The sequence below is a fragment of the Mixophyes fleayi genome, chromosome 4 (genome assembly GCF_038048845.1).
Source record: "Mixophyes fleayi isolate aMixFle1 chromosome 4, aMixFle1.hap1, whole genome shotgun sequence".
Lineage (NCBI taxonomy): Eukaryota > Metazoa > Chordata > Amphibia > Anura > Limnodynastidae > Mixophyes > Mixophyes fleayi.
Window position 1 is genome coordinate 201,129,328 of NC_134405.1, and position 72,089 is coordinate 201,201,416.

General features: G+C 42.5%; 1 protein-coding gene across 1 annotated transcript; it reads right to left on the reverse strand.

Moving 5' to 3' along the window:
• Positions 1–6,077: 6,077 nt before the first annotated feature.
• RNF44 (ring finger protein 44) lies at positions 6,078–31,063 on the reverse strand. Its single transcript, XM_075209131.1, has 11 exons — positions 30,814–31,063; positions 18,523–18,694; positions 17,550–17,751; positions 17,197–17,361; positions 16,310–16,477; positions 14,094–14,255; positions 13,805–13,920; positions 13,541–13,628; positions 13,309–13,430; positions 11,430–11,529; positions 6,078–9,864 (listed from the first exon to the last, which is right to left on the reverse strand). The coding sequence occupies exons 2-11, from the start codon at positions 18,624–18,626 to the stop codon at positions 9,802–9,804; spliced, it is 1,290 nt and encodes a 429-aa protein (XP_075065232.1). The 5' UTR covers positions 18,627–18,694; positions 30,814–31,063; the 3' UTR covers positions 6,078–9,801.
• Between the last annotated feature and the right edge of the window lie 41,026 nt (positions 31,064–72,089).

Below are 72,089 nucleotides of genomic sequence, written 5' to 3' on the forward strand. Positions count from 1 at the left end.
CTCCTATCGACTTCCTAATCAGTGACATGAACTGTGTTGAGGTCTGCTAACTAAAGGCTGAACAGCCTCTACCTCTGGTTAGTGGGAGCACCCAGGCTGAGACAGGACTAGCAGCATCCCAAGCCAAATCCACCAAGGGCTTGGTACAGGCTTTCCTAAAACGCCTGCTTTCCTGTCCCCCAGAGGATTACCAATAAATGCTTGGTTCCTGACTTCTTTCAGGCCCCTGACCCGGATTCCGACCATTCTACTGTGGAAGATTGTGAGTTGCTCACGGAATCTGAGGGAGAGGATGCATACGGCCCAGAGGACTCCTTCACCGCACAGAATGTGATAATTTAATTCTGGGTATTAAACACTTGTTAAGTTGTGCAGACACTGTGGCTGGGGACCTCTCTTTAAGAGACAGAAAAAGCAGATAATTTGTTACCCCTCCTTCAGCCGAGATCTCTGAAGCTTGGCAGAACCCTAACAAACAATTGCAGATGCCGGGTAGATTTAAATCTCTCTACCACTCCCAGTAGATGAATCCGTAAAATGTGTAGAGTACTCCCAGGGTAAATTCCTCTGGTAGCTCACCATACCACGGCCATCGGGAGGGTGCAGTTTCCCACTGTGACCCAACCGATGAGAAATGTGACTTTCTTCTCCGCTCTGCTTATGTGGCAATGGGTAGTTTGTTTCGTCCCAACATGTCCACGGCCTGGGCCAACAAGGTCATTGGCAGAGCAATTGGCTAAGGGCCTTCAGGACAACATGTCTAGTGTCGATCTACTGATGTTGGCAGAACACATCCAGGAGGCCTCAGACTATATGGGTCAGGTATCCATGGATGCAGGGTCTGTCACTTCCAAACTCTTTGGCCTTGTCATTGCGCCCCGCTGTGCTTTATGGCTGCGCTCTTGGTCGGAGGATGCAGATTTCAAAGTGTACCCTAGAATACTTGCCGTTTGATGGTCTCACTCTGTTTGGTTCCAAGCTGGAACATATTATTCAGGTAGCCACTGGTGGCACGAAAACTTTCTTGCCCATCAGCTCCACTAGAACGAAACAAGCACGCCTTCAGTCCTTTCGTCCCTTTAGCAGATCTTAGGGAGCTCCCTCCAGAAAACAGTCCTCTGCTTCCAGAGATCGGACACCACAAGGGCCACGGCACATGTAGACGTGGGGCATGACAGAATCTTTCCTCGCCTTGTGTGTTGTGGATCTCTATATCAAACAGCTCCTTCTGCCATAACACAGATGCAATTGGAATAATCTTCAAAGATTAGTTTTATTAATTATATACACCTACATCATAACATCTAGATTTAGCCATTCCTTTCTTCAAACGGCAAGTCTTCCCAATTACCTGATAAATGTTTAGATCTCAATCATTTTCAATTTATATTAAAGATTTAGTTAAAAACAATATTCTCATTACTCAAAGGCAAGTGGATCAGATGGATTTTCTTAATCGTTTTATAAATTACTTTCTGAAGATATATTAAAACTTTTTAGGGATGTTTTCTAAATGGAATTCCTTATCAATTAGTAATTTAGCGTAGTTTAAATATATTATATATTTATAACACATGGAAAAGAACCATTGGTTTGATCGCTCTACTTCTTTATCGAACTAAAACACAAACATTTCAACAAATTGTTTTGGATACACTTTCAGAATTTTTACCAAACTTCGTACATCAGGATTGATCAGGCTTTGCGAAACACAGATTTGGCACACAAAACAAAACATGCTAACAAAATGCTGATTAGAAAGTGCTCTATTATTTATTGATGTAGAGAAGGAATGGTTTTAAAAGTACATTAAGCATCTTTGGTATTCCAGGTAATTTTCTCTGGGAATCTCATCTTCTAAGCCAGGCCTATCCAACCTGCGGCCCTCCAGATGTTGTGAAACTACAAGTCCCAGCATGCCCTTCCAGCTATCAACTGGTTGTCTACTGGCAAAGCATGCTGGGACTTGTAGTTTCACAACACCTGGAGGGCCAGGCCTGTTCTAAGCCATCAAATGATTTGGTCTCTGCTTACTAACAGATTCACAACTTTAATTAAATTTTTAAGCAGCAAACTGGAAATATGGAAAAAAAAACAACTTACTTTTAAAGCTTCAGGGCAGAATGGCTCGGATAAAAATGGTAATTATTCATAAAATCAATTACATCTTCCATTACTGATTGAACATAAGGATTATACAGTCAAATTCCAAGCTTTGTAAATTTACTTAGGCGGACAAAAACCAGCATATCACTTACAAATTTATTTCAAAGACCCCTTTTTGATAATTATTTTCTCGACTCTAGAAAAGGAGAGAAAGGGACAGATTATTCTTAGAGGTAATTTTAAAATTAACTTTTATTAAAAGCTAGATCGGTCCCCAACAATCACTCCTAATGCAGGTTCTTTGAGAGATTAAACTTCTCCCCTCACTAGACTACATAATCTCTTGGATACCTGGGGCTAGATTTACTAAGCTGCGGGTTTGAAAAAGTGGGGATGTTGCCTATGGCAACCAATCAGATTCTAGCTGTCATTTTCTAGACGGTACTAAATAAATGAAAGCTAGAATCTGATTGGTTAGTAAATCTAGCCCCTTGTGTGTTAAACATGCATTGGCTAGAGACTACATTTTTTTTTCGATACCTCATAATTTTCACTCTAGATTAGCTCTCATATTTGTAGATCATTTGCCTTCTCAAAAAAAGATTGCCCCACCTGCCCCTCAACAATCAAATGCCGGCTAGATAACTCCTTATTACGATAATCAACTTTTAAAGAAATCAGGCAAGCAATTGATGATTTCTTTTGGGAAATACCACAGATAACATCCTCTAGCTGTAATTTCAGATGTAAGGAAACCATAAGTGTTGATAATTAGCTATCCCTGTGGCCTAAAATAAAGTATAATATATCAGAAAAAAATATATCAGAAACCGTTTGTTTATCCAAGTAGCTAAGGATCAACTCAAACTTCAGACAAGGCAGTAAAGACACAGACGTGGCTCATGCAAAAATACTATGGCAAGGGGTGCAGGTTTTGTAGAATGTGTAACATTTTCAGCAATTGCCCATCTCCAGGATCAGAATTTACACACCAAGGGCAGATGTATGTGCAGCTAATTACTATTAAACATTCAAAAGATGTTTTGGAACCAAATTCAATTTTAATTTTGCAAGGCGGAAATTCAACAAGGGTACCACTGCGAAAATAGTGGTTAGTGGTAGTTTTTCCAAAACCAGATAAAAGACCCAAACTGATGTGGGAGCTATTGTTCAATTCCCTTCGCCGAATATAGATCTTACATTTTGTACAAACATTCTACCCGTTAGACTGAACTCCATTAGTAGATCATTAATCCTTCGGGACCAAGTTGGGTTTATCGCATGACATCAAGCCCGGAATACAGGGATTATTGGTCTCAGTCACCTAGTTAATAAGACTCGCTCCTCAACATTGATAATGGTCCTAGATGTAAAAAAAGCTTTGACGGCCTGCCTTAACCCTTTTTGTGCAGAGGAAGTTCTCCTGTATGGGAGTTGAGGAGATGGATGCACTATATTTTTACTCTTCCACCAGTGTGCCTGCGAAGAGGTTCTGTCCTAAACTGTTCTGAGGTACTAGTCAGGTTTGCCCCTTGTCCCCCATGATTTGTGCATTGATTTTTGAGCCTTTGGTAGATTCAAAGGAATAGAATATTGCTTTAGGTGCATACAATGTTGTGTTGGCACTGACAAAACCCTTAAAGCATTATCAAACTTTTCTTTTCAGAAACACAGATATATAGCAACTTTACAGGTTACAATATCAACCCAGATAAGACAGAGGTAGTGGACTTGCCAATTCCTCCATTTAGAAATAAATGACTGAGAACTATATTTAACGGTCTGCATAACAAAGGACTATTGCAAGGTATATACTGCTAATTATACTCCCCTTATACAAACAATTAAAAAATATTAAACTAAATGGAATAAACCTTTTTATTTCATGGATTCGCCAAGTCACCACCATAAAGCTGGATGTTTTCCCAGTTTGTAACTGGTAAGGTCTCAAACGGTAACAGTCATTGGTCCGATTGAAAACATGTACATAAATAATCAGAGGGAGGACTGGAAGTTAAAAATATTAAACAATTATTTCTTGGCCAATCACCCAAAGCAGTATGTTATGGGGCATGCAACTCGTTTTTCTACATTTTAGGACATCTGTGGCAGCGCCGGGACCCAGCATCCACCTCTCTCCCGCAGCTGTCACTGAATATCGACGTCAGTGACAAGCTGCGGGAGAGAGGTAGATGCTGGGTCCCGGTGCTGCGCGGATTGGTACGTTTCTGTGTTTTCTTTTTTCTATGGCTGGCCCGCGGCACCCCAGTGACAGCGCCGCGGCACCCCACTGTATTTCAGCCCTGCCACAAAAGGAACAGCTGACATCGGGTCAGTGATTCTCTCGTTAACACAGGTGAGAGTGTTGATGACAAGGCTGGAGATCACTCTGTCATGCTGATTGAGTTAGAATAACAGACTGGAAGCTTTAAAAGGATAGTGGTGCTTGAAATCATTGTTCTTCCTCTGTTAACCATGGTTACGTGCAGTAATCATTGCTTTGCACAAAAAGGGCTTCACAGGAAAGGATATTGCTGCTGGTAAGATTGCACCTAAATCTATGGCTGGCGCGGGGCAGAGTGAGGGGGAGAGCGTGACAGCGTGGCAGAGGAGGGGGACAGCGTGGCAGAAGAGGGGGACAGCGTGGCAGAAGAGGGGGACAGCGTGCCTGGATGCAGAGGGGGCAGTGTGCCTGGATGCAGAGGGGCATTTTTGCATACAACTAAAGTATTTCTGTCGTGACCTAAATACTTATTACAATTTTTTGACCCAACTACTTCTAAAACAGGACTGCTCAGTAATTATTTTGGAGGGGTGCCTTGAAAAAATTTGGAGACTCTAAGGGTGCTGCGAACTGCAAAAGTTTGGGAACCACTGCCCTAGTGTAAAGAAGGATTTTCTCATGTATTTATCATTGGTTTTTTTTTCTCCTCAAAATATAACTATAGCCCACACACTCGCTCCTTGTTTCAGCTGTGCCCTCTTCCAATTAGAATGTAAGCTCTGTCGCGAGCAGGGCCCTCCCTACCCTTTGTTTTCAGGTCTGTATTCATTTTGTGTATCTTGTATGTTTTATGCATGTATAGTTTTACCTACCGTATGGCACTACGGAGCATTGTGGCACCTTACAAATCTACGATAATAGTAGCAATAGTAAATAATACTAATAGGCAAATCAGTGAGGTAACTGACTAAACATATGTCTTTCTACAGTACAGTGATATTGGCTTATTTTTCTATTTTTTAAATCCCCAGCTATATCCGAATGGATGCTGAAAGCTGCAGAATATATTTGTGAAGATAATCAGATATGTTTAAGAAAGGGTTAGACAAATTTTTAGCGAAGAAGTGTACCCAGGGATACGACTGTTAATTAAAATGAAGGATAGTAGTGGAGATTGGGAAAAAAATAGGACTGCAATATTGGGTCTGGAGGTATTTTTCCCAATTGAAACTGATTTGCAGTTGCTTAATCTGGATCAATTTCAAATATAAGTGAGGGATCGCAATAGATCCAAAATAGGCTGAACTTGGACTGGTGTCTTTATTTCAACCTCATCAACTATGTTACTATGTATGTAGTTATAGAAGGTGGCAGTTGTCAACAGTTCCTAATATTGTGCTCCTGCACAGTATTTGAACATGGTTATGTTTTATTTATTTATTTGAAGTCTCCGATGTAGACAGATAAATTCTGGATTACAAACTTGACAGAGCTAAACTTTTAGTCTCCTGTTTCTGAAGACCCCTCCAAAAAGCTCTATTATAAACATGTGAAACATGAAAAATTAAACAGCACTGACAAAAAAATGTTTGAAGGACAAGCTCTGGATGGTCTTAATACACCAATTCATACTGGTGAGGAAATTCCCTGAAAACAATTTAATCTATTGTAGTCCTCACCCCTCAATCAAGCAATAAAAAAAAAAATAAGTGGCACACAAAGAAAAAATGACAAAAAGACGTTCCAGTATTGTTCTTGTACATTTATTAGTGAACCCTCTCAATTCAGCCACAACATTAAAAAAAATAAAATGATTGCACTACCAGGTCAAGCAAAACTAGCAACTTTCATTTTAAAAAAAGTACAAATCTGTTAAAAATTTCAATCAGTATACACATATATATATAATACAATATTACTAGTTAATGTTAAATGCTACAAACCAATATTATTCCAATGGAATGGAGAAAAAGAAACACACTTTGATAGCTTCAAGAACCATTTCTATATATTAGCATTTTTTTTTTCAAATACATACATGGGAAATGAGGTAACCAGTAAATGTGCAAGTACCAAAAGCCAAAAATAAAAAGTTTATATATATAGCGATATATCTATATGTATACACAAACATATAGATATACAGTTCTAACACAGAAGACACCTCCGGGACCCTGAGTAAGGGAAGCCACAACTCTGGGGGCAGTAATGTTAGTGAAAGGGAAAAATTGAGATCAACCCAGTGTGATTAAGGGGTCCAGGAGGTTAGGATGATACAGTAAACAATCCACTATATCCCACCATAGGGGTGTTTAAAATAATAATAATATATATAGAGAGAGAGCGCAAGATTAAAAAAGTGGCATCTATGCAGCAATCACAGACATCCTAAACCAACGGTATTACTTATAGCAGACTGATAATGAGGTGCTAAGTGCTTTACTAGAGCTCAACAGCACTCAAACTACAGTTGTGGAGTTCCTACTGAGGTTAGTGGAAGAACTGTATGCATTTTATACAGTGGAGCAGAGGGCAGATGAAGGGATAACCCCCTTTTCTGCTGGAGAAGGCCTTATATTCCATAACGGCAGAAGACATCTCCAGTGCTTAGGGGATTTCTAACAGATAGGCAGCAGATACTGCTGTTGTCTGGTGTGAGTCGTTTGATAAGATTCTGAAGTGTTGATATATACAATAAGACCTTTGGTAACTTGTGTGCTGTAAAACAAGTGCTCAATCCAGTTTCTCTGCTGCAGTCCCTGCTACTTTCTTCCACTAGCCCCACAGTGGCAGTTTACAAAACAGGAGTTTTATCTGCTGTGAGGGGAGACAAAACAGCACATATACAATCACACTCCAGCATATAAACAGTTGGATTCTCCACTGCTCTCACTGTTAACGTATGGCTTGAGACCCCATGTGCTGCCAAAAAAAAGCCATCGCCCATATAATCAGTCAAGGGAAAAAATAAAATAAAAAATACTATGACCCATATTTAGTTAACTAGTGACCCATAAAAAGGACAACAACTTGAAGGATGCAAGATCAGTGCTTTGCGGTTTACATGCTGGTTATCAGTTTTATTTTGCCTTCACGCGGAATACATTACTACAATTTGTTTCCAGTGCATAAGTATATATATTTATATAGAGAATAAACTATGTGATTATCTGCAATGCATTGTCAAAACTGTTAAACAGTGAGAACAGTGAAGTGGTCAGTGGAGAGGAAGACATCTACAGCCGAACAGTGGCCAACCCTCTAAAGTCTGTTGTTATGTCACTATTCCCACAAGGGAAAAACAAAAACAAAAAAAACCTGAGGGAAGATCTGTTACATGGTAATTGTGATGGGACTTAAAGTAAAACATTGATTGCTAGCCCCCCGCCCCCCAAGCAAAAAGAAACAAAGCAAAAGGAATGACTGCAAAGTCACTACTTCACAGGCAGATAAGGGGACCCTGGATTCAATTATTGATGCAAAGGGTAAGAGTACAGGAGTTAGTATCTTTAAAACAAGGGAGCACAAATAGAGTATAAAACAGTTACGTGTATAACTAGCCATCAATATAGTCAGTGTTCTAGGTCCAGCAGTAATCCACTCTAATGTGCTATGGGTCACTCTTGACAAAGTAATTTCATTTTGGTCTAAGAACATCCCATCGCACATAATCCCTGCCCGAGAGTGGCCTTTACAGGCAACTAGACATTCAAATCCCAACAAATAGTTCAGGTGCCTTCTGCTTGCGAACATGTACACAGCAGGAATCAGCTCAGCATGATACATACCCCTATATAATGCTTGTCCCAGTCCCTCCCACCCCCCTCACGTCACTCCACAGACGGCCAAGGGTTAGCAGATACCATATTCCAAGCTGCTCAGACATGCATATTGAGAAACATTAAGACAGACTTCCTGCCCGACCATTTAAACGCGCACACAGATCGGAAATGGTTAGCTGGCTCTTTTGTTGCTTTCATTGCTGTTCTATCATGCAAACTTGAACTTAAACAAATACAAATCAGTAAATAAGGCAGCCGCTCACTCATGTACCTCTGTGTTATTGCTCACACAGAAGCTAGGGGTGGGGAAAATGCCAGTGCCAAGTGCAACACGCTCACTAGAACACAGCTTGGCGTGCAACAGTGTGTGCCCTGTGGTGTCACACCAGCCTGTAATTGTGTGACCTGCTGCCTAACAAAATACACCGTGGAGGCATTACCAGGGCTTCTGCTAGCAGGAGACATGGGGAACAATGTGGGCAAACAGCCACTGCACCTCTTGACTGGTCCGCACAACACATCTATTAGATGTTGCCAAAAACATTTTTTTTTTTTTTTTTTTGAAGAGGACAATATTGCTAGAAATGAAATGCCAGCAACATAAAACACAAACCTTTGTGGTGGTATTGTGAAACGGCAAATGTGCTGTGCCAAAACCAGTCTCTGGCTGTAGGCTGGTATGGAAAGTAAGGGTTAGCTGGTAATAAAGACACAGAATTGTTCAGTCCTCTTTTATCCCGTGTCTCTTACAATGTAGAAATCTATGGTTTATGTAAGAGAATGAAGGTCTGCTTGTTTTCTTCTCTGCTGTGCGCACATAAAAAAAAAAAAAAAAAACTAGCCAAATAACGTAGAAGAAACTCTCAACCACTATCTAGCATGGAGCATTAAGATTTTTTACTGGGTTGAGATAAATCTCTGTTGCACAACATTAAGTGGGCTTATCGCAGCTCTGCCATCCCTTACAATTCACATTACTCAGGTGGATTGAAATGGATTGCTAAACACAGGGAAGCTGTAGAAAGATTGGAGACCATTTTAAAAAAAACAGGGTAACGAAGGAACATAGCAATGCAACACACATATTAACCCTTCTCTGAATGCAGTAAAGTCTTATGGCAGCAAATAAAAGAAATACAACATAAAATCTGGTCCAAAGAATTAAAGAAAAATAACAAAACCGCCCACTAGGGCTTCAGTGCAAACATTCAAATAAGCAGCTGTGATACTCCTCTCAACTAAGGGATTGACAGAAGTACACTTTGCAAATAGGGAGCCTCTGGTAATGCCTCAAGGTCCCCTTTGGGGGCTAGCACTGGCCACAACGACCCAGTCTTTTTTTTTTCCTGTTAGCCTCAGCTACCCTCAGAGGAGGAAGGAGAGAAAGGGTTTCTCTCCCATTTTATCTCTAACACACCTCAAATCCCTCCCAATGCCCACAACTGCAATACATAATGTAGGGGCACTGCTGGGAAGTACTGGGGTGTAGAGGTACTAAAATGGAGACAGTGGAATGTGTGACTCTTGACACCACCTCCAGATTCAAAGCTGCTGTGTCCTAGCCGGAAGGACAAGTGCAGGTGGAGGGGGAAGCTGAAGCATCCGAGTCAGGCAAGGAGGCTGGTTTGTTTTGTGTTGATCCCTCTGGGTTTGTGCACCGGCAGGAGGCGAGAGGGCAAATACCTGTCCTCACTCCCCATCTATGTGAACCTCAGAGGCATCAGCCCGGCAGATGGGACATGTGCAGTTGGACTAAAAGAGAAAAAAAAACAACAAATATTGTCATATTAAAAGTAAACACTACAGACCTGATTAAGGAGAGCAAAGCAAAAAAAAAAAAAAAGAATAAATTTGATCCTAGACAAAACCATGTTACATTGCAAGGGATACACAGTACGGTAGTTTATTAGTTTGCACATAAATTAAATATTAGCTGATTTTTCATGAATTTTAAAGTTGATCTAGGGGACATACCGTACCCAAACTATAAATCTGTCCCCACATATTAAATTCACCTCCCCCTCAAATGCAAAATGGATTTGCCCAGATGCAAAGTTAAACTGTAAATATTTATGCATTTGTTCTGGTTGCAACCTAAGAATTGCTAGTTTTCAGCATTGACAATTTTATGTGTCATTAAAATCTGTTCTTATTAACATATTACATCCCCCGGCGCCAAGGGACATATTCTTTTTTATCATTCTACTGGAAGGATTGGGACTCCTCTTCTATACCACACTAGTCCCTACGACGGCATTAGATTCCTCATACACATTAGGGAGCGCAGCCCCCACCATTGTTTGTTTCTACTAGATAATAATTCAAACCAGTTGGTTGAATATTATACGGCATGATGCATATTTTGGGGCCACATATGCCGCCATCTTGGGCTTCGAATTTCTCCGGGAAAATATGCTCCATTATCTTTTTTAGTCCCCTTGATAGCCATGATCTGGGATGGGCAAAATAATGTCAATTCTGTAGCCAGTTTCAGGAGAGAACACTATCACAGCTACAGAGATTTCCTCAAATAGAAAGCGAACCACAGTCATTGTAGCAGAAATATTCTCAGAATTTCCTCAATTTTAATTAAGCTGGAGATTGCCTAATACGTTCTATATAAGCTACAATGTCTCTTGCTTAAACAGCATTTTTCACACTGTCTGCTTCACCAGAAACAATCTTTTTATTTCTTATTCTACCTAACCAATTTCTTTTCCTGGTGCGACAGCCTAGTAATTGTCTTTATGCATTCAAAGGGGCAGAAAGACAGAGGGAAAAATAAATCTTTACTACTACTTTCACAAAATTAATTTATCCCATAATTTTATGACTTTTTTGGGTAATAACATGCAATACCATAGACTTAGTAGACAGGCCTATGTTAGAGCATGTAAATACGTGGTCTACCACTAAGAGCACGGTCCCAAAATGATCTGGGGAGACTGGGGATGCCATCACAAGCTTTCTCGAGGGACACCATTATGATATGTGGGGATGGCAATATCTAGGACCTTGCTTTCCCAACGTGTCCAATTTGCAATAAGGAAGCCACGTCGACACAATCTCTATTTCCATGTGAACAGGATGCTTCCCGGCTTACAGAAGTTCAAAGAACACAATGTGAGAATCTACGTCATTGGCCACAGAGGTGTGGGACAAGCTGCAATGCAGATTCTATGTTATTGGCAGCGAAAGAATTAAACCTACATTGGCTATCCAATGCACCATCATGGTTTATTTTTTAAACAGGTCTTCAAGAAACCAAATACCCAAGCACAGTAGATTAGAAATGGTCAATTAGAAACAAGACATACCTTAAGCCACTTATCAACACATTTTGCGTGGAATTCATGGTTACAAGGTAACACTCTGAGAAGCTGCCGACTTTCAAAGTCACTAAAGCACACCACACATCTAGAAGTAAACAGCAAACACGGTCATCAAACATGATATTCTGAGAATGTATATATACACATTTACAGATATACAAATGACTACATTTCAAAAGGACGTCACAAGATGTGTTCATACTGAACCAATAATAAAAACAGCACATCCGATAATGTACTTCTTATTAGAAGAGCAAAATATTAAGCAGTAATGACTTGGTGAATAAGTTCACATGTGCAACTAAACTTATTGCCACAAAAGTTGTCTCTATAAAGCTAAATAAGTTTCATCATGTTCAAACTTCTCTCCTGCATCTCTTATAGTTGTACCTCATGTTGTCAGATCAGATGTCGAATGTAAAACCAGACTCACACAAAATACAAATATTGCATGGAAAATCTACATCTACCAAACAAAATTAAAAATGACATCTTCTTGAGATTTACTGGCATATCATTGAAGAGTGAAAGATGGAAAAATTAAATAATTTGATTGGATCATTGATAAACATTGCTCTTGGTTTGGGACCATTTACTAAGTGGTAATAGCTAGAGCATTAATTGAATTTAAAAACAAAAAAACAAAAGACAGGTTGTATGCCTCTGTTAAGAAACTATCTGTAGCTACAGCTAGCAAATTGCATTACCGGGGTAAACAACCAAACCATTTCAGCAATTGTCATATGAGCAGAATTCTTTTCTCTAAGAGAAGAAACTGGTAGACATTGGAGAAGGATCTCAGCCACCCTCTAGAAGATTATTGGGAAACAAGAAGGGGAAAAATTGCTTCTAACCATCTCAAAGCTTAAAGGAAAATGCCTACAATTTACTTTAGATGGTATTATACTCCAGACAAACTAGCTCTAATGTATAGCTCCACAACCTTTTCCTGTTCGAGGGAATGTGGCCAGGCTGGAACCTTTATTCCATATCAGATGGACATGCCCCAATATTTCAACCTTCTGGGATAAAGTCCGAGACCTAGCTTCACTCCTCACATGTCAGGTTCTTGAAAATCCTTGGTCCTTCCTTTTACATTAGGCTCCCCAAGAAGCTGACAAACACTCAGTTAAACTAGCCCATCATATCCTTGACGCAGAAAATGCAATAAAGTTGCTTCAAATATCAAGTGCATGTAAAACCTATTTTTGTAATTTTGTTATAAAACTTCGGATTCTGTACAACTGCAATCTTCATACCTGTTTGTTACGGATTGTAAACGATTAGTGGTAAATAAAAAAAATATAACTGGTAGTGTTTGCTGAATATTTGGCTTTGCCTTCGTCTACATTAACACAACGTAAATTCGAAAAAAATGAACTTGGTAGACTTATTTCTTGTTTTAATTTCATTATTTATGTAGATATGATGCAGCCATCTGTTCTTCATTTCATTTGGACATAATGTAGAGTGCTGAAACATTAACGGGCTGCATAATATCAGCCTGTGGCACAAAAATGGTCTTCCAGCTAGTTAGTGGTCCTTACATGGACAAATTCAGTTGTGTGGGGACTTTTGGCTGGGTGGATTCTGGAAAACCCTAAACAATTTGGAGTCCGGCAACAAATTTTAATTTACAACTTATTCTAACCAATTCTATGTTTTGGTTTATCGCTCATTGGCAAATGCATTTATTACTAATCTATTATTTACTATGAACATCATGCTGTGTGTGCTACGTTTTTTATTTTAAAAAAAGAAAAAGAAAAAAGGCAAATACAAAGTCAGCATATAAATGAATACCGAAAGTTCACCACTTTCTTTTTATGCGAAAAGTCTAAATGCAAAGCCCTAAATTACTCACAAGGTCTGCTCAGATTGGTGGGTTTCAAGGTTGAAGCGGTAAGATGGAAGCTGCTCAATGTTGGCTTTGGTGAGTCCACGTGGCTTTGCTTCTCCTAAACGCTCAGCTAAGTTCAGCAATGCCTAAAGAAGAATACCAAATAACTCACCAACTAAGATAATGAAAGGACTGCTTGGAGAACACTGGTGAAAAAGGAGAGGCTATTCCGCTTGGGTGTCAGGGCCAAACTAACCTCATAGTTTTCCATTTCCACATCATCCACATCCAAATCCAGGCTGATTGCTGGGCCAACAGAGGTTGGAGATACAGGAAGCATGGAGCTGCAAGGAAAATATATTAGAATCTTAACAAAACAAAGGGATTATTAAACTGAAAACGCTGTGCAATTAATATAGCAATATGGTGAGATAACAGCTTAAGTTACATCTCAATTTGTAAAAACAAAGTCATGTTGAAAATATAGGTGCATGAGAATTCTTTAGCAAAGAATACTCACAGGAAGTAGGGTAGAAAGCTAGGGTAATACGAAGGAGACAGTGCAGGAGGTGGCAGTGGTTGCTGCAGGCGATACCGTTGGGTATTAAGTCGTCGTGGCATCAGATGAGCATATGGCTGCAATAACATTAACAAATAACGATGCATGTTTGTTATTGTATATAAAAAAGATAACCATTTCAATTGCCTGATTAAGCAAAACTACAACAAGGTCACATGCACCCATAAGTAAGCACAAAGAGTATTTAATTTGTTTAAGCAGAACAACTGTGTGAGTGGGCTGCACTTACCACGGGAAAGGATAGTTCCTGATGCAGGGCATCATGGGAGAGGTAATGCATGGGCACCGAATGGGGCAATGCAGGCACAGGGTGAGAGTGGTGGAATGGGAAGCTGCCCATGTGATGTTGGTCCCCTCGAAGATCCAAGTCATTATCTATCCTCTGCAGTGGCTGAAAATTTAAATTATTATAGAAGGGAGAAAAAAAATAAAAAAAATATTCATGCTAAAAAGTAAAGAAATACTATGATAAAAATAGCTTGTAGAAAAGACATACGGCAGGGCCAATGGGGCAATAAAACCAATTGTGCAAGTAACACTAGAGATCAGGTCTCATCTGAATGCAGCAGTTAGACTCATTTTCCTTGTAAAATGTTCTTCCACTGCTGCTTCGCTCAGTCAGTCCCCTCATTGATTGTCAGTATTTTAGCAGATCCAATATAAAGTACTTCTGCTAACATAAGGCCATAAACAAAACAGCACCAAAATACATATCTGCACGTGTTTCAAAAGATCTCACAACTCAACCCCTCTGCTCAAGATCAGAGTCTCTCAGCCACACCCATTACCTGCTCCCATTCCTTGTTACAGGACTTCTCTGCCTGTACCCATTCTGTGGAATGGCCATCCTCGCACAACAACAATTTCCTCTAGCCTCCAGACACATTCCCTGAAAACTCCTCTCCTCAGGCAAAAGGGTATTTCAAATTCCCAAAATACCCTCTAAACTCAAACTAAGCTATTCTACCAGATTACCACCACTCACACAGTTCACACAACTTACATTTATTCTCTTTCTAGTCTCAAACAACCCTCTGACCCCCAAACATTGTGTGACTGGATCAAATACCTCCCTACTAAGTAAATTTTTCCACTACAAACTGGCTGAACCAAAAGGTTATGTGTGACACTTAACCTCATGTATCAAAGGTATACACTGAAGAATGTTACTACATTCACTACATGATCAGTCGGAAAATATTAAACAGTATGACCAACCAAATGAAACGATGATCTTTAGATCATCATGTCACTATACACACTCGCACAATATCTGGCCAAACGGTCGGATGTCGGCTAATTGGCTAGGTACACATTGGCCTGATTGTATGAAAAACCTCCAAACTCCTATTTTCCTATAGATTGTAAGCTTGCATGCAGGGCCCTTTTACTTACTTATATCTTATTTTACTACTGTGGTTGTATTTCACAAGCACTTTACATTAAGAACAAAACTTCCTCACAGTCTGTCCTTCTGCATTTCACCACCCATGTGCCTCTATATCCCAAGTTCTTCCATCTGCATTTTTTTTGCTAGTTAGTTATTCCATGCAACAACTTGCTCAGCTACCCTTCTAGTTTGATTGGCACTTGATGGGAATATCGCTGTGGCAACAAACTGTGGTTTGCAAAAATAGGGGAGCTCTGTCAAGTTCTATTAAAACTGTAGGTGCCTGTGCAAGCCAGGGCAATCCATTAGAAGCTTTATTAGTGATCTGATATGCTGTATATTTCCAAATATATTAGAATAATTCAAAATATGTAACTTATTACCGTGTACAAGGATTCACTTCACAAGGCAGAGTTGCAGTTAGGTTATTTTTACTGGGCATGTGTAATTCCTTATAAAACATAAGTGAGACCACTGCAGTCAAACAAAACAAGATTATTTACACTTCTGATTAGTTAGGTGGTTTTTCTGCAGTGCTTATTCAAAGCAGTTTTGGCAGAGCACCCTTATTGCAGAAGTAAGGCTAGGAACACCCTGGATGTTTTGCAGCCAAATATCGGGCCAATCACCCTAAATGACCACTCAGCCACATATCGCATTAGCGTGTATACTCACACGATGGACGACAATCGTTCCGAAGAGCCGATTGTCGTTTTATTTGGTTGGTCATACTGTTTACTACTCTTGTTCCAATCACCTCACGATCATGATCTTCATAGCGTTTAGAGTCATGGGGTATATTTACTAAACTGTGGGTTTGAAAAAGTGGAGATGTTGCCTATAACAACCAATCAGATTCTAGTTATCATTTATTTAGTACATTCTACAAAATGACTGGACATGTGGCAGACAGGAAAGGACACTTTGCTTAACTCCTCTTCATCATAGAAACTGAGGCAGTAAAAGTAGGGTACGGGTCTCAATATGCAGCCATCACAAATACAGAATTCTTTTTACCAGCACTTTACGAGTTGCATGCATATCTTGGCACTTACCATCCTCTGTGGTTGCACGGTAACAAATGGGGCAAGAGAGGCCATATGAGGTGGCTGGTGTGGTGGCAGCGGTGGGTGAGGATGCAAGATGTAATGCTCGCTGGAAAGTAGAGGGGGAAATGGCTGGTACGAGACAGGAAGCTGCTGCACTGTGCACCCAGGGATGAGCTTTAACAGAAAACAAGTTACAAGTTATTTTACTCCTTAAAGAATACAATTTGTGAAATGTTTAATGACAGATACTGATGCAACTTTCCAGTTGTTGTTTTGCCATATCTTATGTTGTCTATGAGTCAGCACAAGTTACATGGTTTAAATATTCAATAATTTTGACATGAAATGCTAATCTGAATGTTGCTATACTGGTTAACAATAGTCAGCTAAGTGTCAAAAAGACTGAGTAATTACTTTAGCCACCCCCCTCCAGCCCCCAAACCCTGCTATAGATAGGCTTATGTTTATTACCTATAATACACTGTACATAAACACTCAGTCATGGAACCTGTTTGATGAGTGTAATATATATATATATATATATATATATATATATATATATATATATATATATATATATATATTTATTTATTTATATTACACACACACACTTGCTGTTTAAAAAAAAAAGTAATAATAAAAAAAAAGAATTTGGAACACAAAGCATGGGCCTTACTGAAGGTTAAAAACAAAGCAAATAAAAGGTACAATTTTTGCCTCCTTTTGCCTGTAGTTAAACTAGGACATGCCCCTTTAAACTTTCAAATTTGAAACTTTCCCCTCCGCCATTTGGTTTTGACAAGATGCAAAACATAAAAGACAAAATACTAATTAATATATTTGTATATACTGGTTTATACTCCACCAATGCAATATTTTGTAAAGTCACTTACCGGAGGAGGCAGGCAGCAGAGAGGGTAATGCTGGCCACTGAACATGACCGAACATGCTGGCAGCTGCTGGGCACTGCACCCTGGGATGTGCTGCCCAGTGTGCAAAGGGAAGCCTTGGGTTACTGTTGTAACAGTATATGAAAGAGGGACAGGTCCCTGGTGCACCTGGCAATTGAAACAATACATATTCAATACTTTATTAAAGCAGCCAAAAGAGTGCTAATAAATAGCCATGATACAAAGTGGACTCCTTGGACAATGTCTGAATCTGCATGATGCAAGACACGAGTGATTTACACAGGAGTCCACCTGGCAAACTCAAAACTAAGTGGACCAAAAACATTAATTCTTACCTGCTCATGAAGGTCAACCATGAATGAGGTTTGCTGAGTGGAGTGTGCAGCGGGGTGAAGCATTCGTGGTGGAGTGCTGGTGAGGGCAAAAACTCTATGTTCATCTACAGGAAAGAAAGCAGCCCGGAAGGAACCATCATCCTGGCTGAGGAGGCTCTGTTGAGGTCTTTCCCTCCTTCCCCACTGACGCCTTGCTGGAGGACTAAAGAAAGTAAAAGAAATAAAAAAAAGTGTATAGTATTGGTGGAAAAGCAATAAGAGAAGAAATAAATGTACACAGTTGGAAAAGTACAAGATCAAACAAACAAAAACAAGTAGTTTAATCAAGAGTGTGTACAAGGAGACATCAAGCACTTCTTAGCAACCAAAGATATGCACAGATTTAAAAGAAAGAAGGTAACCCGGAAACTTCCCTTAGCAGAATGTTGAATGCAATTTCCCATTGTGTCAAATGCTGTGGGTTAATTATAAACTGGTTCAAAGGAAACATTCAAGTTTGAAAGAATATTTGGGCCATCTGTTTTGCAAGCCATTCACAGTTAGACATTACCCTATTAGAGGGTGGGGGGATTTGCTTGCTGAGATTAGGTCAATGGCAACAGATAAAGGCATTTACTATGTGTTCAAGTGTATCAACTTTGAGTGGGTGGAAAGACCTATAAACACCATTGTCTTGAGAATTGTATCCTAAATCACCCCCCCCCCCCCCCACCCCCAAAAAAAAAAATAAAAAAAAAAATGGGTACTTCCAAAAGGTATAGACCTATAGGCACAGTTTACATGTTATGACTGATCGTGTACCAACAAATTTGTCTAACTTTTGAGCTTTCTTAGTACTTTAAGTGTGTTGTACTATGTAAAGTGTGCTTATATTTTCGAATGGATCTAGTTAATAAATAAATAGAAAGGAGGTAGCCTACGATGCGTACTATGTTAGAAGGTGGTACCTTTTCTAGAGCCCCGCAGCTCCTACCTTCGCCTGAGGTGCCCTTGGGTGCTGCAGGGTCCAAAGAACCTCTGCTGGTTAATGGGGGCTGAAGGAGGCCACCTATTCACTGCCAGCTCCCATGGTCGCATTTGTGATGTCGGGAAGGCGAAGTGGCAACCAGGGCTTTCACGATACACTGCAACTTCACCCCTGCAGGCTGCAATAGAAACAAAACAGAATCCATTTAGTCTGTCAAGTAGAAATACAAATAAAATAAGGATAAACGTGGTACAGAGTAATGTGAGGCAATTACTTGTAGGATGACAGTCAAAGATGAAATGAACCCACTCTCAAGCTGTAAATGACAATCTGTGGCCATTCTAATTACTAGCAAGAGACAAACTCATTTTAACATTCAGCAACTGCACTCAAGCTTTTATATGGCAATATTTGGTTGTCAGACCATGCATCATCATGACAATCCATGGCATCTGGACAAAGGACCGCTACACCTAAACTATGGCTTGCCTTCTATAAAAGGGCGAACAACATTTACAAATAAGCATACAAAAAAAAAGTGTTCATACTTTACAGAATGTGCAATGTCTCCTATTATATTTACAGTTGGCAATGTTCATACTATCATTCTCAGTTACTTGTCATACCAGACAGGAAAAGTATATCTTCAATATACTTAAACTAGTCACACATACTTTAATACAGATGCACACAAGTATAATGTACAATAACTATCACATAGATTGTTACCGAACACATCTGTATATCTGGTTACAAAATTACGGCCTCTGAGTGAGGTCATGCTCCGACAGCACTAACAGAACCTCATGGATTATGGGGGTGAGCGGACCTAGTCACCTGAACAGTGAACATTATGTTCAGCAGTATAAGCTGCCGCACGCCCCCCCCCCCCCCAAAAAAAAGACAGGGATATACATAGTCATGTGAAAAGTCTGAAGTAGTATGTGAAAAAGTATACCCTTTTTATGTATCAGGACATAACCAACAAGTAATCTAGTCCTCAACTGCTTACATTTTATAAATTTAATCTCAGTTAAAATCTGTTATGAGCTATTTGTTACAATTTTTTGTTAACTAAACAATAAGCCAACACAAAGGTACCATTTGTACAAAAGGTACAGTTACTGTTTTTATATCAATAAAGTCATTTTAAACAGAGTGCCTCTAATTAAGTGCATTTCATTATGAGATGATCAGCTACCACAGCTATATAAGAGATGAACGTATGGCGGCTCAGTGGGGAGGATTCGGGTGTGTGGGGCAACTGTTGCTGCTCATGAGTCTGGAAAAGGTTATAAAAAAGTTAATTTCCAAACAATTTGAAGATCATCATTCTACAGCGAGAAGTATGTACAAATTGAGAACAAAGACGACGGTTGTCAATCCCCCAAGCACATTCAACCAAAGAGCAGACTGTACGATGCTTCGAGAAATCGCAAAGGACCCAAAATTTACAAGCAGAAGTCTACAGGCCTCTCGCCGTGGTAAAAGTTCATGATATCCAGCCAGTAAATAGGCCATTATGTATTGTTATTCTATACAAAATTATAAACAATAAAAATATTGGATTAAAAAGAAAAAGTTTGTAACAGCAGAAAAAGACAAACAATGAGTATAATGTTGTGAAATCAGCAGCAAATATTCCTCAAACACAAGAAAGAAAACAATTACATTAAGGAATTGCTGCTAAACGGTGGTTCTACAAACTACTGATTCATTGGACGTGGGTTGTTTTTTTTTCCCCCACACATGGCTTCTTTGTGTTAACATATTAATGCTTTATTATTCAACATAAAATCAGCTATTTGCTACAGGACATTTTCAAATTTTAGGACTTGTTGCGGACTATTGATTATAGCTTTTCAAATGAGTTTACTGATCGCGCCAGAAACCACCATTCTCAAAATAACAATATCATCTTTTCCCCTTATGCACTTTTAAATTTCCTTATTCAGTGTCCTATCTCTGGTGATGGGCAGATGCTACCAAGATAACTCGACAACACTTAGTGAAAGGACCAAAAGAAAAGAAAAAAATGCTTATATTATGATGCACTCATTTTATTTGCAATTATTTAAAAAGTCATCAGGAATCGATCACACAAGAAACGATAATAAAAACAAGCAAAATAAAATAAAGTACTAGACTGTCAAAAAGATAATGGAAAAGGTGAACAACATTTTATTGAAGACGGAGTATTTCCTAATCAGTGTGTCTATAGATCTTCATACGTTCATTGATTGTATTAAGATTATTTGCTACTTCACAAAGGATACCCTCATCTCAAGTTACAGTACATGTAAACAATTACCCGGATTCTTATTCTCAAAGGTGATAAATTATAGAATTCTGATCAAGTTTGGTGCTGTATCTAAATAGCCTCCAAGACTCAAATACAGAGAGGCTGTTATTTTTAGGAAAAATTGCTTATATATCCACTTGTGCCCTAGCTCCCTTCTCAATATCTCAACTGGCAAAACACTCATTATAATGGCCAGGATGCTCATTCAATTAATGTTAGTCTGAGGAAATAACTTTATTCTTCTTAGAGCAGTCTTGTTAAAAACAAATTTGTAATAATATTATTGTGTATCCCTTATATTGATACTTCTAACTCAAACAGATCTAAATATGTTATTCTGAAAATATTCTACAGTGATACACTATATGTTGTATAATAACTGTTCGTATATCATGAGAGCTGAAATACAGTCTTATTTGCTCCCTTTGAATGACAGCAGTTTATTTTCACTTTCATTAGTATTCTGCAGCGAACTGCAGTCTTGTTTCAACACTAGCTAATCAGCTATATAAAAGTTACCTCTCTTCACCTTCCCTATCAAGCTACAACTGAGAGAATGTCTTCGGTCTCCATGTTATCTAATCAATGATGATTGCCAGGCATGTCCCAATATGAAAAAGAGTGCACATACATACACAATATCTATTGTGTTGTTTTATTTTAAAATACACCAATATGATTGTTTTATTAAACAAGGCAACAATAAAGTGAAATGGAATCATATTACTATATTGTTTTTATTTTAAACTGCCAATAAAGTCAATGGTAAAGCTAGTTACAATAATTTTGCAACTGTGAAAATGCTATTTGTAGGCATTTTTAGGACATAGAGACATGTCAACACTATTTAGAATTAACAGTTATGTAGATTGTAAGGGTTGTACGTAATATATTGTACGTAAAGTATCCGGCTTAGGCTTGTGAATGTGGGAAGTTTGTTTAGAGGGAGTTTCATGGCAGGAGGGGAAGAGCAGAATGTGCTGTCAGTTCCCCAGTAGAAAGAGGGTTACACCAGTAAGTTAGAGGCACTGAAGTAACGTTCTGCTACCCTCATCAGTGCCTTATTTTCTAGCCAACATCATTACCATGTACAGTGTCTGAACAGTCAGGGAGGGGAGTGCTGTGCTGTGAAATTTGGCATGGTAGGGACCTTTTTGATTTACTGGGTTTAAGGAATTTCAGTTAGCAACTTGTTGTCACTGGTGCTACTTGCCAAACACTAAATGGACAGTCAATGGCACACCAACATGTTGCCCATAGTTGTGGTATGGTATTTCTGTCACTTTTAGGCCCCTCCTCCAGCCCTACAAACAGCTGTTATCCACAAAAGAATGGCGGTGATGTTATTCACTTGCATGGGTTTTAAACCCACCTTTTATAAAGAGTTGCAGAGATAGGAGTGTGGGATAAATCAGCCCGCTCCCTTTACCTAATAAAGGTTGATCCACTTATGAGTCATGAGGATCAACCTGGATCATACACTTACCTTTAAATATACTTCAATGGTCAGACCTTCCCCACCCCGTCTGCTCTGGCACCATGTCTAGGCTGTGTAATTTTATCCTTAACCTATTTTGTAGGTTGATCCCAAGGAATTGGTCCCTGGGATCTAGCACCACCTCCAAGCAAAATTCAGTTCCACAAGACTGGAAGCCAAACCCTGGGGTGATAGTCCCCCTTCCGTTGTTTTGACTTTAGCGATTCCTAAGGAGCAGTTTTCCCTCCACATTCAATAGAACCCAATCTGCACTACTAGAAGGAGCTCCGGCACATCCGTTCTCAAACTCAGCAGTGAGACAGCCAAAACATTCCTATAGATATTGCTCCTACAGGGCTCATAAGAATCCGACCAGATGGACTGGGAGCCCAATCATCCACCAGTACTTAGGACAGGAGCGGGCTTCAGGATACCATCCATCTGGATTTGAAGTATGTGTTGTCATATGGGGTGGTAGTGTGTCATAGGAGTATAAAGCAACTAGTAGATCCAATAAATAAAACTATGCTTCAATAGATAGCTGTGTGTAAATGCAGGTGACACATACCCCCATGTTATTACCACTGTCGTACTCCCTCATTGAAACATGCAGCTGTCACTGCTTAACTTTCTTTTTTTGGCGTCTCTTCTGGAAACATTAGATTTTTGCTTGGTTCCAGGAGAGCGTTACTTAACATCTTTATCTTATGTAATCAGTTAAACTCCACAGAGGTCACATGATGACAGAGAATGGGGGTGTGGGGGTATAGCTCATGAGATGGGGTTTTATGCTAGTATAGTTTCAAAGCCTCAGTTCTCACTATACAAGATCAGTAGTAGTTGGCATTGTAAATTCCTTGACTTAGCAAATTGAAAGTCATTAATAGGTTAAATAAAAAACATCCTAAACACAGGCATTTTAAAACACTTGTTGAAATGTGTTTTATAACAGCACCGTGGCTCAGTGGTTACCACTTCTGCCTCAGCGCTGGGATAATGATTTCAATTTCCAACCATGGCCTTATCTGTGTGGAGTTTGTATGTTCTCGCATGGGTTTCCTCCGGGTGCTCCAGTTTCCTTCCACACTCCAAAAAAAACATACTAGTAGGTTAATTGGCTGCTATCAAAATTTACCCTAGATTCTCTCTCTGTCTGTGTGTATGTTAAAGAATTTAGACTAAGCTCCAATGGGGCAGGGACTGATGCGAGTGACTTCTCTGTACAGCGCTGCAGAATCAGTGGCGCTATATAAATAAATGGTGATTATGATTTAAACCTTCATGCCATGTTCTTTAACGTATGCTCAATGCTTTGATGCAGAGCAAATGTTTGCTAGGGCGTGTGTACAGGTCCAGTCAGCTTACGTTATTTTTTGGACTACAAGCGTATTTAGTATCCCTTGAGAAACATGTTCCTTAGTGTTTGAATGCTTGAAACCATCATTTCATATTTGATATATAACTCAAAGTGCATTGCAGTTATATGGCCTTCTCTTCATACAGGTCATAATAGGTGTCATTGAATATAGCAGCTTAGGATGTAGTTTTGCTACACAGCCTTAGGTCAGGCTGATCACAGCATGGACATTGATGCGGACTAAGATGGAATGATAGCACAGGTGCGAGGTCTATACTGAATAGATAAATAGAATATAAATGGACCCACTAATCTTATATATTGTATACAAACTTAGTTTAATATGAGAGTAGGTTATGACTTTTAAATATATCATATTTTATGAAGTGCAGACATTACACGGAGGGAGTCCATACAATTTACAAACAATGACAAAAAAACAGGAAGTACAGATGGCCCTGTCCAAATGAGCTTACAATCTAAGACTTGCATTGTATGTATAAATTGTATATAAACATTTTGTAAAATTCCCTGAGACACCCATTTTCAATCCAATCCATTTGTGTGCGATTCCAGGTTAATTTGTTTGCAAGCTGGCAGGACATGCTGAGACAGTTAGTTCCCCCTTTTATCCGTGCAGGAAAGTCAGGGCAACCATGTAATATATTCAACCTTTTTGTTATTTCGTTTAAGATGGGTGTTGAGGTTATTTTAGGTGTCCATAGTGCAGTTCCTCCCATCAATAGTTGCTGAACTAATAAAAATGTAAGAAACCTTTAAAACCGCTGTTGCTAAGAACATTTTTCGTGCAAACATGTTTTTCCCCCCTTAACTTTCAGGCAACAAGTACAAAAGAAGGTGCTCGCAGTTGCTTACAATTAGGCAGTACTTACTCTTTTGTTAAAAGCCATAACCCATTTATATGAAGCAACAGCAAATATAACATGCTCTTCTTTTTATCCTTTTGTTACAGGGAATAAAAAATGAAGACCAAATGAAGCACAATTAAATAATGATCACTACTATCTAATCGTAACAAATACATTTATGCATTATAATTTGACAAAGAGTGCGCCACAAGATATTATACAGATTAAAGAAGTTTAAAAATGATGTCCGTTTGAAGAGCAGAATCTTAAGAGGACACTTCCTGAGCTCACAGGATTGTGTGTTCCTTAACCATCAACAGCAGATACAGTGTAATGCTGCTTTTCTGCAGAAAAACATATTTCCTGATTGAGCCACATGTTTGTCCCGGATGAAATAGAACACGGACAATGAGTAGAATTTAAAAAAATCATAAGCGATTAGGATCATTGATCTCTGGAGTAACAGGTAAGAAAGAATTCTATGTCTACCCACTACATCAGTGATGGCCTGCATGCGGCTCTCCAAACCCTCTCTGATTAAATGTATTGCTTTAACATATTACCGAGATTAAAGACAAGTTGTGGCCCTTTTGAACGAAAGAGTACCGTCCATGCAGCCATTGAAGGGTGTCAGGTTGCCTTTCACTGACTTGTATGGTTCAGTCATACTAAACATATCAGTCTAGCCAAACCTTACAGGGAGCAATATCAGAACTAAACCCAAAATGATTGTTTTATTTTCAAACAAGCATAATGTAGGCATGTTTTAGTATTTATTCCAACATCTTCCACAAACGGCTAAATACTAAATAAGATTGATAGCGTAACTCTTGCCCACAATTAGGGGCTGATTCAATAGAATATATATTTAATAGTATTACCGTTAGAATTTTAATGTACCAACGCAGATTTTGAAATTACCGTACGAACGATAATAGTGCACACTATTACCGCAGTAACTATAATAGTGCACAGGCCACATTATTCCTAGAATAATGTGGCTGAATTGAATTGGCCCCTTAGTTTTATAAAATCAGTTTTAGGAAGGCATGTACTTGTATTAAGCATCTTTAAATTTCACTCAGGGACAATATCATCAATACATCCCTTTGTTTAGTTGGCACATAAGGAACATCATATCATGTAAGGCAGATAAAAGGCATGTCTATATATTTTAGCTAGTAGCCACTGGGACACAAGAAATGGTACCAAAGTATTATACACTGTTTGAGTGTTAGGTTTTCATTTACGTCCAGGCTATTTTTAGCAAAAATTTCAACCATTACAACAACTCCTTTTCAGTAAACTTAAACTCTGCCATCATGGTCAGTATGTAAACTGTTCAGGGTGTTCCTTTCTGATGTAGTGACTGTTAGAGATTTGCTAAAGTGTGTATGTAGCTTGAGGTTTTTATTACTACTTTAAAAAACAAAAACAACCAGTTGGATGTATTAATTTTTGATGTAGAGATGCATTTCCCACCACAATCTTTCTGCAACAGTTTTACAGGAGCATAACATCTTTGGGGACTCTGCTCATTCCAATACCTCTCAGTTTGTGTCTTCATTACTCGTCACATGCAAGAGAGGCTACTTTAAGACTTCACATCACTCCCTGCCCCACTGGAGCTTACAGTCTAAATAATCTACCACACCACAATTTTGCTAAAAGCCAATTATCCTACTAGAACTGGTCGGCATCATACCTATGACACCAGTGCTGTAAAGCAGCAATGCTAGCCACTATATCACAGTGTTGCCCAAAACATTCATTTTTCTAAAAATAACTTTGCGCCCATAGACCATTCAGTACAGTTCACTTTAAGGGAGATTATAGCAGATGGAAACATTACTAGCATACATTAAATGTTACCCGATAGCCAGCAATAAAAGTGTGTCTATCAGAGAAAGAGACACTGAATTGGAACAGCTACTTAATGAAGCACATGCACAACTTATTACAGATATTACAGGCTATAATTTAATGACAAAACAAAATATGGAATTAGTGGCGCTATATAAATAAATGGTGATGATGATAAATATGGTTATAAAGCTGGTCACACAGATGTAGGTCTGTCTTCAGTAGAATTTTTGAAGAAACAAAACTCTGTTGAAATGCATTTGAATAATTTCTCCTCCTATCATACAGGTGAAAAAGTGTTTTATTGTTTATAGCTGCTTAGGGTTTAGTTTTGTCGTACATTCCTAAAACTGACCACAGAAGGCACATACTGCAGACTATATGATGGAGTAGCAGCACAGGTGTGAATTCTACACATTCTTTGAAGATAAGTGGACCCAATAATCTCAAGAAAGGGAGTTGAAAATATACAGTCAACTCAATATAAATGAGGATATTGCATTTTAAAATATATTTATAGTATATACACTGTAGTATACATAGTTCAAATAAGGTGGCACCAACTGTACAGCCAAGCACTAAACACGCTCTAGAAAATATTTTTTGTAGTATAAATTTGCAACAACAGCAACACTCCCTTAGTGTAATAAAGTGGCAGCAGTCCTCCAATGCACTGGTTGTAAGACAGATGCTGTGAATCTGAAAAATAGTGAAGTGCCTACTAGAGTTGTAAATTACAGACAGTCAGTATTGCATGTAAATTCATAAAAGATAAAAACAGCTCATCTGAAATAGGACTCCGAAAGAGTTACGTTTCATAGGGAAAGTCAAATGTCCTCCAATGTCCTAGAATTCCAGAGAACTGGCTCACAGGAAGGGTTAAACCCAGCACTTGAGTAACGAAGCAGTAGGTTGTGTCCTAAAACGGTGGTACCTATGCGTTTCATCCTGACAACCTGGACTTTCTCATGGGGATTAAAATAGTATAAATGTTTACAATTATTTCCCCATGAAATGTACATTTTCATTACAAAGCATGTGTATGACATGCAGAGACACTGTTTCCTATGCCCAGACTCAGCTTTTCTATATCAGGTCACCAGATACCTCTAATGTACATAAAATGTTGGCTCTGTTATTTTAATAAGAAATTGGATTGCTCTCAAGGTTGGGCCCTCACAAAAATTCCATATTGTGCCAAATTAGTGGTTGATTGCAAAGTACTCTATATTTACTAGTCAGTCAAGACATAGGTCGATGGGGAATGCCTGCTAACCAGACTCACCAAATTCATAAATTGGATTTAAATTTTTCAGAACAAACTAGGAGATACACACATTAAGGGGTATATTCAATTCCTTGCGCTGTCCTTTAAAACAAGGCGGTCCGGGCACTATTACCGTTACTATGGTCATTTCAATGCGGATTTTAGCAAAAATCAGGAGAGAAGTGACCGTAGCAACGGTAATAGTGTGCAGCTATTACCGTAGTAATGGCAACAGAGCACAGGCCGCATTGCTCTAAAGAACTACGCTGGGAAATTAATTTACCCTAAAAGTTTTCTTTTACCAGGTTCATTTACGGTGGCGAAGTGGTAGCACTTCTGCCTCACAGCACTGGGGTCATGAGTTCAATTCCCGACCATGGCCTTATCTGTGTGGAGTTTGTATGTTCTCCCTGTGTTTGCGTGGGTTTCCTCCGGGTGCTCCGGTTTCCTCCCACACTCCAAAAACATACTAGTAGGTTAATTGGCTGCTATCAAAAATTGACCCTAGTCTCTACCTGTCTGTCTGTCTGTCTGTGTGAGTGTGTGTCTATATTAGGGAATTTAGACTGTAAGCTCCAATGGGGCAGGGACAGATGTGAATGAGTTCTCTGTACAGCGCTGCGGAATCAGTGGCGCTATATAAATAAATGATGATGATGATGATGATGATTTATACACATTTGGTGGTCATGCCCAACAACATACTCCTTTTGGGACAAAGTCAGAGCCCTCCTCTCCTGCCTCCTTCCCTCTCCTGTCTGCAAGACTCCATGGCCCTATCGCCTCTCCAAGATGTGGATAAGCACTCGGCAAAATAAGCTTCCATATTCTTGCTACTGTGAGATACTTATTTTCCAAAACATGAAAGCAGAGTGACCCTCACATCTCTGCCCAGAAGACCTACATTTGATTTTTTGCCAGATGATGACTATTATCCATCATTAGCAAGATAAGAAACACATTTCATCAAATCTGGGCACCCTGACTATAACGTTAATCGAGTTCACCTGAATCACTTAATTTACATTATATAGCCAGGCCTCAAACACCCTACTTGCCAAGTCGAGCCACTCACCAATACCACACTTAATACCTCTATGAGGTTTTGTATTCCACTTGCGATGACAGCTATCCCTCCCTCACCCATTTAAAAAAAATAAAGCTGTTGGTATTATCATATAAACAAAATTCAAGAGAAATTTATTTTTTCTAAATGTTTATGTTCTGCTGTTTTCAGTACTGTATACTTCTTGTTATTATGCATTATATTTTGTTCTTTGTTTGTATTATAAAATCCCAAAATAAATAAATGTTTTATTTTTTAGGATAACCAGCTTTTATTTTTAACCATTGTCACCTGTACAAACCATTTTGTGATGTCAATGTGTAATGCACTTGCAAGATACTGTCTGCTTTTGAAGATCGCACACAAGTATTAGGGAGCTTTACATTTACACTGCAACTTAAGAGTTGATTTATACTGCATCCACCTCCCAACCTTAACCCTGCCCATGCATTGTAAGTGTGCCACTGCCCCCCCTGCAGATTTGCATAAGTACATCGATTTGCCAAGGTGCAAAATTACACCTGGATTTATTCCCAACTGTAAATGAGCCCCTGAGGTTGCAATGAATTTACCCCAAAACTATAATGGGAGAAGTGGATTCTCACCTTGTATCGGCGATTAAAATTCCACATAGCCATTGAAATTTTGCTTTTACATATTTCTATTATCTTTCTGGCTTTTAAAAACACCAGCCGATCTCTAGATTTGACAGACAAGATTCCATTTATCTGGTTGACTGAAAATTGATAATGTAAAATAAGGAAGGGGGAAAAAAATTAAACAAGAAAAAAAAAAACACAAAAAAACACCACAAAACTAAAAAGCAGCCTTTGTAGCTCCATCAAGTACATTAGTTATAAAGCAATAGAGGCACAGAAAGCCAACCAAGATGGGGAAAGAGAACAGCAGCATGCAATTTTAGCCATCTACGAACTTAACTGAAGTGTTACAATGCAAAAAAACATAGCCCATCCTTTGCACTAGTAATAGCAGTACTGTGCCAGCTAGGTAGCTATGGCAGTTTTGAAAAAGGCTTATAAAATCACCATCTTTATTCAAGCACAACACAAGTGCCGCTCTAGAGCCTAGGTGCTATGACTGGTTTGAACTTTTTCTTTTACAAAACAATGTTTCTACAAGACAATTCAAAACTGTACACCCTACAAGTACTGCATAAACAAAGAAACAGAGCTTACAGAAAAAGAACATTTTTCACTGTTCCATCTAAATATTATGAAGAGTAAATTTAAGTGTCATTAAACTATGCATACCAACAGAGGGTTGTAATATAGTCAAATACCAGCTATTAGGTGTTGTATTCACAATGCACATTGAGCAAAATGATACCAGGATCAGATGCAATGATTTGTGATGATATCTGAAGATATGAAATGCTCTCGTGTGACCACCAACCACCCAAATTCAATAAAACAGTGATTGACCCATGCTGACCAGATAAGACAGAAACGACCGGGGACCGGCTGTGGCTTTAAGAGCAGCCTCCAGTCTGAGACCATGTGCTCAGCAGGAAACAAAGCAACAACAAAGGAGAAGAGCCCAGACTGACTCCAACAGGCCGAGCAGCGCCCGCCCGACCTGATCGCCTGCAATACACCCGGCGCACTCACCCGCCAGCCCGGAGCCTGCACGGCCAGCAGTGAAAGCACCGAGACACAAAGGGAGAGACACACAGGAGGGGCGGGGGAGGAAGCGTGGAGCAGACAACGAAACAACACGCACACACTGACCGAACAACACGTGTGGACAGCCAGTCTGGCCAGACATATAAGCCCAGTGCTGCTGTACCGGGGCTGGGGAGCAACACACCGGCAGTGCAGGTGGATGGGAGGGGGAGCAGCTATACGCATTACAGGTATCAGCCATGGAGACGGACATAGTCACCAGACCTCATCCCTTATGCTGGGAGTAGTAACGCTACACACGTGACCCGAGTGACCGGTATGTAGGTGTCAGTGGGGGAGGAGCTGACCGATCATAACATCCTGCGGCTACATAGACGAAACGGGCTTATCTATTACAGCTATAGGACACACTGTAACGTCCTCTGGTGTCAGCCTACAATACTAGGGACATACCTGGTGCCTCCGTGTCACCTGTCTGGCTCCGGCCTCTGGCTGTCGCTCTCTGCAGGTCGGGCTCACGGGAGGTGACGGGCGGCTCCTCACTCGCCTCCCAGCCGCGGATGCGGTTGGGGGAGCGTGCCGTATTACCAACAGGAGCAGCTCGTCCCCGAGCCCCGGTTTCTGTCCTTTTAAGGCCCGGGCGCGGCCCCGACACACACAACGACCAACTTCAATTCACAACATTATGGTGCGCGCACGCAGCGTGACCCATAGAGTGCGCTCTCGGACAAAACGTCATCTGTCTTCTACTCTGACATTAACCCCGCCCACTAAACGGCACCTAGACGCGCCCACCCACTCACCCGGATAGCGTCCCGGGGCAGCACTTAGTGACCCCGCTACTGTAACCACAGCTCCCTCAGTAGTACAGTCTAGGACAGAACATTACCGCATCTTCCTATCTCCCTAGTGCGCATACATCTTACTATACCAACTGGTCTTATGTCTTATCCTGAAAAATATGCAAAGGAAGAACATTATTGGTAACTAATGCATGCTGTTAAGTGGTAATACTGTGCTTGGCTTTGCCACATAATCCTAGTGTAGTAACCACCTGGGCAGAATTGAAGAATAACTTTAGTTCCAGATTACACTACATTCAACATTATTTATTGCAATTGGAAAAAGTATTGATACACCACCCCCCCCCCCCCCCCCCCAAAATGAAACGATTTCTTAGATTGTAATAACCCTTTTCCTTCATACAATACACTTATAAAAGGGAGACTGCTTACTATGTGATGTAATTTACGACAGTTCTTAATATTCAAAACATTCTAATTTTATTCAATTTAAATCGAGTCTAGCCAAGTAAAAAAAGATTAATTTTCATCTACCTCATCTATAAATATTCACGATAAACCATGCACATTATTCTGAAGATAGTACTGTAAATATACAGATAGTTAAGAGTGGAAGCAGCTTATCACTGTCCAAATCATTATAAAATTGTTCTACTCAATGGTCAGATTAAGTAATTGCTATTTTTCAGCATTACATTGTTTAAGAACCAATTTTGAAAATACAAGTCCCCTTATAGAAAAAGGGCTGCTACTGCCATCCACAATTATATGAGAATATGGGAACAAAGACAAAGATAGGAAAAATATTCTGACTTTGGCCACTGTCATAATTATCAGCCCCCATCCCTTGTGTCACACTTAAATTCCATTCTACAAATACAAATTTCAGGCTGTTATGTTGTGAGTCATCTTCACAGAGTCCAAAGAAAATAATTCATAGTACACCATCAAGTAATAACACAATAGTCAATACAATTTCATAAGTATTAATCTCCTTGATCCATTTAATAAGTATCCATGCCCCTTGGTTGAACCACCTACAGTACCCTATTACAGCCAATACTCTTTTGGAGAAGTCTCCATTAATTATGAACACAGAGATGAAGAAATATTTGCCTATTCCTCCTTGCAATGTTGCTCAAGCTGCAGTGACGGACAATATGTTTGTTTGAGGTCTTTCCAAAGATGTGTGATGGGATTAAGTTCAGATTTCTGACTGGGCCATTCAGTAACATCTATTTTCTTCATCTTTAACTATTCCAATGTTGCTCTTGTAATGTGCTTTGGATCACTGTCCTGTTGAACAGTTTGGGCTTTTTGAGGATAGCATATTTTGTCCAGGATTTGTCTAATGTGCACCATTCATATTCCCATAGATCCCAACAAGACTGCAAGTCTTTGCTGGTGAAAAGGATAACATGATGCTCCCAATGTCATACGTCACAGTGGCGATGTTGTTGCCTGGCTGGTGTGCACTACTTTGACTGTGCCATACATACCTTTTTATTTATTAACAAATTGACTGGTTAAGTCACTTAGCATGCTGAGTGACTTTCAAGGAATTTTTATATATCTATGGAATTGTGAATTTGCATTTAAAGAGGTATGAACCACCTAGCTTCACCTTGGCACTTCCAGGACCTCCACCAAACCCTAGATTGGATAGCAGCTGCTGGATTGCAGCTTGTTCACTGCCCCATCTCCTACTACCTGTTCTATCCTGTCTCGCCAGGATTGGCTGGCAATCTTTCTTATTTGCAGGCCAAGGGAGAAAACATGGACCCACCACCTATCATTCCTACAGACGTTTCGGTCGGCTCCCCACTCGCTCAAAGTGACAGAATCCTCCTAGGAGTGACAGATGGGCAGAGTTTCAAGTGGCACCCACATAATTAGCAAATATTTTTTCCCCCCATTTTACTAGTAATATATGTTAAGGTTTTTGTAATATGTATTTTAATCTACATGGTGCTAAATACTTTGGGAAGCAGTGCCAAAAAAAATAAATCACATTTTAATTTAATCTATATCGAATTCAGAATCTGCAGCAATAAAATGTGAAAAGTATTTTCCAATGTTTTTTTAAGGCACTTTAAAGGTGATATTTCCATCTGCTCCCTATTAATATTAAAAGCACGAATGAGGAGATGTGTACTTGTCATTTAAAGTTGACTGCTCAAGTACACTATTGTGGAGATGAGTTTATCAATTCACTTGGTACCAGTGCCTCATGAACATTAAGCAGTGCCTCAGTGAGGTTACTTGTTCTTGGCACATTAATAAGCTACTGGGTTCAGCTAAAAAAATCAATGGTTCCCCTATGTATAGGCAACAGGTCCACTTTATTAACAAGCACAGTAAAAAGTTAATGCTGTTTTCAGGAAAAGTTAAAGGTTTTTGTTTAGTTAACCTTAGTTTGAACACATGCTATAAAATAGGTGATATTTAAAAGAAGGACTTCAGTGTAACTTAATGTCACCCCCTATACATGCCTGAAATTATAGGTCCCTTATCTCACAACCACTGAGCCCTGCAGGATGTGGTAGGGCCGGAGAAGCAGACATCCTACCAGAAACAGTTGTCAAAAAGGGCAATGGAGAGAATTCCATGTACTTGTGATAATGCGGTGTTATCTAAAGTCATTCATTCCATGTCCATCCAATGTTTGTTATCTCCTCAGAAAGCACTATGGCACATATCTTTTTGTCCCCCAATGAGCTCTTTTTGGGAACTGATCATTATAATATCCAAATCAATCTACCGGATACATATTAATAATCTTGTAACCCTGCTTTTGTCAGTTTTACCAAGGCCTATTTCTTTATCACTCAAATAGCCTACTAGATATGAACAAGCCCTTAAAAGTTCTGTACTGTGGATGGTGTTAACACAACATTTTAATTCTGCCACACCAATAGCATCCAATGGGAAACACTAATTCCCCTGTCACATGACAATGTTCTAGTCATTCAAATATGAAACCACTGAATGCAGTGTTCACACAGGTGAAGCACTTTCACTGCATGTAATCAAACAAGCTTGTGAACATAAGAGAAATATCACAGGCATATTTGATGCAGTTTTTCTACAGCTCTGAAGGAAACGGATACAGCAGGGGACCAAGCCACAAGATTTAAAACTAGTTTCTATTACATTCTCAAAATGATGAGACATTGTGACCTCAAGTAGACCATTTTCTCAAGCTCAGATAGGCACTAGGCTACATATGCGATTATCAGTTGTGCAATATATCTAGTGAATAATCTTAAAGAGATTGCTTGCTCTATAACTCCACACACGTTCTCTTACACAAGTGATTTTTAATGGGTTGAGTAGTAAATTTTGACACAGGAAATGTCAGCAGTTAACCTGTCGACATGAAAAAGTAGTTAGGCTAAATGGCAACACTTCCATCGTGAGGACAACTTGAAAATGTCGACAGTGTGATGTCGACATTGCAGACATTTTTAAGCTATCCCCAACAATGGAAATGTCGCTAATTAACTGACCGACATTTACAGGTCGACAGGTTAACTGTCAACATTTCCTGTGTGACAATTGTGACCACATTTGATTTTTAATTGTTGTATAGTGCCATGGTTTTCCATTGCAAAATGCTACAATGTAATCTTCCCCATAGAGTTTAATGGGACAAGTAATTGATGGCTTATTGCAAGAGTATTGTATGTGATTCTGGGCAAGAAATACTCATTCGAATTAAGACAACTTTTTTTTCTACACTTAGGTCACAGATGAAACTGCATTCCAAAAAAAAATTGCATTAAATCTCACTTTTTTGGTTTGGAGATTAATCTCATGAGATTTGAGCACAGATTAAAAATCACCCACTATAAAAAAAAAAACAAAACAAAACAGATGAACTCATTAAAAACAGTACACAATGCAGTTATCAGTACAATAATATAGTCCTATGTTAAACATTGCTGTATGGTTAGTCTGCAGGCACTAGGGGGAAGGACTTGCTGTTTACATCTGTCTGTTGGCTGACCTTTAAATGACTTTCACTATAGAGATTTCTGCAATGCTTAATGTCTCAACACAAATTCACGGTGGACAATGTGTATAGTGCAGCTTCTCCAGACTATTTTCCTTTGGTCCTTGTTAAAGCTAAAAGGCACGTGGAGCTCAAGTATAATCTTTTCACATTAGACTAGATAAAATATTTTCTTTATTTTCTAACAGTTGTATGGAGACATGTTAATTAAAATATGGCATTTCACTTGTTATTTAGTTTACAGAGTAGTGCATGTAAAACAAATGCAGCCCATTTCATGACAGGTCTACCATTGAAAATCAATGATACCGCATGCTGTAATGGCAATTGTGTGTTCTACAGAATACAGAGCATTAAAACATGATACCTTTTGTCTACCACTATTGTAGCAGGTGACCTAGAGCAGCGTTTCTTAAACCTGGTCCTCAGGACCCCTAACAGTGCATGTTTTCTATATCTCCTTGCTTTAGCACAGGTGTATTCATTACTAACTGACACAGATCCACAGCTGATATAATTATTTCCCTTGTCACCTGGAAAACCTGCACTGTTAGGGGTCCTGAGGACTGGGCTAGACGACCATTCTATTTATCTGTGTGACCCATATTGTTCTGTGACCTCGGCTTGGCGACTATTCCTTTGGATTACCCTTGGTACCTGATATTCCTGATTGTTGTGACCTGGACCGTCTGACTCTCCTACACTACACTGGTGACTGACTGATAGGACCGCGACCTGCATGCCCTGTGCAGCGAAGTCCAAACCTCCTTGCGGGGGTCCCTGGTGAACACCAGGGGCACGTTAGACTCCGCGCCTGTTAGATCAGTAGTGCTAAAAGGGAGGTTGTTCTAGGATCCAGTCTCTATTCTCCCTGTCCTTCTAAAGATACCAACTTTCTGATGCCAGTCACCCTCAAGTTTTCGGATGCTTCCCTAGATTGTTCTGCATTTGTGGATTCTGGAACCGCAGGGAACTTCATCTCCGCTACTCTGGTGTCCAAGCTTCACATACCCTGCTCTCCATTGCCGCAACCATTGGTTCTTACTGCAGTTGAAGGTAACCGTGTCAGCAACGGTTCCATCACCTACATCACCACTCCAGTCCAGTTGCAGGTAGGGGTTCTTCACCAACAGTGGATTCAGTTCCTGGTCATTCTGCAGTCCGTTAACTCTATCATCTTAGGGCTACCATGGCTCAGAATGCATTCACCACAATTTGATTGGTTTCACGCTCAAGTAACCTCCTGGGGTACTTCATGTTTCAACCGCTGTCTCTCGAAAGTACTTCCACCCACCCGCCTTCCTTGTCTCTCTCTGGACTCCCAGGTCAAACTACCAGAGCCGTACTTAGACTTCCTTGATGTCTTCAGCAAAACTGAGACATCAGAGAGTCTCCCTCCACATCGTGCATGGGATTGTCCCATCGAGCTGATACCCGGCAAAACTATTCCCAAGGGTAGAGTCTATCCACTGGCTCTTCCAGAGACGAAGGCTATGTCCTTGTATATCTCAGACAACCTTCAAAGAGGATTCATCAGAAAGTCCACCTCGCCCGCAGGAGCTGGATTCTTTTTTGTAAAGAAGAAAGACGGTTCATTAAGACCTTGCATAGACTACTGCCGCCTTAATGCCATTACCATCAAGAATCGTTACCCTCTCCCCTTAATCACAGAATTGTTCGATCGGATCCGAGGTACCAAGATCTTCTCCAAATTAGATCTCAGAGGGGCCTTCAACTTGATACGCATTCGAAAAGGCGATGAGTGGAAAACGGCATGTTCCTTTTCTGGGTTACATAGTTTCCAGCACCGGTCTTCAAATGGATCCCAAAAAAGTAGAGAGGCCATTATCAACTGGCCACTACCAACTGGCCTCAAGGCTACACAGCGCTTTATCGGGATTGCCAACTATTACCGTCAGTTCATTAAAGGTTTTTCGTCCATCATCTGTCCCATCACAGCTTTAACCCGCAAAGGTGCCTGCTGCAAACCGTGGCCTACCGAAGCTATACTGGCTTTTAAGACTCTTAAGAAAGCATTTCTTTCGGCCCCTATACTCAAACAGCCTGACCAGGGGAGACCATTTTTTCTTGAGGTTGACGCTTCCTCGGTAGGAATTGGAGCTGTACTGTCCCAGAGATCTTCTTTGGGTATCTTGGAGACCTGTGGATTTTTGTCTAAAAAAATTTCCGGGTGTGAACTAAATTATGGAATCAGTGACAAGGAATTATTGGCCATCAAGATTGCACTTGAGGAGTGGCGCCACTTGCTTGAGGGTGCCTTACATCCTGTCACGGTGATGACAGACCACAAGAATCTTACTTACCTCCAGGAGGCACAATGTCTTAACCCTCGTTAGGCTCGCTGGTCTCTCTTCTTTTCCAGATTTCAACTTATCCTTACTTTTCGTCCCGGTTGCAAGAACTCTAAGGCCGATGCACTTTCCAGGTCCTTTGATAATACGGATGCTCTCGCCTTCCCAGACAACAAGATGATTCTAAATCCGATGCAAGTAGTGGCCATTACCAATTCCTCAGCAACCTCTCCCCCTCCGGGGTGCTCTTTTGTGGAACCACATCGCCGCCCTAAATTACTATGCTGGGCACACGAGTCCAAATTTGCTGGTCATGCCGGTTACAAGAGAACGAAAGGAATTTCTTTCCAGATACTTCTGGTAGCCTAAACTTGCTTCGGATGTTCTTAGATTCGTATCAGCATGCTGTGTTTGTGCCCGCCATAAAGTTCCAAGACAAAGCCTTCCTGGTCTTTTCCTTCCTCTTCCTATCCCCGATTCTCCCTGGACCAGCATCACGATGGACTTCATTACCGATCTCCCTTTGAGCAACGGCTACAATACCATCTGGGTCGTGGTAGACCGCTTTTCAAAGATGTCTCACTTCACTCCTTTTAGTCTGCATGGATGTCCTCAAGAGATCATTTCTGATCGGGGTGTACAATTTGTCGCTAGGTTCTGGAGAGCCTTTTGTACTAAGATTGGAGTCAGTCTCAAATTCTCCTCCGGATATCACCCTCAGACGAATGGACAAACAGAACGAGTGATTTAGGACTTAGAGTGGTCGCAGAAGCCGATATTCATGCTCCTCGCCTTCTTGCTAAATTCCTGAAGAGAGTTAATCCTTCTCCGAGAGGGAGGAGGGGAGGGGTTACTGTCAGACGCCGTCCCCGCTGATCTCCTGTCAGACGGGGAACGGACGTCTGACCTGCTGTCAGGCGGCTCCGGGAGTCCACGCACTTCCGGATCTTCGGGCGCATGCGCCCTGTCCCATTGCTAGGCAACGGGACGCCGCTGTCTCCACCCGGACCGCCTCCTCCAGACCGCCAATCAGGTCATCCTAACCCCTATTTAAACCTGTCTCTGGCGCCATTAGGGTGCCAGAGTAACAGGTTCACTACCAGTGTTCCTGGCTTCCGTGCTTCTACATCCTTCTGAGTATCCTGCTATTGCTGATTACCTGTTGTGACCCCGGCTAGACGACCATTCTATTTATCTGTGTGACCCATATTGTTCTGTGACCTCGGCTTGGCGACTATTCCTTTGGATTACCCTTGGTACCTGATATTCCTGATTGTTGTGACCCGGACCGTCTGACCCTCCTACACTACACAGGTGACTGACTGATAGGACCGAGACCTGCGTGCCCTGTGCAGCGAAGTCCAAACCTCCTTGCGGGGGTCCCTGGTGAACACCAGGGGCACATTAGACTCCGCGCCTGTTAGATCAGTAGTGCTAATACCGGTTAGTGTTTGCTCCACTTCAAACATCCATAGGCCTACGGCCTGACAACACTTACTACAACCTACAATTCTGGGGAGGGAACAGAGAGGGAAAGGGGTGTTTGGCTGTAGTCATCAATTTACAGTGAGGGCGTGCCAAACTCAAGCGCACGCAGCCACATCCAAATCAAGCTCTGGGCGTCTCAAAATTACTTGTTTTCCCGCCACATCTCTTGCTCCATCTACAGGGGTAATCTAAGTCCTGATCAGTAGTGATGGCAGTCTCATATGCATGCTAGAACATGTGTGCAATTAGGAGCAACTGTAAAAATTTATTTTATGTTCAGTAGACATTAGGAACATCCTAATAAATGTATTTCATGAAGATAAAAATGATTTTTTTTATTACCCGCTTTATTATTAATGCCTATATTATTATTAACATGTGACAGTAACTCAATATTTTTTTTTTAATGCATTTTGGAATTTATAATCCACATAGGTATTGAACATATCCTGCAGTATCTTGTGTAGTAGAGCACAGCAGACCTACATCCAAATTCATCATTTTGAGCTCCGATCCTTTGGTAGAGCGCAGTGCCGATTTATGTGCGTTTAACAGCGCACATAAAAAGTGCGTTTGTTATACGCAACGTGCGTATAACAAACACACGTTGTGGTCAGTACTCGTGCCTGATGAATCAGGCCCAAAGAATTTATCAGGATCTAAAGGTGTTGAAAGTGCTGCTGGACCGTCTCTACTCCAATGTCGCCCCTAACTGGTGCATCTCTACTCTGAATAGATTATTTCACCTCAACTCACAGATGCTCAAATGTATCTGTTGAATAGAGAGGCCACTTCTTTAAGATAAATTCACTGCCATGTATCCTTACAGGACCTTGTAGCCATGTGGCATTGCGTTTATCCTGCTGAAAAGGGCCATTTGCAGATAGGTACTAATTTTTAGATAACCTGTGTATTCAAAATGTTGCTACCTCCTGCCTTGGTAACATCACAAAAGATGGATTCATAGACTCATGCCCATTTCTCCAAATACTGGTCCTTCCATTTTCCACAAAAAAAAAAGAAGGAGGGACCAGAATTCATAAGTCCAGACAATGGTTTTACAATCCTCCATTGTGTCTGTGGTTAGCAAACACCAACAGGCATTAAAGGCAGGGTTTCTGTCTCGTACACTGCAACAAATTGTGTATTCTTGGATTTACTTGGCTGTTCATAAACTACCGCTTCTATTAATCTGCACAAGTCAGATCAGCCTTGGTTGGCCCCCTTCATCAATACTTGTTTCCTACCAGGCCAGTCATTTGTTATGTGGCTGGTGGTCTATTCTAAATGCATCTGTTACAGATAGAAACTCATTAAAATTTGAACAAGGTATAATCGTACCTGCCAAATATACTATCATGATTGCTTGAGGAACAGCAAAGTCAGTTTAAACTTACCTTAACCTTTTTATACCTTACCTCAGACATGTCAAACTCGCGGCCCAAATGCATATTTTTTGCGGCATAGCATTACTATGGGAAAACAAGTGAAATGCGTTTTTTTTAATTTGGTTAAGTGACTTAAAAATTCACTGAATACGACAGAACAGTTTGCGTGTAAGTTCAGTCAACTTTCCTGTCAGTGTCACGTGCCAATTCAGCTTGTCTCCCTTGTCACGCACAGTCAGAACAGTATGCTTTGTGCTCAAAACATCATTATTCATTTGGTACGTTGGTGTCCAAGCACGTTTATATGACAGTTTGCCGATTATTTATTAAATGTATTACCCGTTTGTGCTGGCGATTATTATTATTATTATTATAATTTATTTGTTAGGCGCCACAAGGTATCCGCAGCGCCGCACACAGTACTAACAGTAGACTATACAGGGTGAAACCATACAGAACAATGAACAAAAAGTACCAATACTTCAGAAACTCCGGCCAGCCATATGGAGTAAAGACGGAGCGGAAGAACAGTTATGGAGACAGTAGGGGAGGGGGCCCTGCTCATACGAGCTTACATCCTAAGGGAGGGTAAACAGACCAGGCACAAGAGGAGCCAGTTAAGGCAAGAGGAGAGAAGGGAGGACGAGCTAAAGGGAGGAGATGGGGGTTAAGTAGATGGTAGGCTTTGAGGAAGAGGTGAGTTTTGAGTGCACGTTTGAAGGAGCACAGAGTAGGAGAGAGACGGATGGAACGAGGGAGGTCGTTCCAGAGAAGGGGGGCTGCACGGGAAAAGTATTGGATTCTGGAGTGGGAAGAGGTGATAAGAGTGGAGGAGAGGCAGCGGTTGTTGGCCGAGCGCAGGGAGCGGGCAGGAGTATGAATGGAGTGGAGGTTAGAGATATAAGGGGCAGTAGAGTTGGAGAGAGCCTTGTAAGTGGTGGTGAGGAGTTTGAAAAGGATTCTGTAGGGGAAGGGGAGCCAGTGTAAGGCAAGGCAGAGAGGGGAGGCAGAGGAGGAGCGGCGTGAGAGGAAGATGAGTCTTGTGGCCGCATTGAGTATAGAGCGGAGGGGGGAGAGACGGGAGTGGTGGAGGCCAGTGAGGAGGAGGTTACAATAATCGAGGCGGGAGATGATGAGTGCGTGGATGATAGTTTTGGTGGCATCCTGAGAGAGAAAAGGACGGATGCGGGCGATGTTGCGTAGTTGGAAGCGACAGGCTTGGGCAAGGGAATGAATGTGGGGGGCAAAAGAGAGAGAGGAGTCGAGGGTGACACCCAGGCAGCGAAGTTGGGTGACAGAGGCGATGGTTATTTATTTCTTTTTAGTTTACTTGTGGCCCACACATTCTCAGACTTTGATTTGGCCCATTTGAGGTTTTGAGTTTGACATGCCTGCCTTACCTCCTTCACACAAAAATCATTGATACCTTCTTTAAAAAGCATTGTATGCCCATAATGCTATCACTGATTGAGTTGTCAATTACATGAAAAGGGCTACAATAAAATGCCCCCTTTGTATATACACTACATCGAGTTTTAAGGTGGGCCAGGTGAGCTCTGCAGGTTTGACCATGAAACCATAACATGAATCGATTTTACACTCAGTGACTGTAACATAGAAGTGAATGATTGTATGCAATCTATGGGCAACGGAATTGTTCTGATGTGAGAGGCACAGCAATCCCTACTCAGCACAACTTCAGAATGCTGTGGTTGGACCCAGGGCCGTAACGAGGGTGGTGCGGGCGGTGCCGTTGCCCAGGCGCAAGGCCAAGGAGGCGCACCGCAGCAGCCGCCTGCTACCTGCTTCCATACCTGAAGAGAGAGAGTTCCTGTCACTCACCGGACTGACTGTGAGATTCCGAGAAAGACATGAGATTCCGAGAAAGAAATTCCGAAAAGGAGTCTTCACCTAAAGTATCGGGTCGCCTGCCTTCTCGATTTCGTCATCCCTCACCTTCAGTGGAACCCATGGAGGTAGGACGTTCTAGATTGACTTCAGAAGATAGGGAACGACGGTTGAAGAATAAGCTCTGTATTTATTGTGCTGATCCTAATCACTTGCTGAACTCATGCTCTAGAAAGTCGGGAAACGCGAGGCCCTAACCTGTTCTGGAGAGGTAAGGTTGGGGTCCCTGGAATCCTCTCCACACCTTTTGAATTCTAAAGTTTGCTCATTTGCTTTTACTGTTTCCACTTCTACTAAGTCTTTTACATCGCAAGCACTTCTGGACTCTGGAGCTGCTGGGAGTTTTATTTCAAGTTCCTTAGTGTGTCAGTGGTCTTTACCTGTGACCATCTATTGCTGTTACGGCCATAGATGGTTCACGAATTATCAATGGAACTATTACTCAACGTACCATTCCTGTAAACCTTCAAATCGGGGCTTTACATCAAGAGCAAATTTCATTTTTAGTTCTTCCGGTTACTACTAGTCCTATTGTACTTGGCTTTCCGTGGCTTCAACTCCATTCTCCACAGATTGACTGGAATGTTCCGCAAGTTATTTCCTGGGGTTCGGATTGTCATCACAGATGTTTGACTCAAGTGGTTCCAGTGAAAATTAATAAATCATCTATAACACCTTGTCCACCTGGTCTTCCTCCACAGTACAACTCCTTTGCTGATGTATTTGATAAAGCCCAGTCAGAACGTCTTCTGCCTCATCGGGCTTGGGATTGTCCAATAGATTTACAACCTGGCAAAAATCCTCCTAGGGGTCGTGTTTACCCCCTTACGTTACCAGAGACCCAGGCGATGTCTGACTATGTCAAGGAAAATCTCCATCGTGTGTTTATTCGACCGTCCATTTCTCCCGCTGGAGCAGGTTTCTTTTTTGTTAAGAAGAAGGACGGGTCTTTGAGACCGTGTATAGATTATCGAGGTCTTAATGCCATAACCATCAAAAATCGTTACCCCATTCCGTTAATTACTGAACTTTTTGATCGCATTAAGGGAGCTCGGATATTCACTAAACTGGATCTTCGTGGTGCTTATAATTTAATTCGGATCAAGGCCGGAGATGAATGGAAGACAGCTTTTAACACCAGGGATGGACATTATGAATATCTAGTTATGCCCTTTGGGTTGTGTAACGCACCAGCTGTCTTCCAGGGGCTTGTGAATGAGATTTTCCGGGACTTGTTGTATGTTTGTGTCGTTGTCTATCTAGACGACATATTGATATTCTCTCAAGATCTTTCATCCCATCGATTACATGTGGCAGAGGTCCTTTCTAGACTCCGGGAAAATTCAATATTCTGTAAACTGGAGAAATGTTCCTTTGAATTATCTCAAATTCTCTTCCTGGGATATATTGTGTCAGGAGTAGGTCTGGAGATGGATCCGGAGAAAGTGAATGCAAGCAATGTTCTCCTGAGGCTCTTCAAGCATTTCAGTTCCTCAAGAAGGCGTTTTCAACTGCTCCTATTCTTCAACAACCTGATGTTACCCTTCCTTTTTTCCTTGAGGTAGATGCCTCTAATGTTGGACTAGGAGCCATTCTATCTCAGAAATCTGAACAAAAGAAATTCCATCCTTGTGCTTTCTACTCACAAAGTTTATTACCTGCTGAGAAGAATTATACTATCGGAGATAAGGAGCTATTAGCCATAAAGATGGCTTTGGAGGAGTAGAGATACCTACTAGAGGGTGCTCGTCACCCCGTGACTATTTTTACTGACCATAAAAATCTTCTCTATCTACAGTCAGCTCAATGTATGAACCCCCGACAAGCAAGATGGTCACTTTTTTTTCTCTCGCTTTGACTTAATTATAACCTTCAAACTGGCTACTAAGAATAAAAAAGCGGATGCATTGTCTCGGGCGGTGGCCTCTTCCTCTGATATTGAAGATTGTTTTGATTGTCCCATACTGGATTCTAAATGTGTCAGTTTAGCTGCTTCTTCCACCAATGTTCTACCGTTTTGGAAAACCTTTGTTCCACCACTTCTTCGCAAAAAGATTTTATCATGGTATCATTCCTCTCGTTTTGCTGGGCATTCTGGAGAACGAAAAACATTAGAGATTCTCTCTCGAAGTTACTGATGGCCCTCTATTAGGAAAGATGTCAAGGAGTTTGTGGCTGCTTGTGCTGTTTGTTCCCAATTTAAAGTTTCCCGTAGAACACCGGCAGGTCTACTTCAACCACTACCCATTCCTTCTAAACCATGGACCCATATAAGTATGGATTTTGTTACTGATCTTCCTCTCAGCAAGAAATGCAATACCATTTGGGTAGTGGTAGATAGATTCTCTAAGATGGCTCATTTCGTCCCTTTGATAGGATTACCTTCTTCTGCTACATTGGCTGATCATTTCATCAAGGAAATATTTCGAATTCATGGATGTCCATCTGAAATCGTTTCGGACAGAGGAGTGCAGTTTGTCTCCAGATTTTGGCGAGCCCTTTGCAAAACCTTGGGTATCCAACTGTCACTATCATCGTCATACCATCCTCAATCAAATGGACAGACCGAGAGAGTCAATCAAGATCTAGAGACTTTCATAAGAATTTTTTCTTCAGCCAACCAGGACAATTGGGTAGATTTGCTTCCATGGGCCGAATTCGCCCATAAAAATATGTATCATGAGTCATCTTCTAAAACACCATTTTTCGTTGTATACGGTCACCATCCGTCTCTCCCAGAATTTCCTGCCCTCACTCCCACCCAAGTTCCTGCTGTGGAGGGTTTATGTCAAAAGTTTAAATCTATTTGGGCTCAGGTTAAATTCTCTTTGAAAAAGGCATCCTCAAGATATAAATTTTTTGCTGATAAAAAGAGGCGAGCAATTCCAGCACTTAAAATTGTAGATCTTGTATGGCTTTCTACCAAGAATATTTGCCTGAAGGTTCCTTCCATGAAGTTTGCTCCACGTTTAATTGGCCCTTATAAAATCGTTCAAGTGATAAATCCTGTTTGTTTTAAGCTGTCTTTACCGAAGAACCTTCGTATCACCAATTCCTTCCACCTCTCATCATCAACCGATTTTCTGTTCCTTCTTCAGTATCTCGCCTAGTTCAAGCTCAACAAGAGGAGGAGTTTGAGATTACTCATATACTTGATGCTAAAATCTCTAGGGAATTCCTTCGCTTCCTAGTGCATTGGAAAGGTTTTGGTCCAGAGGAGCGCTCTTGGATCCGTGCAGATGATCTTAATGCTCCAGCTCTTCTGAAAAAGTTTTATAACAAATATCCGGGCAAACCTGGTTCTAAGTGTTCGGTGCCCACATTTAAAAGGGGGGGTACTGTCACTCACTGGACTGTTGGTGCCTCTGGGTTGGGACATGGGTCTCTCTTGCTCCTGCCGGCGCCTCTCCTGAGCCGCGGCCATCCGCCATCTTGACTAAGATTGCGCATGTGCAGAAACCCTAAACTGTTAATACCTCGCCTCTAGTCTCATTGGTTAATCAATCACCTCTCAGTATTTAAGACACCTGTTGCCCTATTACCTTTGCCTGTTCTTGGTTCTCATTCCTTGAGACTCTGAGGTGTTTCCTGGTTCTGCTCGTGTTATCCGTTTGCTCCTGGACAAGTCTCCTCTCCACATTGGTAGTATAACTTACCCGCTGCAGACTACTCTCGCTACCTCCGTTACCTGCCTGCTTCTGGACAAGTCTTCTCTCCACATCGGTAGTAGAACTTACCCGCTGCAGACTACTCTCGCTACCTCCGTTACCTGCCTGCTTCTGGACAAGTCTTCTCTCCACATCGGTAGTAGAACTTACCCGCTGCAGACTACTCTCGCTACCTCCGTTACCTGCCTGCTTCTAGACAAGTCTCCTCTTCACATCGGTAGTAGACCTTACCCGCTGCAGACTACTCTCGCTACCTCCGTTACCTGCCTGCTTCTGGACAAATCTCCTCTCCACATTGGTAGTAGAACTTACCCGCTGCAGACTACTCTCGCTACCTCCGTTACATTCCTGCTTCTGGACAAGTCTCCTCCCCACATCGGTAGTAGAACTTACCCGCTGCAGACTACTCTCGCTACCTCTGTTACCCGCCTGCACCTGGACAAGTCTTCCCTTCACATCAGTGGTACAACTTGCCTATTGCAGACCACTCACGTTACTCCGTTCCCTGCCTGCGCCTGGACAAGTCTTCCCTTCACATCAGTGGTACAACTTGCCAATTGCAGACCACTCACACTATTCTGTTACACACCTGCGCTGGACAAGTCTTGTCTACATATCCGTGGTGAAACTTACCAGCTGTAGACCATTCATGTTTCCTTGTGATATAGCTACTACTCTGTATGGTACCTATTGGTTGGACTAAAGTCTACAAGTGCCTCTGTATTGTAGCTGCAAGTCGCTGACTTTTCTACTATATTGTTGATTGGTCATTGCCTAACGCTATCCAGTTTAAAGTACTGGCCTGCTATATCCTACCTGCGTGCTAAGGCACTTGGACTCTTTTCTCATTTGATCCTGTTTACTAAACTGCTGAACCATCATAGTTCCACGGTGCCAAGACTCAGCATTTATACTATTGACATTCCTTTCCTTTATTCTACTGTATGGTTCCACTGATTCACCACACTACCCAGAGGTCCGCACTTCTGGTAAGTGTAGCTACACCTGGTGAATTCTGGGTAAAACTCCTAGTGCCCGTGACAGTTCCACAGTGAAACGCATGTACGTTCCACTGACAGGAAGGTCGGCATTTGGAACGCAAGTTTGCGTTCCAAATGCGTTCCACATGGCTCCCAATGAACGCACCTGGTCAGGAAGGATAAGATGCCAACCAGGCTCAGGGGTGCTTTGACAAGAGCCTTTCTAACGTCACTAGTATCCAGGAAGTGTCCTTAGGGTGCGTCTGCTCGATATTGGGGTTGAAGGGCGGAAGTTGAACTGGCGGAGTGTGGTATCTGACTTCCTGATGGCTTCCTGCCGGGAGAGATGAGGTGAGAGTACTGGGTCTGGGCAGTAAGCCTATTTCTATGAGTCGGGGATTGTGGCAGTATGGTGGCCTAGTGGTTAGCACTTCTGCCTCACAGCGATGCGGTCATGAGTTCAATTCCCAACCATGGCCTTATTGGTGTGGAGTTTGTATGTTCTCCCCGTGTTTGCGTGGGTTTCCTCCTGGTGTTCCAGTTTCCTCCCACACTCCAAAAAACATACTAGTAGGTTAATTGGTTGCTAAATTTACCCTAGTCTGTCTCTCTGTCTGTGTGTGCATATTAGGGAATTTAGACTGTAAGCTCCAATGGGGCAGGGACTGATGTGAGTTCTCTGTACAGCGCTGCGGAATCAGTGGCGCTATATAAATAGATGATGATGATGTGTATATGTGTTATATATATATATATATATATATATATATATTATATATAATATATATTTTCAGGGGTGTTTGTGATATGTCAGTACATTGGTGATTGGAATATTACATAGATGCACTTATTTCTCCCCATACATGTAGTGACCAGACAACTCCTTCCTTCATATGCCATGGTTGTTGTCATGTCTTTTGCTTTGTATGCTATCATCATCCGATTTTGCTTGTAACCACCATTAATTCTGTGACTACCTGTCTGCCCCTCTAAACAGTGACTCTCTTAAAAGACAGGGGCATGTTATGGTTGAATTGTGAAAACCCTGTGACCATTTGGATCAATGATCCCTTTGTCATTGCGCAGTTTGCTTGCACTCAGTGTGTAAGCTTGTGTGAAATAAGGCTACTTTTACGGCATGAATGTTGGTAAAACATTAGAAAAATAACAATAGTCAAGTTAATGTAAAAAAAAATCAGAGATGAGCGGGCTCGGATTATCGCAATCCGAACCCACCCGAACAGTGCGGATCCGAGGGCGATCCGAGCACTGTTCGGGTACTTCCGGTGGGGAGAAACACTGAAAGCGAGGCTGAGACTCCAAATCCCGCCGTCTGATCTCACAAGACTCGGATTGTATAAATTCCCCGCTTGCCGCCGCCATCTTCAGTCGGGCTAAGACCAGGGAAGAGGGAGGTTGTTTTTTTTTTAGAGGTGCTGTCTGTGTCCTGTCACTCTGTCCTGCTGAGTTCAGTGGTGCTTTGTCCTGTCACTCTGTCCTGCTGAGTCCAGTGGTGCTGTGTCCTGTCCTGCTAAATTCCATTGTTATTAAAAAATTATAAAAAAAGTATTAAAAAATTTCTACCGCAATATATAAATACGTTCACTGTTCCTGCAGTCCAGAAATATTAATACTGCAATATTAAACTACGTTCACTGTTCTTGCAGTCCAGAAATATTAGTACTGTAATATTAAACTACGTTCACTGTTCCTGCAGTCCAGAAATATTAGTACTGCAATATATAAATATGTTCACTGTTCCTGCAGTCCAGAAATATTAGTACTGCAATATTAAACTACGTTCACTGTTCCTGCAGTCCAGAAATATTAGTACTGCAATATTAAACTACGTTTACTGTTCCTGCAGTCCAGAAATATTAGTACTGCAATATATAAATACGTTCACTGTTCCTGCAGTCCAGAAATATTAGTACTGCAATATTAAACTATGTTCACTGTTCCTGCAGTCCAGAAATATTAGTACCAGATATTAAACTACGTTCACTGTTCCTGCAGTCCAGAAATATTAGTACCAGAGATTAAACTACGTTCACTGTTCCGGCAGTATAAAGGAATTTGTACTGCTGTATAACTCCAGTCCAATGGTACTGTCCTGTGCCGCATATAATTTTTAAAGCCTTTGCCGGGTGTTTGTGGTTTAGGGGTACGCTCTCTTGTGCTGCATATAATGGAGTACAAAAATTTGGAGGATAAAGTATGGAAAGATCAAGAACCACTTCCTCCTAATGCTGAAGCTGCTGCCACTAGTCATGACATAGATGATGAAATGCCATCAACGTCGTCTGCCAAGGCCGATGCCCAATCTCTTAGTAGAGGGCATGTAAAATCTAAAAAGCCAAAGTTCACTAAAATGAGCAAAAAAAGAAAATTAAAATCATCTGAGGAGAAACGTAAACTTGCCAATATGCCATTTACGACACGGAGTGGCAAGGAACAGCTTAGGCCCTGGCCCGTGTTCATGACTAGTGGTTCAGCTTCACCCAAGGATCTAAGCCCTCTTCCCCCCCCTCTAAAAAATTTAAGATAGTTAAGCTGTCATCAACAACACAGCAAACAACTCTGCCTTCTAAAGAGATGGCATCACAAATCCCCAAGGCGAGTCCAAGGGTGTTGGTGGTTGCGAAGCCTGACCTTCCCATCACTGTATGGGAAGAGGTGGCTCCTTCCACCATTTGCAGCATGCCCTCTGCATATGCTGGAAGGATCACCCACAGTCCAGTTACAGATTTGGCTAATGAAGGTGTCAATGTTGTACACCGGGAGGAGGATATTGATGTAGCTGGCGCTGAGGAGGAACTTGACGAGGAGGATGCTGATGTGGTTATCTTAAAGGAGGCACCAGGAGGGGAAACAGTTGTTGTCCATGGGATGAAAAAGCCCATCGTCATGCCTGGGCAGAAGACCAAAAAATCCACCTCTTTGGTCTGGAATTATTTCTATCCCAATCCGGACAACAAATATATGGCCATATGTACCTTATGTAAAGCTCAAAAAAGCAGGGGTAAGGATCTTGGCCACCTAGGGACATCCTCCCTTCTACGTCACCTGAAGAACCTTCATAATTCAGTGTTTAGTTCAGGACCTGTGGCTAGGACCGTCAGCAGTCCAGGGACACCTAAAGCCCTTGGTCCTGTTGTATCCACACCAGCAACACCCTCCTTGTCAATTTCCTCCACGTTCTTGATCAGAGATAGTCCTGCAGGCCATGTCACCGGCATGACTGAGTCCTCTTCCAACCGGGATGCCTCCGGAGGATCCTGCAGCGGTACGCCTACTACTGCTGCTGCTGCTGGTAGTCGGTCATCTTCCCAGAGGGGAAGTCGTAAGAACGCTATGTCTTTCACTAAACAGTTGACCGTACAACAGTCGTTTGCCATGAGCACCAAGTACGACAGTAGTCATCCTATGGCAAAGCGGATAACTGCGGCCGTAACAGCTATGTTGGTGTTAGACGTGCGTCCGGTGTCCGCCATCAGTGGAGTGGGATTTAGACGGTTGATGGAGGTATTGTGTCCCCGGTACCAAATCCCGTCGAGATTCCACTTCACTAGGCAGGCGATACCCGGGATGTACAGAGAAGTACGAAAAAGTGTCCTCAGTGCTCTGAAAAATGCGGTTGTACCCACTGTCCACTTAACCACGGACATGTGGACAAGTGGTTCAGGGAAAACTAAGGACTATATGACTGTGACAGCCCACTGGGTAGATGCATCGCCTTCCGCAGCAACAGCAGCAGCAGCATCAGTAGCAGCATCTCCAAAACGCCTGCTCGTTCCAAGGCAGGCAACGTTGTGTATCACCGGTTTTAATAAGAGGCACAACGCTGACAACCTCTTAGAGAAACTGAGGGAAATAATCTCGCAGTGGCTTACCCCACTTACACTCTCCTGGGGATTTGTGGTGTCTGACAACGCCAGTAACATTGTGCGGGCATTACATATGGGCAATTTCCAGCACATGCCATGTTTTGCCCAGACAATAAATTTGGTGGTGCAGCATTACCTGAAGAGTGACAGGGGTGTGCAGGATATGCTTGCGATGGCCCACAAAATTGATGGACACTTTCGGCATTCTGCCACTGCCTACCGCAGACTCGAGCAACATCAGAAAAGCCTGAACCTGCCCTGCCATCACCTCAAACAAGAGGTTGTGACGCGCCGGAACTCCACCCTCTATATGCTGCAGAGGATGGAGGAGCAGCAAAAGGCCATTCAAGCCTACACAGCCACCTACGACATCGGCAAAGGAGTGTGGATGCGCCTGAGTCAAGCGCAGTGGAGACTGATTTCCGTGTTGTGCAAGGTTCTCCAGCCGTTTGAACTTGCCACACGAGAAGTCAGTTCCGACACTGCCTGCTTGAGTCAGGTGATTCCCCTGATCAGGCTGTTGCAGAAGCAGCTGGAGAAAGTGAGGGAGGAGCTGTTAAAGCATTGCGATTCCACAAAGCATGTAGCTCTTGTGGATGAAGCCATTCGTACGCTTTGCCAGGATCCGAGGGTGGTCACTCTTTTAAAGTCAGAGGAATACATTCTGGCCACCGTGTTCGATCCTCGGTTTAAAGCGTATGTTGTGTCTCTGTTTTCGGTGGACACAAGTCTACAGAGGTGCAAAGACCTGCTGGTCAGGAAATTGTCCTCTGAAGAGGACCGTGACATGCCAACAGCTCCTCCTTCATTTTCTTCCACACCTGTGGCTGCGAGGAAACAGCTGAGATTTCATAAACGACCCGCTTGCGGGGATGCTGATAACATCTGGTCCGGACTGAAGGACCTGCCAACCATTGCAGACATGTCTACTGTCGCTGCATTGGATGCTGTCACCAAAAAATGGTGGAGGATTACTTTGCTAACACCATCCAAGTAGACATGTCAGAGAGTCCTTATTCTTACTTGCAGGGAAAAAAAGGCAGTTTGGAAGCCCCTGTACAAACTGGCTCTATTTTACCTGAGTTGTCCCCCCTCCAGTGTGTACTCCGAAAGAGTTTTTAAGTGCAGCGGGGAACCTGGTCAGTGAGCGGCGAAGGAGGTTGCTTCCGCAAAACGTTAAGATGATGTTCATAAAAATGAATTATCAATTCTTCAATCAAGACCATCAATGGCCTCCAGAGACTACAGAGGGATCGGTGATTGTGGAGTCCAGCGGGGACGAATTGATAATGTGTGAGGAGGAGGAAGTACACACTGAAGGGGGCGAGGAATCAGAGGATGAGGATGAGGACGACATCTTGCCTCAGTAGAGCCAATTTACTTTGTACAGGGAGAGATCAATAGCTTTTTTTGTGTGGGGGCCGAAACAAACCAATCATTTCAGCCACAGTTGTTTGGTAGGCCCTGTCACTGAAATGATTGGTTTGGTAAAGTGTGAATGTCCTATTTCAACAACATAAAGGTGGGTGGGAGGGCCCAAGGACAATTCCATCTTGCACTTCTTTTTTATCTTTGCCAGCTCGTTTTGTGGGGGTCCAAACAAACCAATCATTTCAGCCACAGTTTTGTAGGCCCTGTGGCTGAAATGATTGGTTTGTTAAAGTGCGCATGTCCTATTTCAACAACATAAGGGTGGGTGGGAGGGCCCAAGGACAATTCCATCTTGCACCTCTTTTTTTGGCATTATGTGCTCTTTGGGGCCTAGTTTTTCAAACTGCCATCCTGTCTGCCACTGCAGTGCCACTACTAGATGGGCCACGTGTTTGTGCCGCCCACTTGTGTCGCTTAGCTTAGACATCCAGCTACCTCGGTGCAACCTTTTGGCCTAAAAACAATATTGTGAGGTATGAGGTGTTCAGAATAGACTGGAAATTAGTGGAAATGAATGTAATTGAGGTTAATAATAGCGTAGGAGTGAAAAAAAACAAAACAAAACTGTTTTTTAGCACTTTTTATGCTTTTTTAAAAAAAAATCAGAACCCAAAACCCTAAATCAGAACCAAAACCTTGAGTGGGGTGTTTTGGCAAAACAAATCAGAATCCAAAACCTCAAGCTAATCAGAACCCAAAACACTAAAAGTGGCCGGTGCACACCCCTAAAAAAAAAAATCAAACTTCCATAATTACACCAATACTGTGTGCAAGTTCATATATTAAAACACGGGCCCCTCTCTCTCTCTCTCTCTCATTTTTGTACCTGTGTAATGAACACAAACTTCAAGATAAAGTAAAAATTTTCAAATATAAAACAATGGTGGTTAAATATCTTTTGGTTCAGTGATATTACACTACATTTCTGCTAAAAAGTACAGTTTAATACAGTATATTTCCTCCCCATTACATAACAGACAGCTAAACCTCCATCATACATTTTTAGAACACTCTCCTTAAGGTACCTTATATTCTTGTGAAATAATTATTTTTTTTTGCAGAGAAGCTGCCATGACATCAATATCCCTGCCTCTCTGTAATAATTCACCAATCACCACAGTGCATTTCTGCAGAGCAAGTCTGCAAGCCTCTCAGTCACACTCTGCTGGCCCACACAGTGAAGCACCTCCCTTCTAACATGTCAGAGTGAATTCATAATATTAAAAGGATTTCAACTACATCTGCCGTGACAGACAAGGATAACACCTGACAATTTTTGTCACAATATATTAAAGTAACTTAAACCTACACATACTGCAGTATTTGAGTTACATCAAGGCATTATGTGAATAAATGAATAAGACAGACAATTTAGTATCACAATTCGAATTAAGTATATGTGAACCCCCCCTTTAATTCATGCCCAGAACAGTTTATGTAAAATAAATATATACTTTGTCCTCTACATAAAACAACTAAACTTATGAATTTCTTCCGCACTGCTGTACAGAGAACTCATTTACATCACTCCCTCCCCCATTGCGGCTTACAGTCTAAATTCCTTAACACACAGACACAAGACAGTTTTGCTGTTTTTATTTGAGTATGAAGTACATAAAATATTAGAATACCTATCGCTATATATTTTTTGCATACTTTAAATGGTCATTAGGGCAGAGAGCCGGTTGTTAATTTATTGGAAGTGTGTGTATATTGTGGCAATGGGAGTGGTTTTCCACAGGCCTCTAATAGTGGAATTAGCTATGGTGCTAATTGTCTGCAGGTAAAAGGCTGCAGACCAAGTTATATACAGGTGTAGCACTGTGCTTAAGTTCAGTAATGTACAGGTCAGAGACATGTGGTAAAGTAAATGTAAAAAAAAAGTAATTTACTTGCATGCTTTAACGTGTTTGTATCCACAGGGCTGATAGGGGTGGCTGTGCTGATTAGGCGTTACAGAACACCTGAGGAGCCATCCTTTAAAGACAAGGTGGGAGTGTCGCCTGTCAGTCATCCAAGCCTGTGGGAGGAGACATGTGTATTTAACCTGGAGTTGTGCTCTTGTCAGAGGTGACTGACGCTGAACTAGTTGGCCAGTCAGTAGTGAGCTGGGCTATGTCTAGTTAGTGTTTAGAGTCACCAGGAGGTGCAAGTAAAGGTATTACTTGCTGGTGTCATCCTGACACAAGTGTTATTTATTGTGATGCCAACAATAAATATGTTTGATTTAAAACAAGAAGTTTTGTGTTGCTGATGTGTACTGGGTATTCTTGCATCAGAAGGTGACAAAATTGCCAAGAGAAGGGTGCGGTTTTGTTACAATATATATATGTATATATAAAGAATTTTCTCAGTAAAGTGCTAGCCACACCCACACATTAGATTAGCCACACCCACTTGTCAAATGCCACTCCCACTTAGATGGGGGGCGCCGGTGCCCTGTCTCGCCAAGGGCACTAAAATGTCTAGTTACGGCACTGGTTGGACCATTGCACAGTTGTAAAGCTTGAGACATGGGACTTAGGGGTATATTTACTAAACTGCAGGTTTGCAAAAGTGGAGATTCTTGCTTCCATTTAGTGCATTCTACAAAATGACAGAATTTGATTGGTTGTTATAGGCAACATTTCCACTTTTCAAACCCACAGTTTAATAAATATACTCCTTAGAGACATAGCAAAATTGAGCGGGCAGGGAGAAACTCTGAAATGATTCCCATAGAAACATAGCTGTTCTTTAAAACTAAAGTTCACTCCTTTATATTAAAATCTGATCCTTGTGCGCATTATTGAATTATTAAGTTGGCATCTTCTAAATAAAAGAATAGTTGCCAATATAAAATCTTTGTTTCATGCTCCCCAGTCGGAATGGGCACTTTTACATTTGCAAAGTAAATGTCCTTGTGTCCTACTGTGCATTTTAGCTTCCGCTGAGCTTTGCTGCGTGTTTATCTGTGTCCTGTAGCAATATCATCTCTCTAGTCTGTTTTTTTTACATTATGAATGCAAAGCACTATCTAATTTACATACAGAACTTTAAAAGGAGGAAGATATTTATTTATACTGATCAGCAGTACCCAGGGTCATTTGTGTGCAGTAGGGCCACTTATGATGCATTCTATCATGGATTTTAAAAAGAGTTGTATACCTGCCCTTTGCATGTTGATCAGCGAGAGAAGTTTAAAATTGAGAAGTAAGCATTCAGTGCCATTGAGGGTGAAATTTGATGGTGAGCTATTCGCAACCAATCAAAGCATTCTCTGCGGCACCAAACACTACATTCCCTTTACAACTTTTGCATGTTGAGCATTTAAAGGTGTGCTTCTAGGCAACCCATTTACAATTCTATGGCTATTTAAATGACCCAGGGGATTATAGTTCAGTATAAATAAGTATATATAACTCAGTTAACGTTCTATATGTAGATTAGTTAGTGTTTTGCATTCATACAGGTGAGAGATGATATCACTACAGGACACTGCCTTTGGGCAGTACATGGTGATATAGTAGGACTCGCACCCACTGAAAAGACATCACACACCTGATAACCCATCGGCTGACTGATTAAAACAGCATGCTTTGTGGAAATAGCAGAGTAAACTTCAGTCTGACTGTAATCCATGCTTACGATTTTGACCAGTTTGTAAATGCTTATTTGCAGAAGACCAAAATTTCAACATTCTTAAAAAGACATTATTTCTGTATTCCACTCCAAAAACATACTAGTAGGTTAATTGGCTGCTACCAAAATTGACCCTAGTCTCTCGGTCTGTGTATGTTGCGGAATCAGTGGCGCTATATAAATAAATGGTGATGATGATGAGGATTCCTGTGCCAGCCCCTCTTAGTGCTATGGTTGGAGCTCCAGTTACATATTTAAACCACCAGGAAAGCCTGCATGATTGTATAGAGCGGATGATGGCACTGACTGAATAGCTGTCCAATCCCTTGGCTACCAGTGTAAATTCTCCAAGCAGCAATGTACATCACTAGTCTCAGCTGGGGCCGTAGGGAATGGACTCCAACCAGAACCAGCACCACCAAGCAGGAGAGATTGATCAGTGACTGAAAAGTCATTGGAAGGAAGGGAGAAGTCTGAGGGATGCAGATAGGTGCTGTGGCAGGCTGCAGGAGGCAATATTAACAGTAATAGACAGTTCATGTCCTACTGGCTGCAGAGCGTATTGTTTTTTGTTTTTTTTTAAATCTGCCAGATGATCAGTCTCATACATACAATGACTTTAAAGACAGAAAGTCTTGTGTGCATAACTTCATGAAGTAATCTGAAAAGCTTCTTAAGTTTAAAATGGCTAATTTCTGAATACCTTTCGTTTGCTGCTTAGAAATTGTAAATAATGTCAAGCATCTCAAGTTCTCATGTGGCGGGTTTTGTGAAACTACAAATTCCAGCATCACTTGCCAGCTATCCTCTGGCTATCTATTGGCAAAGCATGCTGGGGCTTGTATTTTCACAACACCTGGAGAGCCACAAGTTGGCCAAGCCACAACAATTACACAGCTTTGTAATATTTACCATACTTGCCAACTCTCCCGGAATGTCTGGGAGACTCCCAAAATTCGGGTAGATCTCCCGGACTCCCGGGAGAGCAGGCAAATATACCGCAAACGGCCTCTTGCCGTCAAAATGACGCGATTCGTGGTGAATCGCGGCATTTTAGCCCCGCCCCACCACGACAAAAACTGCATTTTGTTGCGGGGGACGGGGCCAAAATGACGCGATTCACCGTGCCCCCCTGCCTGGGATCTCCCGGAAAGACCTCTTAAAAGGTTGGCAAGTATGATATATACAAAATGCTTATTCATATTTGATTATCTTGTACGATTATTATAACAAACATGGTTTGCCAACTATTTACATACTCCTCCAAACAATTTGCGACACAACTTTCCTTAAGTTTGTCTATTTGATGTGTAAACACCAGTTTACTTATGTGTCATTATCTAAATACATGTCCTATGGCTCTCTAAGGAGTAGACCCAGTGCTGGACTGGAGTAAAAGTCCTACTGGTAAATTTTGCTATAGGGGCCCCCTGTTGGTCAAAAATAAAAAAGGGTCCCACATGCATCATCGCAGTTTTTACCTTTGTTCATACTTGCCAACTTTTTTTTCTTGGCCCATCCAGGAGATACTGGAGATGTTAAGCACAACTACATAGGGGGTCGATCCGCATTGTGTCACTTTGGCCAAGCCCCGCAATGCAATGGCACAATTGTTTAATTTCACTTCAGGAGATGGGGCCCAAAATTATGCCTTTCGCAACAAAACATAGCGACCCCCATTTTGCCCACTTCACTAGGACGTGGACAGGATGTGAGGGAGAATTACCTGCTCTCCGGAGTCCGGGAGCCCTACTTAGAATTCAGGAGTCTTCCAGCAATTCCAGGAGAGTTGGCAAGTATCCCTTTGTCCTTTGATGCTTCTGTGCAAAAGTAGCATGTGGATCACTCATGAGACTCCTGAAAATTATTATGTTTATTATCAGTAGGCTAACCAAAAGTGCTACTACTCAGTAAATCTGGATTAACTAGGGCATGGAAATACCCTTAATTTTGTCAGCAAAAATGTATTTATGATGCCCAGCTTGCTGAGTATTTTGAGGGAAACAATAAAATGATAAATGCCCTTTATGAACTGAAATCAGACAATCCACTATTGCCAGTGATAGCTTTTTAGTGTCACCAGTTACACCTTCAAAAATCATTCTCTGTATGCAATGAGATCTCAAAAGACACAGGCTTATTTTATCCCTAGGAGTCCAATTGTCATCTCTCCCTGCAGAAAACATACAGCAAACCTGCCCAGCACCCAAATCTAGGTCAGTGCATGATGATGTTTCCCAGGCTAATCCCAATTGATAATATGTCCCCTCTCACTTTTCTTGGTTTCAGAGGATATATGAGGAAACTGAATGAGGCTAAAGGGAGAAAAAGCTTGCATGGTTTTACCAATGGCCCTCTGAAATCCAAAAACCTGAACACACAGAAGCTCAGGTCTAAAACGTTTAAACAAACACTTAGTTTATGCAGCAAGCTGGTATAGGACCAACAGTGGTGTCAGTATTTTTATGTACAGACATTTGCATGTAAATAATACAAATATTTTATACCCCAACTCATCTAATTACTTAAAAAAATACACTCAATGTATGCAGAACAGCTCTGTTCTGTGCTTTCCCATGTCTGCAGTATTTTCTTGCAGCTGTGTATATGCCCCACTTTTAGTTGCTGCCTGTGTAACAGTACATACTTGCTGCATGGTGATCAATTATACCCAAGAATGCAACATTCATCTGTCCTTAAGCATATATGCATTCTGCTTTGGATAAGGCATGAGTATGTGAGCGATATCACAGTTAAACAGGTGAGTTAGCAGAAGTGTGAAGTTCCGGTGATGCAATCTTCAGAGTTCTGCTACCCCGCGTACTTACCAGGGTTTCCCTGGTCTACACTGAAGATACTCACCCGATCCCGAGGGACTAGGGAAGGTGTTGCTTCCTCCGGCTGTAGTTAACCCACCATCGTACTTTGGTCCGATCGCTCCCCTTCCTCCTGCAGACGAGACAAGAGAGTGACATGCCCACCAAGAGAGAAGGGAGGGGGAAGGGGCTGTCCGGGGCTACGACCATTCCCCCTGCGATCATGTGATCTGTCACAAGCAGAGCACATGATCGCAGGGGGAATGAATCCTCCACCCCTGCGATCGGATCCTGGTGCCTGGCTGTCACGGTGACAGCCAGGCTGAAGACAAAATAGCGGAGACCAGCGGCGAGCCCCAGGTAAGTCTGTGCTAAGCTGTTGTACCGGGCCCCCTGGTGAGCCCGGGCCCGGTACAACAGTACCCCCTGTACCCCCCTGATGGCGGCCCTGGCTGCGAGTATTTAGGACAGAGAACGTTCTCGCCAAAATTCTCTACTCACCAGTAGAGAAAAACAAACCTGGGCTCGGTATATCCCACATTATATATGGTACCAGCTGCTTGGCAATAAGCCCGTGCTCGGTATATCCCATATTGTATGTGGTACCAGCTGTGTGGCAAAATAAATGCCCATATATGTATACAAAACAAAAAGACAGTTGTCAGCGCTTATCCTTCACACTGCATATCTGTGTGTGTCTACCAAAATGTAAACATGAGGTATTAGTTCATATTTTTATCAAAAGATTTAAGCCTGCATCCCAACGTCAAGGGTACCTCATTATATGCAGGTCCTACACTGACCTATATGCTTTAAACACCATTAAAATGCAGATAAAATCAGATGCACTCACCTCCCAGGTATAGGGATTTTGTCATAGCAGCTGTCCATTAAGCCTATTTAAGGCACCTTTGGGTGTGGCTCACAAGCCAGCCCTTGCTAGATGTAAACCCCTATACCTGGGAGGTGAGTGCATCTGATTTTATCTGCATTTTAATGGTGTTTAAAGCATATAGGTGAGTGTAGGACCTGCATATAATGAGGTTCCCTTGACGTTGGGATGCAGGCTTAAATCTTTTGATAAAAATAGGAACTAATACCTTTACATTTTGCTAGACACACACAGATATGCAGCGTGAGGAATAAGTGCTGTCTTTTTGTTTTGTCTACTCACCAGTAGTAAGGGCCACCCAGCAGTTTAGGTGACAGGGCTTCACATGCAAACAAAGCAATACCGGGCCTCGCGGTTCCCACCTAGAACTGTCAGTAACACTGCCGGAACTCAGGTGAATCACGCCCTACCCCACAGTACACTGTCTGCACTGGAACTGTCAGGCTAAACTGCTGGAACTCAAAAACAGGCACCCAAATGGAACCGCGGGTAACACCCCCGGAACTCAAAAGGGTTGTGCTGCAATGCCAGCAAGCAGCCAAACCAGTACCTCTGGAACCTTATGGGGTATCCCGGGGAATTACTGGGCAGGAAGACTACAGTAGGGCTTTTCCTCTGACATGGCGCTTCGCCCGTTCTCCTTTGCCCCTTCCGGGCCTCGAGTGTGGCCAGAGAACGGACCGGGCATTGGAGCCTACCTCCAAATGAGACGCTGACGTCTTGCTCCTGGAGAGGAAACACAACTCCCACAAACCACACAGTACACAGTAATACAGTACCACAATACACCGTAACTTGTCCTACCCTGCACAGAGCCTGCTGTTTGCACTGGAAGAAATGACGGGCCTAGTGCCCCAGATGACGAAAGCCTGGTCTCTACTACCTAAGGCCTTGTGTTCTGCTTGTGGTGCTCTACTAGTCTATGGGACTAACGCCTAAAGACAGCCTATGGTGGCCCACCTAACTGGAGCTCAGGCTTAATGCCTGGGGTGCCGCTCGGGCCTTGTGCCCGGTGAAAGATGAGTGCCAGCAACGATGGTGTTAAAGAGTGCGGGCGCGGGCCTGGGAGAGGTGGTGCCCAGGGGCCTTACCTGATCCAGGGAGACCTCTTGCTACCTTGGCGTAGGTCCTCTGCTGGCTGCCGCGTCCTCCCAGAACTGCCGTCGGGACTCTTCTGTCCTCCTGGTCACTGCCTGGTCTTCACTAGACAGAGTGGCTCATAGCCCTGACAAGGGCTCTCTGCCTCTGCTAGCGGCCGGTCTTCTGTTTTCTGTGGTGGTCCCACGCCGTCCTCTCTCCTCGATCACCGCAGCCGACTGACTTGCTGGGCACCGGTGTCTTAAATAGTCACCGGCAATCAAATCAGCATATCACTGCGTCATGCCGCCCTGACTGGCTTGCGGTGGCGCCAAAGTTTAAAGTTTGAAGCTTAAAGCTGATTGGGGCTCCCCGACCGGGCAACATGTCCGGGCGCCGCGGCTCTCACAGTTCTGTTTTGGCTTTGCAATGCCACAGAAAGAGAAACAGAGGGCAGGGATTAGCCCGAGGTAACATAAACGCTGAGGGGGCAGGAAAAAGAAAGTAAAGTATAGCAAGAGTTAACTCCACTGGGGGGCAGGGGTCAGCCAATCAGTGAGGATGTAGGGGGCAGGATTATAGTGGGGGAAAACAGGATAAGGCCAGGTGCTGGCAGTCAGCTTCCCCTTTCACTGCTGGAGAGTTTTCCCCCACTATAATCCTGCCCCCTACATCCTCACTGATTGGCTGACCCCTGCCCCCCAGTGGAGTTAACTCTTGCTATACTTTACTTTCTTTTTCCTGCCCCCTCAGCGTTTATGTTACCTCGGGCTAATCCCTGCTCTCTGTTATCTTAATCCGCTTAACGGGTGACCTCTTACCTTTACAGTGTTATTCAGTGTCGGACTGGGGCATGAAGGGCCCATCGGGGGACTGCAACGCTAGGGGCCCACCAGAGGGGGTGTGGCCAGCCATCATAGAGGCGAGACCAGACACTAAAGGGAGAGTGGTCAGCCCACGAAGGACAGCTAGCACCATAGTGTAGTATATAAAGAATGTAGTGTGCTCATCCTTCTCTTTTAAAATGACAGGCTGACTGCGCACTTAGTTACTAACCTGCTCATGCTCCTCTGGGCGGTTGGATATCCGGAACTCCTACTCTCATCTGCCCTGCTCAAAGTAAAAAACACACTACCGCGCAGGTTCAGAGAGCCCAGACGCGACTCTCTACACCTGTGTGGTAGTGTGTTTAACAGGAGTGTTTGGCAAAAACGGGGAGGGGGGGGGGAGGAGTTGCGCTCTACCCCTACTGTTGCAAGAGCACCATTAACACAGGTTATCCCTCTCTACGAACTAATAATATACTGAAAGTTAAGCGCTCATTGACATGTATTATTCCAAGTGTAACGCTAATAATAAAATTTGTATTCTTTTATCTTGAATACAATTCGTATTTCTCTATATCTTGTATTAGGCTGTGAGCAAGAGGCTCGGTTCAATTAGTGGGATAACATTTAGGGGTAAATGTATGAAGCTGAGAGTTTTCAGGCGGGTTTGACAAGCCAATCAGATTCCAGCTATCATTTATTTAGTACATTCTGCAGAATGATAGCTAGAATCTAATTGTTTGCTATAGGCAACATCTCCACTTTTCAAACCCGCTGGAAAACTCTCAGCTTGATACATTTACCCCTTAATGTTAGTTTTATCACAATTTATTGAATCCTGGTTAAAATACATAAAAATACATTAATATAGACAAATAAAATACTCCAATTAATCCACAGTTTTTATATTATGAGGCATTGATTTCTATATACATACATATGGTATGGCATCAATTGAATATGCATAAAAAAATCAGACAAACCTAGGTATATAGACCTGGACTAGTCTAGCTACTGGGAGGCAAATGGCAGTGGGTATAAATGCTGCATTGATCCAGATATAACACAGCCACTGATATCTCAATAAAATAATGTTCATAGCATACAAGTCCAGTAGATGGGAATTGGTATTTCTTTAGGTCTCTGCTAGTGCAATATAAATATTCAGATCACTGTCCACATATATCACATGGTTATTGCTGCGATGCTTTCAAATTTAACTTTGTTTACTACTAAGGCATCTTGGCGGGAAGAGCAGAGCATACCCCCTGCAGAGATGACCCCCTCCTTTGGATTCCTTAGGATGAACCAGCCAATGATTGACAACCCCTTGGACATTCCTGAGACCTGGACCAATAGATGCAAGCTATACCATCTTCATTGTATTACTGTATTTGATTGTGTATATAAGCAGCAGCTTGTGATCCAGAGTGCAGACATCTTGTCCCCAGACTTCAGGATTGAATGACTGCACTGGATCCAGAGCGCCTGCGATAAGTAACGGCTGTATTTACTATTCCTTCGCTTGAGCATATTTATTCTACTTATTGCGAATAAATCTTTGTGCTTTGGAAACACAAATCGAGGTTCGACAATCGTTATTGGTTAGCGACAATACGCACATAACACTTTGGCCAGCAGGAAGTTACCCCCCCTTTGCTGCAGCAGTATTTGGCCCCCACCCCTCCAGGCGCTGCAGCAGCAGCTGTCCCTGCACCCCACCCCCCCTCCCTCTATCTTTCCCCAGTACGCTATCCCCCTTGCCACCCCCTTACCCCCCCAGCCTAACCTGTTCCCCCCCTCTGCTGCTAACCCCCCAGGCACCCCGACCCCCCGCATGGTCCCCTCCTCCTTTCCCTCCGCCGTGCTTCACGGCCACCCAGCCACGTCCTGCCCGCCTTTTGTAGGCCACCCCCCCCGTGGCCTGTGGGTCAGGGTGCTAATACCACGTCTTTTCCCGCTTTCGTTCATCCTTCCTTCCCTTGGATGAGCGGTACCTCTGGCTGGTCGCCTCATAGCCAGGGGCTCCCCCCCTTTCCTTACCCCGTGTCGGACCCAGCCCTCAGCCTTCCTACCTGCTACCCTCCCAACCCCTCTAACTACGCCCCTTATTTTTCCGTTCCTCCCGGTCCCAGCAGTTACGGTTTAACCACAGGTGCCTTTGCTTCCACAGTTTCCATCGCGCCCACCCCCTCAGGGGCAGATTGCACACAGACATCTGCATTAGCCCCTTTAGTGTCATCAGGTTCCCAGAACGTGCAGTTGGTGGCTGGAGGGCCCGGCGCGGGGCAGGTTCAGACGTCCTCTCTGACGGGTTCTTGGGTCACCCCTTGCACGGTCGCACCAAATTTAGTTTCCCCAACCCAGCAAGCCGGTGCGGGTTCGGTGCCCGAACCCAGTTTAGTAGCGCATAATACAGAACCATCAGGGCTTGCAGGGTCCTCGGCTCCCGGTCCAGGGAGCTCTCTTTCTGTTTCCTCCTCTGCAGGTTCCAAAATGCATATGTCATCGGGACGGGGGTCCAGGAGCGCTTCTTATGCGGAAGTCGCTGCGGGCACGGCCGGAGCATCATCGGGAGCGGATGGTGGTAGCCAGGAGGCAACTGGTGATCTTGCCGGTGGGTTGTCAGGTATGAGCTCTGACTCAGGCTCTTCTTCCTCTAAGAGTGAGGCTCCAGCCAGGTCCAGGAGTTCGGAAGCGAGGTTAATAAGGCTGCTGGAGAGGAAGTTGAGTGGTACCTGCCGGAAGGCGGAGGTGGTGAATAACAGCCCCAGTGGCAGGTTGACGGGTGATGATGTGGTGCGCTGTTCCAATACAGCCGTCCTGCGCGACATAAGATACAGGGTGCGTGGCAAGATACGCACAGGTCGGTTTGTAGACATGTTTGCCATTACCAACAAGGCGAAGGACGATTTGGCAACAGCAATGTCACGCTCTGGCATGGGCGAGGAGGTTTATAAGAATTTTAACAACTGGTTAGAAGCCTGTTATCTGGAAAGCAGGCCGGAGGAACATATGAACATCATTAAATACATATTCTTGATACAAGGTATGCGCACTTGCTCCAGAGGTAACATGTGGAGACGGTATGACGAAGCGTTTCGCAGGAAACAAGATGGTTTAATTGTGATGGATCTGGGCTGTAAGGACGTGGAAGTGTGGCTGGAAGTGACACAGCCCAGATCAGGAGCAAATGATGCGGGGGCATGGAGGCAGAGGCAACCTCCGAGTAGATTGGCCCAGCCCTTTCGTGGGAAGTGTTTTGCATATAACAGGGGCCATTGTGACAGAGGGGGGCCTGTAAGGTTAAGCATGCCTGTGCCACGTGTGGAGGAGGGCACCCCAGAAGGGAATGTACCAAGAGGAGTGGTCCAGGGGGGCCACGGGAAGAAACCCCGCATGAGCTCCTGCACAGTAAGGCCTTTTCTCCCATCGTATTGTCTGAGCTGGATAAATGGCTGGGTTGGTACCCCAATAGACAGGCTTCAGAGTTTTTAGGGGAAGGTTTTAGGCATGGGTTCAAGTTACCGGTAAGTGGGAATATTCATACGGGTTCGCCCAGGAACTTGAAATCTGCGCGAGAATTGCCTTTGGTTGTACGGGAGAAAGTGGATTAAGAGGTTGAGTTGGGTAGAATATGTGGTCCCTTTGCTACTCCCCCTATTCAAGGTTTGGTCATTTCCCCGGTAGGTGTAGTACCAAAGAAAGAGGTGGGTAAGTTTCGGCTAATATAGCATCCGTCTCACCCTCAGGGTATGTCCGTGAATGACGCGATTGCAAAATCTGAATTTCAGTGGTGTATCAATCATTTGAGGACGCTTTGTGGATAGTGCAGCGCTGCGGTGCTGGGGCGTTACTGGCGAAGCTCGATATTGAGTGAGCGTTTAGGCTGCTGCCTTTACATCCATCTTCATTTAAATACATGGGTTTTCATTTGCCAGGGGGTTATTTTGTGGATAAATGTTTGCCTATGGGCTGTTCAGTGTCTTGCGCTTTTTTAGAGTGTTTCAGCAATTTTCTACATTGGTGTCTGGTTGCTGGGACAAGGCATCAAAGTGTGGCCCATTACCTGGATGATTTCTTGTTCATTGGGCCGAGTGGGTCCACGGTGTGTCAGGATTTGTTGTTTTCTGCTCAGTCATTGTTTAGAATTATGGGAGTTCCAGTGGCGGCGGACGAATTGGAAGATCCGTCAGAGAGATTGTCATTTATGGGTATTGAGATTGACACCAGAGCAGGGTGTTGTAGGCTGCCTGCAGAGAATGTAGCTAAGCTGAAGGGTGGGATTGACTCATTGCAGGGCAGGGCCAAGGCTCAGTTAAAGAAGGTCCAGTCCCTTCTTGGTTTACTTAATTTTGCTTGTTGGGTTATTACCATGGGCAGGGTTTTTTGCAGGAAATTGGAGAGGGCTACAGTCGGGGTGATGAAGGCTTGTCATATGGTTAGGATTTTCAGGGAGATTAGGGATGATCTGGTCATGTGGCGTTTGTTTTTGGAGAACTTCAACGGGGTTTGTTTGTGGTTGCCGCCAGCCGCCAATAATGCGGAGCTTCAATTGTTTACGGATGCGGCTGGTTCGTCTGGTTTTGGGGCGTACCTGAACGGGGAATGGTGTGCGGCCACGTGGCCTCCGGTGTGGCATCAGGAAGGGCTCACAAGAAATCTCTTGTTACTGGAGTTGTTCCCAATTATTGTAGCGATGGAATTGTGGGGAAATTGCTTGAGAGATAAGAGTATAGTTTTTTGGTGCGATAATTTGGGGGTCGTGCACGCTATCAACAATCAGAAGGCTACCTCCCCTCCGGCGCTGAGGCTATTGAGGCATCTAGTATTCAAGTGCTTATCGTGTAACATTACTTTTAGGGCGAGGCATGTACCTGGGTCTGATAATGGGATTGCAGATGCTTTGTCTAGGTTTGATTGGTTGAGGTTTCGTTTGCTAGCCCCTGGGGCTAAGGAGTCTGGTGTTTCATGCCCTGATTTTGTCTGGCAGATTATAAGGCCGGGATAGCGGACTTGGCAAGGCAGTCGGTAGCGCCTGGTACCTTAAAGAAATATCGGGAGGCTTGGTCATCATGGGAAGGTTATTCTGCATCAAGGGAGGCCGCAGGTAAGACTGATCAGCAGCGCATATTGTTATTTGTGTGGCATTGTTTTCAGGTGGGTAAGTCTCAGCCTGACATGGTGTCAGCATTGGCAGGTATTGCATTCTTTTTGCAGTTGCACGGCAGGCCAGATGTTACTAAGCAGATGTTGGTTCGCAGGGCAGTAAAGGGTTGGGCCAGGAGGTCCCCGTCGGTGGAAGACAGACGTAGGCCCATTGATAAAGTATTGTTGGCAGGGCTGATCAAGGTTATACCGCGGGTAGCTAGCGATGTTTTTGAGGCTGCTTTGTTTAGATTATCCTTCTCCATGGCTTTCTTTGGAGCTTTCAGAATAAGTGAGTTGGTGGCATCGTCCAGGTGGGCATCCGGGTCAGGGTTACTTCGCAGGAATGTGGTGGTAAAGAGCGAGGACTTGGCATGTAAAATACATAGGTCAAAGACAGATCCGCTGAGTAGAGGGCGGTGGATTACCTTGCATCAGAGCAGGGACAGTACAGTTTGTCCAGTTGAGCTGGCTAGGTTGTATGAGGGCTTGGCCCCCTCCCCTGGTGATAATTGGCTTAGGCACCATGACGGTTCCCCCCTTACAAAGTACCAGTTTTCATCTGTTTTCAAGAAGTGCGCTGCGAAGCTTGGCTTGAATATCGCATATTATGGGACACATTCATTCAGAATAGGAGCAGCTACCATAGCGGCTGAAGAGGGTGCTTCAGAGCAGGATATTAAAAAGTTGGGGAGGTGGAAGTCAAAGTGTTTTAGGAAATATGTTCGTCCACCTGTGGCGCTGTAGCGTGTTGGCAGTGATTCCATGAGGCTGACCCATGACAAAGGTTGCTCATCTTGTTGAAAGGGGGCGCGGAGGGTTTCACCATTTTCTTTTCTCCGGGGGCCTGATTGGCTGTTGGCACCCCGGGGTTTCTGGTTTTACCTCCGCATGGGTCACCCTATCTTGCACTAGTGGCAGTGTCTCATTCTCGTTAGTATTAAACGTGCTTTACGGCCCTGGTTGACACACATATCAGTCCATCTTACAGGTTCCTGTCAGGATGGCAAAAATATTTGGTTGGTTGGCCATTCATTCATCTTTTGGGCCGGTAAAAGTGGGCCCGCTCATAACTCGGCCAGGTACCCTCAGGCAAGTTCAGTGAGGTGGATAGGTCGCAGGGGGTTGTGTTGGGAGTCGCTATTGAAGGTTCTAAGGGATAGCGAAGCCAGGTTTGGACACCCTTCGGTAGTTATAATCCACCTCGGGGGCAATGACTTGGGTAAGTGAAGAGGTGTAGAGCTTATAGTAAGGATCAAAGCAGACATTGGAGCGATTAAACGACATTGGCCAACAGTACACCTCATCTGGTCGGACATCATCCCTAGAATTAACTGGAGGGGAGCAGACAGGCCAGCTCGTATTGAAAAGGCTCGCGGGAAGGTTAACGGGGCTGCAAGGAGAATATTCTCAGAAATAGGGGGCGATTTTGTCAGCTACCCGGGCATCAGAGCACGTTTCACAAACCTATATAGGCCTGATGGGGTGCATTTGGCAGATAGAGGGTTAGCGTATTTCGTAGAGCAGATCTTCAGTTTTTTGGCTATGAGAGGACAGTTGGTGGCACTCTCCCCTAAAGGGGTGAACACTTAGGGAGAATACCCCTTCGGGGTTATGGGGGCTCCGCTTAGGCGGGCGGGCCTCAGCCGCACCCAATCTAGTGGGGCGGAGTTGATAGCACATGGGTGTGGCTTAGGGGCTGATTGGTCTGCTTATATTGGCCGCCTCTTCTCAATATATTGAACATTTCAATAAATTACTGACCTTTCATTTAGCCAAAACAAAGTCTCTGTGTCTTTATTTCATAGTGGTATGTTAACTCTGTCAATAACACTGTAAAGGTAAGAGGTCACCCGTTAAGCGGATTATGCCATTCTAAATGGAATATGTAAATTTGCATTTGGGCAGAGCTGCCAACCTATGAACTGATCTGGGGTGATGATGTTCGGTCACACCACATCCTGCTGTGGTGTGATTCTTAGCTGCAAGGCGCAGCCGCAGTTACTAGCGCAGCCGCAGTTACTGGTCATGACGCTGTCTTACACAGTAGAACACTGTTTGGTGGATAACGCTAGTCTTCACCAGAGTAGTGAGTAGTCTTCACACTGATTAGTAATTGTCTGGAACTATCCTCCAATTAGAGTGAAGGATGCCGTCACATGATGTGTACAGTGTACTGAGAGACAGCGAAGTAGGGTTAAATAATTTAATGGCAGGGATCCTCTTAACGGGGATCACCTTGGACGTCTGAGCTTGTCTTGTGTGGTGTTGCTGGTGTGGTGGTTGCTGCCTTTATGGATATTACAGGAGTTTCATTCCTGTGAGGTTTTTTTGTATATACACCCTCCAAAAAGGAGCACCACCACCGCATACAACACCCAAGTTGCTCCACGAATGAACTCTCCATAAATAATTTTGACCCCAATAGATATTAGGGAGGGTGATGGAACTCTACACTATCATGCCACCAGAGACTTGGGGTTGATTTTGTGTTATTAAATAGAATTAGATCACTACAAAACTACATGTACAACAATGAAAAAAAAAAAAAAGAACACCTGAATTTTTTTTTTTTTTTTACAACAAATTTATAAAGTAAGTAGTCAATGCACATGGTGTTCCTTAGAACAGATAAGATGTTTTTTTAAATGATAAATTAAAAAAAGTAAAATAGTTGATATATCTGTGTGGAGATTGTATGTTCTCTCTGTGTTTGCGTGGGTTTCCTCCCACACTCCAAAAACATACTAGTAGGCTAATTGGCCGCTGTCAAATTGACCCGTGTTTAGGTGTTAGGGAATGTAGACTGTAAGCTCCAATGGGGCAGGGACTGATGTGAGTTCTATGTACAGCGCTCAGCGGCGCACGGAGGATTGTCGGGGGGGGGGGGGGTTTCTCCCCGCCGACCCAAAAAAAAACAAAAAACGAGAGAGAGCTCCGTTTCGCCAGCGCTGTCCGCGGACGCTTCTTTGACAGCGCCGCGTCTGCTGTATAGGACAGTGGCCACTTAGTTAGCGCAGGGGGGGTTTCTAGAGACTCAGAAACCCCCCCCTGCGTGCGCCACTGGCGCTGCGTGATTAAAGGCGCTATATAAATAGCTGCTGATGATGATATAACAGTACACACTTATGTTGGCCTATAGACAAACTGCTTAACACCAACACTGGAAGCAAAAATGATTATGGTTGTATGTAAGCAATCAAAGTAAAATGCTGCAAATCAGTTGCTAACTTTCCATGCAAGGTCATAAAACAAAACATACCATCATGTGTTTAATGTCAACAGGAATAACCAATTGCTTATCTAGAGATGTTCCCATAATCAGTAATTACATAATAACATTAATGTGTAAGCAACGCAGCCCATAAATCAAGAGTAACTTGTCCTCTTCACCACTAGCATCACATAGAGCCAAGTAAATAACCAGGCAGAGGAAATGGTTTGTGTGACATCAGCATAAATAACCACAAACATAGTTAACTAAAGTCAATTCCGATTACCAGAACAACACATAAACCACCTGCATCCTTTACATATAATATGGTTGTGCTTACACTAGCTGTCACCAGTCTTTCCAAGGATCAGCTGCTTTCAACACCTCCAAGGCCTTTACTGCAGACCACAGTGCAAGATGCGATCATAGACCAGTGCAAGGCTGCAACTAGCAAGATGCAACGCGTTGTACAAACCAGCTCTGTGGGTGCTGGAGAAATCCCAATATTTGTACTGCAGCCACTAACCTTGGCATTTTTCACTCGTATGGGGGAGGGGGTTACATAAGCACCCCCAATCATTTTAGAAGATTGTGTACTTTGAATAGGCCACTGAGTATCTAATTTGGCATTTGTTGTTCAAATGTCAGTAAGAAACTGATATTTTGTTTATTTTTATTAACCAAAACAAATGTCTACACAAAATAAATAAGTATTAGTGTAAAATAAAGTATGTATAAATAAGATGAAACGATGGAACACACACCTTTGGCGTTCATAACCACCGTTAATTAATGAGGCATGCTGTTTACAAATTTCCAAGAGGTTGTCAAAAAGCATTTCATTTCAAATTCCATATAAAACATTTTTAAGGTCGGTCACATTGGACTGATACATTTAGTACCCATTCATCCAACAGGTACATAATTGGATTGGGGGTACCATATTTAGTAAATTAAGTTTTGAAGGTGGATTTTCAATATATTTCTTTAGCAAATGTGTATTGTGTGTGTGCCACCCCTTCTGTAGTATGCGTTATTAGGGTGTACATACATTGAATAATGTAGGTGCTCCTCCCCTCTGTACTTGGTATTCAGTGCCTCCACCCAAATCTCCACTCTCTCTACTGGGGGGTGTTCTTGCAATATGCCCTGTACTAACACACTGTGTGCTGCAGAAACCAACTAGGCACATTTATTGATCTGGAACCACTAAATGCAGCTTTTGTGATTTTATAGAAAAATATACTTTGGCATAGTTTGAAATAATAGTAAACAACACAATAATATCAATAGCACAAGACATAAACATCAATTTTCACAACCTTATACACACTGGATCAATGTATCAGATTCTAACCTTACTGACTAATGATGCTCAGAATTATTTCAAAGTGGGACTGTATATATTTACTTATATCTCTGCATTATACTGCCAAACACACACACTGGCAGCCCTCAAACACACCACACAGATGGAGCAGTGCACTGCAAGTTGGGGCTCTTCTGTATGGATGCCAGCATGGCATGGAAGCATGTGTCCAGTTTGCAACTTTAAGGGGTCTTTCAATCAAGTGCAGTAAGGATCAACAGTCACAGTATGTATCTATATGTAACTGTAAAATCCCCAGCTTGTATCCTTGCTTAATTCTGTCCTGGGACTTGTAGTTCCACAACTTTATTTTAACACCAGAGGAATCACATTGTGGTATAAGTGCAAATGCTGATTAAACAAACAGTTGTTGCATATTCACCTGCCCACACATCTATCCCTGACTCTTCAGCTCTTGTGTCCAAACCCCACTTGAATTACCCAGATAGGTAAATTAACCACAGTTACTTAACTGCACCAGTGTATGTCCCAGGATCCGGACTTTATTCCCTCCAAAAAGGCTGACTTGCAAAATATCCTCTCTCAGAGGTGCTGGAAACCTGCTCCTTCAGTTCAAGCTGTGACTCCCCAGCAGGTTCTGTTCACCACTCCATTCTGCTCTGATATCCCTCAAGACTCCAAAAAAACAAAACATACTGGTAGGTTAATTGGCTGCTAACAAATTGACCCTATTCTGTGTGTGTCTATCTGTTTGGGAATTTAGACTGTAAGCCCAAATGGGGCAGGGACTGATGTGAGTTCTCTGTACAGCGCTGCAGAATTAGTGGCGCTATATAAATAAATGATAATAATAATAATAATAATAATAATAAAGACCGTCAGTTATCTCTGCCCAGACCTCCAATCCAGTGCACATATGTTTAG

Coding starts and splice junctions, on each gene's coding strand:
- RNF44 (XM_075209131.1), bottom strand. CDS start 18,626: ATGCGACCATGGGAGCTGGCAGTGAATAGGTGGCCTCCTTCAGCCCCC. Junction 17,362..17,549: donor TGGTTGACCTTCATGAGCAG/GTAAGAATTAAT, acceptor TTCAATTGCCAG/GTGCACCAGGGACCTGTCCC. Junction 13,629..13,804: donor AGCTTTCTACCCTACTTCCT/GTGAGTATTCTT, acceptor TTTTCCTTGCAG/CTCCATGCTTCCTGTATCTC.